We start from the raw sequence: 72,089 nt of genomic DNA on the forward strand, positions 1-72,089 counted from the left end.
AAAATGATATTGAGATATTTGAAATGTGTTTATGATGAGAAGGAACTTAGAAAGGTATGAATAGAAGTTCATGATATGTATATGATAATGTACGAAATGAGATAATCAAAAGTTGAGAAATGTTGAAACGTGAATGAAATGAAAGTTTATATTGTGATAAGCTTATCTATGTTTGTGTGGCATTCATATGATGTTATATGTCTGACTTGTTTGGTTAAGTAAATGCTATGAGTAAATTTACTCAAAATTCATGGAATGTATGTTTAAGTACACTAGTTTGAAATGGATAATTGAAAAGTTCGTGTGACATAACTATGTATATTAATTTGTTTGAAGTGAATTATGTAATTGTGATGATATGATGTTGATGATAAATGTTAAGTCATATGTGTCTATTTATAAGAGTTCAGTTAGAGGCTTTACGACCTCTTACTAATGTAGTATTTTATAACGAAAATTTACAAAAATTATGTTGAATAAGTTCACAAGTGTGAAACTAATGAGTACAATAATGGAATAATTAATAATGCAGACGGAGTTGAAAATAGTTTGACAAGTGAATACAGTTTTGAAAAAGATATCAAATTATTCTACAGATCATTCAAATTACGTAATGTCACGGTTAAAGAAAAAGTTAACCTTGGCTAGTCGACTTATTCAGATATGATGTCTGAAGTATGTGTTTGCTGAGGTTTTTCCTGAATTGGTTTTCGTTAGTTAATGGAATGATGCGGGGTTCGTGATGACAGAATTAGTCAGAAAAATGATAATTGAATAGTAAAGATGTCTATGTGTGATAGTTACAGTTGAAACGAATATGATCATCTTTTCTGGGTATTCTATATATTCTTTTATCTTCAAAGATATGTGTGTGGTTGTTCAGTCTCTGGTGGAGTTCTGATGTTGTGAGAATGCTAGTTAACTATGATGTTAGAAGAAAGCCTTATTGGCCTGGTCGGTTTATGATCTCCATTTCCTCATCTTTTTGGAATTCTATTTTAATATGTTAGAAATGAAGTCAATGGTAAAAATTTATGTGAGACTATTCTTATGTTTCTACTGATTATGATTTTGTTTTATACATGTCGGGAAATATATTATCTCTGTTATGATGGAAGTCCAGAGTCGGTAAGCAGTGTTTTTCTTCTGGCTTTCTTTGAGAAATTATCAAGATCTTTATTATCTTATTGTGAGTTAGATGTACTAGTGATTGAATGAGCGTTACATAATATTGTTGAGTTCGTGTTCAAATGTCTATTTGTTAGCAAGTACGCCGAACATTAAAAGTATTCAGGATTATTGCAGTCAGTGATAATACTAGTGTGTTATGAGATAATGACTATAAATTTCGAATTGGGATTGTCATTATAACGCCCCAATTTTCGGGAATCCTGTGAATGTTGGCATAGGTTTAATTATGTTAGTGGGCCTCTAGAAAGCCTAAGCTTAAGATAGAACCCGACAATTTTAGTTAATTTTTGTTCCATAAGAAAAAAGGGGTGAAATTATGAAATAGGACCTACGTGAAAATGTTTGAAAATGCTATAGGCTAAATTGAAATGGCCAAATAAATAGGAGTGCAAAATAGGAGGATTTGCATGACAAACCTCCCATTTTACATGAAGTGGCTAACCATCATGTTGTTGTAGACAAAATGTACACTTGATATCCATAATTTATGGTACAAATTGATACAAATTGATAATAGGTTAGGTAAATGTTTCATGATAATAGGTTAGGTAAATGTTCCATGATAATAGGTTAGGTAAATGTTCCATGATAATGGGTTAGGTAAATGTTTCATGATAATAGGTTAGGTAAATGTTTCATGATAAGAATATCATGTCTTTTGTATTAAAGAATTAAATGGATGAAATATGAAGTTTTATTAAAAGAAAAGGGTGAAAAGAACAAAGTTTTGTCCATCTTTGTTCATCATAGCTGAAAGTTAGAGAAGAGAAAGGAGGGAGAAAGCTCTTGAGTATTCGGTCATTAGGAGGAGGAAAATTGAAGGTAAGTTCTTGGTACCTTGCTTCTATTTTGAGGTTCATGAGTTCTTCTTGATTCTACCTTAACTCTTGAAGTATATTTTGATTTTTAGTTGTGTTGTGAGCATTTAGTCATGAATTAAAATGAAGGAAATGGTTGTTGTTTCATGTTCTTTTGATGAAAAATGGAAGATAGGTGAAGTTGAGCCAAACAAATGAACATGCATGTGCCTTAGATGCTAAAGGGAAAAATCGGCTAACATGTTGTGCTTTAAAATGATGAAATGGAGATTATGCTTAAGTAAAATCATAGATATGTGATGATTGATTGGTGATATACATGTTTAAATAACATGCATGCAAGATAGGTGTATGAAAGAGTGATTTGGTAATAAATCTGCTTGGGACAGCAGCAGTAACGTGACTTTGAAAAATCACCATAAATTGTGGGAGATGAATTACAAGCTTAATAAATTATGAAATTAAAGCTTGTTGAGTCTAGTTTTAAATGAAATAAACGAGAACATATTTTGAATTCTGTACAATGAGAAATTTGATTCATAATGAAGAGTGGTCAGATTAGTCAAATAGTGAAACATGCGAAACTTTGAGAAAAATCTGGTATTGATTGGCCAAACCAAAAATTCTGAAAATTTTATGGATAGAAGATATATGAGTCTATTTTCAAGGAAAATTAACGGAACTTGATTTGGAGTTTCGTAGCTCCAGTTATAAATGATTTAGTGACTGTTGCTCAAGAAGACAGCTTGCAGTGAAATTATGATTATGTGGTAAACATTGACAAAAATTTGTTAATGAGTTGCTTATTGATTTCTTATAAGCTTACTATGATATGTAAGTGTGGTTGACTGAATATTGTAAGGGGTTAATCGTAGTTCGTATTTGAATAGTTAGATTAACGTGTTAGTAATCCAATTGTAGGCAGTTCGTGTGGATCTCAAAGATATCGTCGCAAAGCAATTGTGTAACTAACACCCTCTTTCTTAGTCTGGATCGGCAAAAGTCGAAAAGTCGAAATGCCGAAAATCGGTATTTTGTAGATTTGCGAGTGTGCGAATGCTCGTGAGGTAAATCGATTAATGTTTTTGGTAAGCTGTAAAATTTGGACTGCAAAGTGCATGATTTCTGTGCCCTCGATATTTTTGGGCTTAATGGGCCAAAATTGGAATGATGGGCCAACGGGCCCAATTCGGTAAGAACCCTCGGTACGTGATTCTGTTAGTACGTGAAAAGTAGGAATATGCATGAAAAACCCTAAAATAGATAAATTACTAAAATACCTTTAAAAGTGGAAAATTTACAGTTTTGCCCCTAGTAGATAAATTACCGAAATACCCCTAGGGTTAAATTGACCTAAATGCATGTTTGACTGTTGTTATTTACTGCATGCCATGTTGTTATTATCTGATGCATGGGACTGGGATATTGACGGAGGAAGTACTGAAAGTGGCTTGTCCACGTACTGGAGGCTTTGCCTCAATTCTTTGATAATCGAGCGTGAAAGTTTAAATCGTGGAGTGTTAAATTTGGGTGGGTTGAGCTATTCCCACATGGAGTGTATGGCTGGTACGGGTGGAGTGTAGTGGTTGGTGGGTTGAGTAGTCTCCCAAATGGGCTTGCATATGTTTCTTGATGTTGCATGTATTTTGAAATGGGCCTATGGGCCATCTTATTATCTGAATAAGGGCTAAGGCCCGTTTAAGGCCCAGTTTATTATAATCGAAAAGGGCTCGGCCCAGACCACTATTACCCAAATGGGCTTGCATATGTTTCTTGATGTTGCATGTATTTTGAAATGGGCCTATGGGCCATCATTTATCTGAACAAGGGCTAAGGCCCGGTTTATTATAATCTGAAAAGGGCTCGGCCCAAGACCACTGATTACTTGAATGGGCTTAGGCCCAATAGGCTTGAGTGACTTGGGCTTTGAATGGGTTTTCCTTACACACTGAGTTTCCCCAAACTCACCCCTTTTATTTTCATCCACGTAGGAAATCCCCAACCATAGTGGGCTTGGAGCTGTGAGAGAATTCGGAGTGGCCACCCGTTCTGAAAGTTTGATTTTCTTTTGGTGAACTGGACATCCTTTTATTTACGTTTGAAGTTTTTGGGCTTTTAAATGTAATAAGGCCGCTTAATTATTTTTGATGGTTTTAATATGTATTACTAAGATAGGTAATACTTATATTTAACTGTTGAAACTGGATAGCTTTAGGACGCGTTTTCAAAAACAACAGTTGATTTCAAAATAACACGACAACGAGCAAAGCTTCCGCAATGAAAGTATTTTTCCAAAATTAATCACTTTTCCTAAAAATGACTTAATCAAATCGGTTTTCCTAGAAATATCCATGACGTTAAGGTGTGGCAATGGCGGTATGCATGTCTAGGATTGGATCCGAAGGAGCTTGGTATTAAGCGATCAGATGGACTCACCACCTCTTTTCCGGTTTCCTACGGTGCATGACTTCCATTCACTTTAACCCTTAATGAATTAATCTTTTGAACATCAAGTACGATTTTCTGGACTTAGAATGGAAATTTTTTTTTTTTTTTACTTTTTTGATGTGGCATGCCCGATCCGGCTATAACTTCTGGGCCGGGTTTGGGGTGCTACAGTCATTAACATCGAAAAGGAAAATGTTATTTAGTTTATGGTTGTTCATTTGACAAAGAAAGATCTATATGATCATTTCAATAGGGACAGAGTTTTTATTTGACAGATCAGCTGAGTATATGTGTTCTTGAGGGGGTAATTTAGAATTTTGACAGTATCTTCCAACATTGTGTTCTAGAGTTCAAAGGTGACTGGAAAAAGATATTCGAGGTTAAATCGAATTGTGATTCTCAGAAGTTAGTAAAAGTGTTTCATGAGTGTTGAAAGTAACTTCTTCTGGCAAGATTTTCGGGGACAAAATCCCTAAAGGGGGGGAAAGTTGTAACAGCCTAATTTTCAGTGGTGTCAGGAATAGAGATTTGAGATCACTAAATTCGATGAGTGAGTCTAAAATTTAATAAATTAATACCTATGAGTCAAATGTGAATATAGAAGTATTTTTGAATTAGTGAATTCGGTGATTTAAAAGAATTAATTAGGTAAATTGCGGCAAGAATGAGGTATCGAGACCTCCACTTCATAAATTGAGCCATAAATATTTTTAGAAATATTTGTGGAGTGTTAGTGAGGTAGTATTAAAATTTCGTTAGAAAATTTTGATGTTTGGATGGTTAATTAAATAAAAAGGTCTAAATTGAAAAAGATGTAAAAGTTACTAAAAGAATTAAATAGCTCAATTATCAAATGAGGAAGGACTTAAAGTGAAAATAAGCCCAAAGGAGATATTTTGGGCTGCAATAGCCGAGAAAAAATCAAGAAAAGGGTGAAATAAGGGCAAAATTGGAAACTTACCAAAATTAGCTAAATAAAAATGGGACCAATTTCGAATATCTAGAATTCTCTTCATTTTTTCTTCATTCTCATTAGCCAAAACGCCATAGGAGGGGTTATATAAGCTGGTATTCCATAATTTTTGCACCAAGTGAGTTAATCCTTGCCTTTTTCTTATAGTTTTTGTGCTTTTAAGACTTTTACAACTAGGTCCTACTATTAAATTCATTAGTTTTTGATTTCATGGATGAAATTGAAAGTCATCATGGTTGAGTGCTTTAAGTTTATGATGAAATAGCATGAAATTGAATCTTTAATTTGTTTATGAGATGATTTTATTAGGTAATTTCAATAGAAATTGATTTTTAGGACCTAATTGTGAAAATGTTTGGAATTAATTTCAAGTGCTGAAATTATGATTTCCAAAGGTTATAAAGTGACTTAACCTGATAGAATAAAGTTTTAATTGAGAAAAATCAGCTCAATTTAGAGCTAATTGAGTAGGGACGAAATTATTATTTATTAAAAGCTTAGGGGAAAAATGGTAATAAACATCTTGCACTAAAACAGTTTTGGACAGCAACAGTAAGTTAACTTTGAAAAATCATCATAAATTGTAGAAATCGAATTAGAAGATGAACAAAATATGGAATTAAAGTGTATTGAGTCTAGTTTCTCATAGAAGAAACGATGTATGCGATGGAATTGTAAATCATGAGATATAATAAATTTTGTAAGAAAAGGTCAGAATGAATTCGGGTTCCCTTGTTTTGAATTTAAAAAATCATAAAAAATTTAATAAAAAAATTAGGGGGTTAAATTTATATGTTTAGAATTGTGAATGAGTATATTTTCAAGAGAAACAAATAGGAACATCATTCAAATCCTGCACGAGGAGATAATTAATTTTTAGTGAAGAAGGGTCGGAACTGTCAGACAGCAGAATAGGGGTGATTTTAAAGAATAAATTGTACTTATTGGTTAAACCAAAAATTATGAAAATTTTATGATAAGAAGATACGTGAGTCTAGTTTCAGGAAAAATTAGTGGATCTTAATTTGGAGTCCTGTAGCTCAAGATGAAAATAATTTAGTAACTATGACACGGATGGATAGCTTGAATATTCACATAAGTAAATAGTGAAAATTATATATAATGTTACTTACAAGTGTGTTATTTATATTAAGAATATGGATGGAGAGGAGGAGGAGGAAAATATATATATATGAATGACTTGTGTATAAATTGATCACATGCCCGATTATAATCGATAAGTGTTGAATTAGAAATGATATAATGTTTTATTTGGAATATTTGTTATGAAATTATGATTATCGCTATAATACAAAAATCGAACTTGTGAATTTATATAACTAAATTTTGGTGACCATTTATTAATATTATTAAATTTCAATATTATTTTATGAATGGTGATTAATATTTATGTATGTTAATTGTTGAAAATAAGTAAATTATGTACAAAAGTTATGAAATTGAACTAAGTATTTCAGAGGAACGGAACGCAAGAAATGAGTACGATCTTTGAGTGAAAAAGATGAATTGAAGGTAAATTACCCAAGTAAATTGAGATTCAGCATTTGTTGCGAAGTCTCGTGTTTACTTTCCGTTTAGCTCTTACGAACTTTCGTTAACTCATATGAGTTTCAGTTAACCCTTTTAGGGTTTCAATTCAGCTCTAATGAGCTTCAGTTAGCCTTTGGGCTTCCGTTTAACACTTGTGTGCTTCAGTTAGCCTTTGGGCTTCCGTTTAGCACTTATGTGCTTCAGCTAGACTTCGGGCTTCAAATCACGATGTACTCAAATCCGTAAGTTGTTCATTGAATGGACAAGTTGGTAAGTCGTAAATGTAACGTGTGGAAAAAGAAATGTAAGTAATGTTATCATTATTATTATTGAACTCAATTATGTGATTTCGTCATTCAGAGATTGTATTTGACAGGATATGTTAGTAAATTATGAGTATGTGAATCAAAGTGACAGAATTTAAACACCTAATGGGGTTGAGCTCATTCATATGAATTTGTCATTTGAAATTGTGATTGACAGGAAGAAACAGTGAATTGCATGCTTATGAATGGTTACACATAATTATCTAAAAAAGAAAAGAAAAATGACGGTTATTGATATATGGAGACATGAGACATTGATATATGAATGTGGAATATGTTTGATAAATGTGTTCATTCATAATTATGGAATTATGTACCTCATGTGTTCTATTTGCATAAAGATGATATTTCAAATACTTTGGTGAATAAAGCTTAAATATGAAATAGTATGAAATCGAGACAAGTTGTTATGAAAATATATTTAAATTATCTGTAAGTATTTCGTACTCCTCGGTAATGCCTCGTACTCTATTCCGGCGACGGATACGGGTAAGGGGTGTTACATTTAGATCCATTTTCTTAACATCATTAAAATAAGATGACATGAAACTATTATATAAAACAAAATATAACATATTTAATTTGTAATTGAATATTATTTAGGATTGAAAATTAATTCTTGTACGTAATTATAAAATATTTAAGTATTGCTAAGAGGACTGATTTAGCAAAGGTCACTTTCCCCTCCATCGAAAGTAAGCTTGCATTCCAACCGCTCAATCAATTGTGAACCTTTTCAATAATAAACTGAAAAAAGCTTTTGGTAACTCTTTTGTGGAATAAATGAACCCCTAAATACAAGCCCATGTCATCAACTATATTGAAATTAAAAACACTACAAATAGGTCAACTTTTTCCTCCTTCACATTAGTTGAGAAATATATCTTTGTTTTAGAATAGCTCACTTCATGCCGTGAAGACTGGCAAAACTATTTCAGAATATTTTTCATCACTTGAGCTTGGTCTAAATCTGTTTTACAAAAAAGAACAAGATCGTCGGCGAAAAAGAGATGAGAAAGAGAGAGACTATTCCTTGCAAGTTTAATCGGATACCATTAATTACGTTCCACTGAATTATAAATGCTCTAGCCTAATCGTTCCATACCAAAAACAAAGAGATATGGTGAGATGGGGTCCTCTTGTCGAATGTCAGGCGACGAAGTAAATTCATCAGTTAAGCACCCATTCCACAAGATCTGCATATTGACAATAGAGACATAGTGCATAATAGTTCGCACCATATCAATTGGAATACCAACATCAAAGAGAGAATCCTCTAGAAAATCCCATCTAAGTATGTCACAGGCTTTCTCCAAGTCAAATTTAATAGCCATCTGATGCTCATTACCTTTACGAATTCTCATCGAGTGGATCATTTCCTGGACAATAATGATATTATCAATGATGATTCTCCCAAGAACAAAGCTAACTTGATTAGGATCAATCAATCTTGGCATAACAACCTTAAGCTTGTTCACCATGAGCTTAATGACAATTTTATAGAGAACGACAAACTTTTGTGGCATAATTTTAGTGAAACCGTGCCATGATGGTAGTGGCGGTGGGGGAAGCAGAAGAGGAAGGTGGTAAATTTTGAGAATCAAAATTGAGATCATTTGTAAATTTTGAGGGTTAAATTTTTTTTAAAATGATGACTAAATTGATATAATATGTAAAAGTTGAAGGCTAAATTTGTTATTATACCCTTTTTTAATTGCCATGTCACCCTCCCATTAGTGCAATTAACGAAAATGGATAAAAAAAATAATTTCGATTAGTTGAGTAATCAATAAAAAAAATTATAGTTGGATGACAAAAAAAAACAAACTCATAATTGGGTGTTCAAATTTAAAAAAAAAAATCATAATTTGGTGACCACAAAAGAAAATGGCCCATACTTCTATGACATGTGGTGTTTACCCTTTATTAATTTCACCAGTGTCGTATTTATAAATGAAAAATATTTATTCGATAATTATATAACAAAAAAAATGTTATAATGAGACTAAATTTAACCAAAATTTTTATCATTGTTAACAATTGTACTTATATTTTTAAATCCAAAATAAAACTAAATTCCTTTTAAGTAAAAAAAGAACTAAATTCAAATATATAAAGAATACAAATGTCATAATTTATCTTTGGGTAAAATACGAGTTTATCGGTGTTCTTATTTTGGTCACCTATTTTAAAAATTTGTCATTTTAGATAGTCACTCTGGTTAGATAAATTGTCAATCTTAGTCATTCTGTCATTAAACACTTATGGTCGCTAGACGAAATGCTTACGTGGCAGTCTTTTGAATGGTATAATAACAAATTTAACCTTTAACAATTTGCATATTCTGTTGATTTGGTCCTAGTTCTAAAAAATTCAACAAATTTTACCCACAACAGTTGCACATTCTATCAATTCAATCCTGATTCTAAAATAATATATATAATTTTAAAGCTTCAAAACTTAAAATTTATTATAAAAAAATATAAAAATACATAGTTTTTTTATTAAAATACCTTGTTAAATAAATTAATTTGATAGTAAATATAAAAACTATCTAATTTATAAATGAAAATTTTATTAAAGTTCTTGGTTAAATAAATAATTTGATAACAAATATCAAATATAATTTGAGTTAGTATTTGGTACATTAGTATACTTTTTAACAAACGTAAAATATTGTTATGGTTCTCTTTTTTTTAAATTTTTTAATATTTTACTATACCTTTACAAGAAATTTGTCAAACCGTCTAGCCCTATTTGTGGAGTCTAAAACTCCACTAATAGTGTATCAAATAATTTTCTATATAATTTTCTATTGTAATAAATATAAAATGGAAACCTAGGAAAAAAATCTGAAATTTCAAAAGGTTAGTTTAGCGTTGCTTTTAAAAATGATTTTAAAAATTAGGTTTAAAATTTAAGTATTTAGTATTGCTATCAAAATACTTTTCAAAAATAAAATGTTTATTTTAAACATGATATAATAAACTACAAAACAAGCATTTAAACACTATTTGAATTTATTATATTTCAATATTTCAATAAAATGTAAAAAATAATTTATTGCAACTCATTGTTAATATTTTGATATATGAAATACAAATTTTGAATATTTTAAAGTAATTAATATTAATTATTTGTAAATTCAATTTGAATTATAACCATTACAAATTTAAATATATAATTTATATATTTGAAATAAATTGAATAAAAATAATTTTATCCAATATAAATATTTAATAAAATACATTGAATTATAAATAATGATTAAAATATTATTTGACCTAAAGGCCCGTCCGAAAAGTAAGAGGGTTTGAGTAAAAATATAGGCCCAAAAAATGTGCTTGGATAAAAAAAGGCTTTTTTGAAAAACGGACCAAGCCTCAAGTAAGACTTTTTTCGCCTGGGCTCAGCTCAACCTGAATTAGCAAAAAGACCAAAAAAATATTTTTTTTGTTGTTTTGTTGTTATTTTCTTGTTGTTTTTTAACTGTTTTGTTACCATTTCACTATTATGTTACTATTATTTTATTGTTATTTTTAGATATTGTATAACTCTTGTTTTATTGTTAATTTTGTTACTATTTTAGAGTCATTTGCTTGTTAAGTTACACCTAATGTTATTTAAATATAAATATTTTTTAATTTGTTGGGAAACATTTATTTTAATGTTTTAGTATTTTTGATGTATTATATTTTTAAAATTTTTATATAAAAAATTAATTCGGCCAGGTCGAGTCCAGGTTTTAACATTTTTATATGGGTCAGGCTTGAACAAAATTTATAACTCATTTTTCAGGTTAAGATGGACCCAAGCCTAGCAAACGGGCATAATTTTTTGATAAGGCTTAACTCGGCCCATATACAGGTCTATTAAAAGCACTTCCCAAATGCAAAAGTTAGAAAAAAGTTTTTTTTTTAGGTTTAAAAGTATTTTTGACTTCAAAAACAGTTTATTTAGTATTGTTTATGGTTCCAAAAATATTTTCGAAAAACAATACTAAATACATCTTAGGTGAACTCTTTAGCTCTACCATTGATGACATGGCACTCGATGAAGCTTTAAGGTCGGCCCCTACTTCCTCAATCATGGCATCCTCTGTTAGTCCAATTCTTTATGCCGTGCCTTACTTGTCGATTTCTAAAGTTAATTTTTTTTTCTTTTCTTTTTCAGTGAAAAGATAAATTAAATTGATTGGGTGGTATTAACGACATGATCGTCCAAACGAAGTTCCACGCCTTTAAGACTTGTACCACTTGTACAATCTGTCATCACTCAACTTTGAGTGGCCTCAACTCTTCAATCTTATCTAGCTGCTTCATCGTCTCTGTTGCCTGTCCTGTGCTGTACCAGATGGTCATGAAAGCCGAGCTTGTCTTCATCCCAATGCCTCGAATGGGCCATTTCGTATCTATGGTCCAACTGGCTAAGCTTTTGCTTGATCTCCATCCCAATCTCTCCATTACTGTTTTCATGATGAAACTAAAACCCGATGCAAAAGTCGCTGCCTACGTCCACTCTCTCACTGCCACTCGCATGAAATTCATCGACCTCCCTCCACCTGAAACCCACGAAGATGAATCTCTCTCCAATTTTGCCACTACTTTATTGCAAACCCATGGACCGTTAGTGAAACAGGCTGCCACCAATATAGTTCAGTACTCCACCTCTGTGCTCGACTCGCCTCGCCTCGCCGGGTTTGTTCTCGACATGTTTTTAACTCCTTTCATTGAATTGGGTAACGAGTTGGGTGTTCCGAGTTATGTTTTCTACACATCGGGTGCAGCTTTTCTCGGCTTTCAGTTATATGTACTAGACCTTCACGATGAGCAAAATATTAACATCTTTGAGTTTAAGGACTCGGACACTGATTTCACCATACCCTCCTACCTCAATCCTGTGTCATCTAAACTCTTTCCCACTGTTATGCTCGAACCTGAATCTTTTCCTATGGTGATTACCTTGACAAGAGGGCTAAGAAAGGCCAAGGGTATAATGATAAACACGTTTTGGGAGCTCGAATCACATGCAATTAGTTCCCTATCTGATGCTAGTGCTCTACCCGTTTATCCAGTGGGACCTATATTGAATCTCGAGAGTGAAACTGAGGTCCATCAGAGTTCTGATATCATGAAATGGCTGGATGAACAACCGCCGTCATCGGTAGTGTTTCTCTGCTTCGGGAGCGGGGGGAGCTTCAATGGGGATCAAGTGAAAGAGATTGCTTTCGCGCTAGAGCAGAGTGGGCACCGGTTCTTGTGGTCATTGCGCCAACCCCCACACCCATCCAAGGGTCCGAGGGCAAGCCCAACCGACTACGATGATGCATCGGAGGTTCTGCCAGAAGGGTTTTTAGATCGAACGCATGGCATAGGTAAGATCATTGGTTGGGCACCGCAAGTGGCGATTTTGGGCCACCCAGCGACTGGAGGGTTCGTATCGCACTGTGGGTGGAACTCGACGCTGGAGAGTATATGGTTCGGAGTTCCCATAGCGGCGTGGCCAGTTTACGCAGAACAACAACTGAATGCGTTTGAATTGGTGAGGGAGTTGGGATTAGCAGTGGAAATTAAAATGGATTATAGGAAAGATGGTATGGATAGCGGTGAAATTGAAATCGTGAGTGCCAAAACGATAGAGAAAGGAATAAGGAGCGTGATGGAAGAGGGCAGTGATGTTAGGAAAAGGGTAAAAGAGATGAGTGAAAAGAGTAGGAAAGCCTTGATGAATGATGGATCTTCACACTCTACGTTACGTGGTTTGGTCGATGATGTGATGAACAATATGTTTACGAAAAATTACCAGGTTTGACATCCATCCATGAAATATGATTAAGAAAAAGATGTGCTATGTCCCTTAGTTTCAAGACTCGTACTCTTGTTCTCCTATCTTATATTTATAGAAATTGGTGGTGTTATTATATATTACTTAGTACTTATGAAACTGTTTTTTTGTCGATGTAAGAGTTCTATTGCATATCGAAATATTGGCTGAGAGCAAATGGAACTCAGAGGCATAATATAATCATTAACAATGTCACCATTCTTAATACACATTTAGACTTCTCTCTTGACACCCCCACCACAAAAACTTAATTTTAAGTGCATTATGCCTGGGGTACGAGTACAAGTAGAAGCATGCATGCATGAGATATTATAAACCCAACTTTCATCAAAAAAGTGAGAAAATATGTTACATACTCTGATTTCACATCACCTCTACCTTGTGTTATTTCCACAACTACAACTACTTGTGCTGATGATAAATGAAATCTATGAACTAGCCATGCGACTCAGGCCGATGGTATTCCCGCCAACAATTCTTTGGATCCTACCAAGTGTCCTGGAATGCATTGCTCTTGATCTCTTCAAAAGCAGACAGTGTTTCTGAATCAAGATCTCCAGCAAACTGCACACACAGCAGGAGCTATATAAGGAATGTTTTCATAAGCACAAGCAGGAACTAGAATAATTAATGAGTTCTCATACCTTAAAAACCCTCTTAACACATACTTAAAAATCATGACACAAAAACGAAATACAGAATCATGTATCCCAGAAACCAATTTCACTTTCCAAATTAGGTTTCTATTGATTTAACATCCTTAACACATTGAGGAGTAGGGAGGAATTTGTGTTTATAGGGAAGGGAACCAATTCAAGGATTATCTGGTGAGCCTTATTTGCAAAATGCATGCCTTGAAGAAGCAGTGCCTCTCCACACCCCAAGGCCTTCCGAGCTCATTTCTTGCAAGTTCTCTTCACCACCTGTAGTTTCTCTCTCCATCCAAACCTCCAGCCTAGATGTTTAAATCCCTTCTCCTTGAGGAGTCCGTAAAGCATGCCCCACTCACCTCTACTACACTTTCAAGGTCTGTCTCCCTCAAATACAATGGAAATCATCAATCTTCCCACCAAGGAGTCAAAGGAGTTCAAAGAGCCTGAAGATATTGCGGACCCCCTCGAGGCCCTCTTTCAGCAACACTAGCGCTTAGACATCACCTACACTAATCTGTGTCGTTTTATCTTCAATTTACTTTAGAGTTTCTTCCCTTCAATGAGTCAAAGGAGTTTGAAGAATCCACAAAGCTACCTCTAGGGCCTCCTCATCATCCTCTTTGAGTTCCTAGGTTGCGTCTCACACCTAGGAAACTCTGATCCCTTTCCTTTCTTTGTTACTAACTCTATTTGCCACCTTCCTTCCCCATGATTCAAGCATTACCTCGTGTTGAGTACAAACGCTCTCCCTATTGCAATCCTTGAACTTTTCCATTCGCAAAATTTGGTTATTTCATTAATAACCAAACTCAAGATACCATGCCTAAAAAAAGCAACAAAGAGTGCCCCTTGATGTGATACTCTACCCCAATGTGGGAGAAAGCTAAGCTCTATTCAAGAAGGTTTGCACTAACAAAGGCCAAGTCTCCAAAACTCCCCAACTTAAAAAGAAACGGCGAACCGTTAGACCACCAATACTCCCTTTCCCGCCAAATCTCCTCCATCATCCAAGCCGCCACCGACTGTGCTCGTGAGCTCGGCCGGGAATTTTATTTTACTCATTTGGAATCTGTATACTAACTTTTTGTTTGAGGATTTTGTGGATGTGGTTGCAGTGCAGGTAACAGATGAATGGTTTCGTAGGAACTCCACTGAAGAAATTTTGCTGTAAGATTAGGCCGAATATCAATTTTACTTGTAAGTAATTTGATAAAAAGAACCGTGTGATTAGCTATGATATAAAAGATTAATTCAAATATTATTCTTTAATTTGAAAGTAAAATCATGCATTTTAATTTCCATTTCAAAGTTACATCTTTAAACGTTTTATATATTTTTGTGTTTTTATTTTTCAATTTTTTTAAACTATAAATTTTAGAATTTAGATTAAATTTATCCCAAGGTTGTGGGTAAAATTGTTATTTTTTTAAATTAAGATCAAATTTATAAAATACGTAAAATATTAAAAATTAAATTTATTATTATAACAAACCAAATATTGGGCCAAAAGTATTTAAGAGTAAATTGGGTTTTATTACCAATAAAAATAACATCCCTGAATACTACCATTTTATAAGAGTTTCGTGAAAATAAAGTCAAAACTCCTCATCAAATTTGAACCGACGACTTACGCCTTACCATAACGTTTTGAATTAAAAAAAGTAGTTCAAATCACTTACTAAATGAATCAGTAGATGGATAAGATCCATTTATATATATAACTATATGCAGTAGACTCATAGTGGCTAGTAACTAAAATTAACAACTCGTCTGACAGAAACAACTAAAATAATAAACTTTTTAAATAAACGATAAAAATAAAATCATGAACAAATTTAGATGACCAACTAGATAAATATGAGGTACAAGAGCGAGACAATAATCTCTTTACCTAACATCTTCTACAAATTTTTATAAACAATATGATTTTTTTTTACAATAAACAATTTAACTTTACAAATTCTTTATCCTACTAATTAATCACCAAAATATGAAGACATATAAACGATGCAAACACTAAGAAGACATATGTAGCATATCTATAATACCGAAGAATATGAATCTAGTTGAAAGCCCATTTATTGTGCACGTTTTCTATATTTTATTTTACTCCATTTATTATATAATTAATTATTTAGAAATATGTTTATTTATGATTTCTTTACTATTTGTGAACACGTACAATCACAAATAAATCATTAATTTAAAGTTAAATTCTACTGTTAATCCTCCTTTTATTTTACAAACATAATACATTTAGATTTTATACTCTAATTCAATTAAATATTAATGTCCATCTACTCTATAAATCAAATTTTAAAATTAATCCCGACCAAAATATTAATACTGTTTAGTTAAATTTAATCACATATATTATACACAGATTGTAGATTTAATTCATTTTAAATCTCAATGCTTTTCAAATTTTAGATTTTTATTTATTACACAAACTAATCCATTAACAAGAATTTAATGAATAATACATTACATATAATAATTTTAGTACATAAAATTTTGAACATAACAACTTAATAAATAAATTTATTATTTGATAAGAACAAAATTTTTAAAATTGATAAATACAACTAAAAATACTGAACTAATGTACAAAATTAAATCCACAACCTTCACATTTAAATTTTAATTTAAACAAGGATAAACCACATAATCAGCCGAATTATTCAATTAGTGCATTTGAAGTACCCGTGTATCCGCAGCAATCCCATTGATAAATTTGGAACATTGTGCCTCAACAAAATAAACAGTGGTGCTAAATGCATAAAGATTTAAGACATTATTCTAGACAGAACACTTGAGAATATCCTTGACGACCACCCTCGGTACTAAAACTATCAAACAACATGCAGCATCACAAGTTGCTGCCATATCCCAAAGCTCAAAGCTTCAACAAAACCAGATCATGAAGGTATGGCACAACCCTCCAGCCATTGTTCTGAATTTCAAATACTTCACCAATACCACAGCTGCCACCACCAGTCGTATATTCAATCATCCAATGCCATTTCAACCACTCATCATTCCCAACTTCTTATTTAGCAAATCAACTATGTACAAGCCATTAACTAGTTTTTAACTAGGGCAAAAGATGCACTCTAGGTGCTAGAACCCTTGAATTGCCTTTGGCACAAAGCATAACCCTCATGTAAGTGTATTGAGTTTTTGGAAGTCATGTGTGTCTGCATAATAAAGCTTAGGAGCTACAGTCTCTAAAATGCGGTCTAGTTTATCTATGAAACATGCAATTTCTTTATTAGTCAATATGCATTATTTCTTTATGGTCCATGATGTTGAATGCTCAAATATTGAGTTTGAGATGGATCCATTTCTTACTATTAGAGGTAAAAAAATGAAAAATCAGAAAATTATGCCTATGGCCCTACAAGAAGGCATGGCTAGGCGCATCAGGCGTGCACCTGATCAAATGGACCTAGCCTGGAAGTGTCTTGAGGCATTTTTTGTTGGATAATGCTAAGGCACATGGCGCACACCTTGACAACACTGGCAACATGACAAAAATTTCAAGCCCAAACCAAGATAATTTGACAACATTAAGGCATAAAGACTTAATATAGGAGATACCCATGCATGCATATAAATAACAAGCTTGTTCCACCATGATGAGCAGACAGGAAACAAAATCAAGTCCACCATCAAGGGTTAACTACCAAACAAAAAAGGTAAATGTAAGAGCCGCACTCACCTGAAATTATCAACCTACCTTAGCAGCAAGCAATTTGGAGTTAATCCAGTTGCCTCTATAAAAGATTGACACAAATTCAATCAATGCGACAACTAGAAAGAAAGAACCCCCAGCTAACAGTAGACAAAGGAAGAAAAGGAGAAAAAAGGGGTATTGCCCAGACAAGTGAACAACCTACCTCTTAGTCTCCTGTTCAAGAACAATTCCGTCAATGCAACACAACTAGAACCCTTAGACCACATTCTTAGTGCATAAAATACTTGAAGCTGAGAGACTCTCAGTATGGGCGCGAACGATTTCCGCCATAGTGATGCCTATCTGGCCCAGAACCACCATCTCTGTAACTATCCCTGCGCCTGTCGCCACCACCTCCGTAGCCACCTTTACCACCTCTGTCAAATTTAAAAAAAAAAAAAAAAAACAGAATTTATTTAGGAAAAGAACAAGTTTACTTGGTATAAACACAAGTGAGAAATTTTAGGCAATCTTCTTTGCTGTTTACTTCCACAGTGACAAACAAAAGGGGTGACCAAGTATTACCATAAGCAAACCATACACAAGATGAGCAGTAAAACATAGGCTGTTAATGATAACCAAAGGTGCTCATTTGAATATTTGGTTTCAAAAGGAAATAAAAGCAAGTAAAACCTTAAAGCAGGAATCCGACATGACAGTATAAAATATAGACAGAAAAAAATGCTCTATAGGCATCATATGTTCATAAATAACATTGAAAAACAAAGCATCTAATTATTATATAGATTAACTCAATCCAAAGAAAACCCCAATGGGACATCTCAATCACTTCGAGACAGGAAAAGGCATCTAAATGAAAAGGTTATAGTTAGGTAGTCAAAGGTAAAAATGATACCCATGATCATGTACTTTGAGCGCAGTCTTCTCTGCCATAGCCACGCCAATCGTATAGCCTCTCATGACATGATCTGAGAGAAGATTCCACAAGGATGAGGTAAAATATTTAAGGCAACAAACTAAACTAAGAAGTTTGTGAGTACTTACTGTTAAAGAAACTGCCAGCAGAGTGAGCAGCCTGAGGATCTTCGTAAGACAAAACTGCATCGCCTTTCTGGTTTCCTTTATCATCTGTGTATATTTTAATATTCCATGGCCATTGATCTTTATAGCCACGCTTCTGCTTAATTCTTCCAACCTAAACAAGAAGTGAATTGTTAGAAACACTAGTGAGGATAAAAAAATATTCATGCAAAATAGAAAAAGAAATTGTCAATAGAACCACGTACATAAAACACCCCTAAGTCCATGAAACATGGAACTAGAGAACAAAATAAGTTTCAAAGAATAATTATCATAAACTAAAAATACCATATCTGAAAATAAAACAGAAACACCGGTACGAAGTAGACGACATAATTCCCATTAGACAGCACATGGATTTAAAGTATAAGATTCAGCCATTACTTGTCCAATGCCGCCAAAAAGGTCTCTTAATTCTTCAATAGTGACATCAGGTGGCAAATTTGTTATGTATATTCTTGAGTTGTCGCAAGAATCCCCACAGTTGCCGTCACACTGCTTGATCTTAGCCGGTGCTTCAACAGGAGGCCCACCATAACCACCTCCCTGATTTCGAGGACCACCAGAACCAAACCCACCAGGAGGTCCACCACGACCACCAGTCCTCACATCACTCAAACCCTCACCAGCATAACCACCCACAGGGCCACCATAAGATGAAGGGTATGATGTAGGTCCACCAGTATAGCTCGTAGGTGGAGGGACTGAGTCCATTCCATAATTTGCATTCCCACCATATGCATTAGGAGCAGGTGGATAATTCCCACCATAAGAATTGGGCGCTGGAGGAGGAACTTGACTGTACCCACTATCTTCTCCCCCTTGACTACTTCCATAAGAACCACCTCTACTACCACTGCTTCTATTATCATTATTTCCCCCTCTGCCTCCATCATAGTTGTTATTCCTCGCACCATCATAACCACCTCTACCCCCATCTCTACCTCCGCGATTACCACCATATCCCCCACCACCACCTCCTCTGCTATAACCACCACTAGTACTACCACTACCACGATCACCACCAGCACCCGCAGGAGATGGTGCACCGCATTTGTTACATTCAACTCTTCGTGCAAAGTTCAAGTTCCCACAGCTACATAGACATATGCCAGTTTAAACAAACATAAATCTAACAACTAACAGTAGTATCAAAATATCAGCAAACCGAAACCTTAATATTTGACTAATGAACAATGCAAAATCCGCAACGGAGAGGAAAACCTCCCCCCATAAGTAAATCAAAAGCAGTGGAAGATCGTTTACCTGGGGTTAGGGCAAAGCCAATCACCATCACGTCCGCTTCCACCACGACCACCACCTCTTCCCCCGCCACCTCTTCCAGCACGCTCTCCACCTTGATAGCCTCCACCGCCTCCTGAAACATCAAGATCCCATTAATTAAACTAAGAACATAACAAGACCTTAAAGCGGATTGATCTCCAAAAAACCAATATCAAACTGCGAGAAAACGAACAGTCAACAACGCTACCCCGCAAATATAACAAAAAATATTAAGAACAAACAAAATTACCTCGATTTTGATAACCACCGCCATACCCTCCACCTCCAGCTCCTCCTCTGCCGCCTCCACCACGATCCCCATGACCTCCACTTCCACCTCGTCCGCCACCACCACCGTAACCCCCGCCGCCGCCGCCATAGCCTCCAGATCCGCCATAACCACCAGCATATGAAGGCGGAGCAGCTTCGCCTCCGTCTTGACCGTACATCCTTTGATGATGTATCTAGGGCTTTTTTGTTTTGTTTGTGTCTTTCGTTTTAGGGGACAGAGGAAAAAGAAAAATAAGAAATATTTAGGGTTCAATAAATTTATAAGATGTGTGATGTTGGAATATATAAAGGCCGTCCGTCTAAGAGACGATAGATTTTCTTCAAACCCATTGACAGATTATTTGCCTTGCCCGCTTCTTTCATCGCATACAATTCTCCAACACGTGTCACTCATAAGGCCTACTTCCTCCAATTTTTGGTGACATTAAAAAATTATTTTAGGGTAAACTGTAAAAATAGTCACTTTTATTTGTCTCAGTTTATATTTTAGTCACTTATTTTTGAAATGTTAAGTTTTAATCACTTATATTATCATTTTACTATGAAGTGATCACTCTACCGTTAAAATTTGTTACCTCCCTAAAGACAGTCCTACGTAGCAGTCTAAATGGGTTTTAAATGCCAACTTAGATGTCCAGTTGCTATGATGAAAATAGGTTTTTAATTAAATAAATTTAATTTGGACTGCCACATAAGACCGTCGTTAGAGAGATAACGGAGCTTAACGGTAGAGTAATCACTTTACAACAAAATAATAACGTAAGTGACTAAAATGTAAAATTTCAAATATAAGCAACTAAAATTTAATCTGGGACAAACAAAAGTAATTATTTTTATAATTTACCCTTTATTTTATTATAAACAATCCATCGAGCAACACGAACAAAAAAAAAGATTAAAATTAATCCAAAACCTTCAGAGTAAAGAAACTATGTATAAAATCAAAATAGGGCTCTCTTAACCATCACCAACAACCTCCTCAAGATAGAAAGATTATAAAAGTTTTCATAATTAGACAAGTAACTATCAAAGCTAAAAGTTATGTCATTTTGTACGCTTAGTCATCTATTGCCAGTGCTTAGATACCCTTATTGGTTAAAAAAAATAAATATAATCGTGTCCCTTTCAATCACAATCAAATAGGAACATATTAAAATCCAAACTTGCCATAGAGGTGGTATTGTCTCCTACCTCTACACACAGCCTGGGTAGGTATAGTCTCTTGCCCTAAACACAATGACTAACATCATAAACTTCAAATCTAACTGACTACCATCAACTTCCACGAGAACATGCCAATCCTCCAAATTCTTCGACCAAGGTCCTATTCTAATCAATGATTGAAGCTACCACCACTTCAGTTCTTAGTAACATTTGAGGAGTCACCCACCTTCCCAATAACTTCCTTCTTTGCATTGATGCAGCTCATCTATAGTTTCATCAATCTCAATCCATCATCATTACATAGAAATTCAGGTTATGTTTCAATAGTTTTATCTCTTTCTGAGTTTTTGATCCGATTTATTATTTGTGAACTTAGATTTAGACATTTTCTAACTATCTTTCTCTTTTTTTTTTCTTGAATAGTTATATTTAAGATGACCTTTCGTCTTTAACTTCAAAAGCTTTTAAAATAATGGACTTATAAAACATTCTAATTGAGGACTTAAAGTGTGAATATCATACAAATTAAGTTCTTCCCTGATCCAATTTAGGCGTTAAATGTTAACTCGCATATAATGTGGAATATATTTAAAACACATATGTAAATATTGTATGAACAGATTGAATATTATGTATTTAAAAATAAAAATAAAAACTTAATCAGATTTTTATCTTTTAACTTATGCATTCTTCTATTTTTTTACAACATCATTTCCAAACTATTATAGGTAAGCACAACTTTAAATTTTTATATTGCATTTTAAATATGCCCCGCATTATATTCAAAAGACTTAATTCATAAATTGGTACTTAAAATATGCTCATATTCTCATATTGGTATTTAACGGTTTTTTTATCAGAAGTAGTACCTGGACTATTTTTTTTCCCAAGTTGGTACCTTCATTAGTTAAACAGATAGTCAAACCTTAAGTCTATTTAAAATAAAGGCTTAACCCATAAATTGGTACTTAAACAATGTCATTTCCTCTCATTTTAGTACCTAAACATTTTGTTCACAAGTTACTACATCTATTGTTAGTCAGACTGTTAAGTCTATTTTTTTTAAATAATTAATTAAAATTTTCTATCTAGCAAAAAAGTCAAAATATTATTTTCTTTGTATATATATTTATTTAAAAATTATTAAAAATCATAAAATAAATAAAAAGGAAATTTTAAAAATCAAGACAATTAGTTCAACCAGTTTTTTAGCTCGGTCCAACCTATTAATTTGGTCTAATTCTGAAAACATTGATTTTAATCAATGAAAGAACTTTGTTGATCCCATCAGGTCGAGCAAGTAGGTGATAAATTTTTAAAACAAAATTAATCACTTTCGATCTTTAGTAAACCAATTTCGAACATTCTTGACATAGCTAGACATTCAAATGAATAAGAAAGAAAAATAGAAAAAAAAATAAAGAGATAAATAATGTAAAATAAAATAAAATAATTAACTTTTTAAAGGTTATATGACATGATAATCTATTATTAGCTGTAATTTTTTAACATATATAATGTTTTAATGTAAAGTGAGCAACGAAAGAATAGTTTAGGTATCACTTATGATAAAAAAAAGTTTAAGTACCAACTTAAAAAAAATTGCTTAAGTACTAATTTGTGGATTAAACCTTTTCATTAATTGATTAACAAAATTACCAATTTAGTTAACAAAGTAATTGATTAAATAATGATATACTTAATTAAAATGTTTTAATTGGGGATTAATTTAAAATCAGTCCATAGCTTATGGCCATTAAGTACAATTAATTCAAATTACTATGAAAATTTTAACTTGTAATTTGATAATAAATTTAAATTTTGTGTAATTATTTTGATTTTAATTATACATATTTTAATAAATAAATGTACCTATTTATTTTCATGTTGAATAAATATAATTATTTGTAATTTGTTTACAAATAATTGAATAAAATCAAATTTTAATGCATAAAATTCATAAAATCTCATATGCAATTTTTAAATTCTATCACTTCTATGTACTAGAATGTACTTTTTTAGAAAATTCTTACATATGTAATAATATTTCGGAAACTGTCAAAATAAGTCATTAATCTAATGATGAATATAATAGTGTTATTTCTTGATTAAAATAGGGATAATATAATTTTGACACCGAATTTAGTAATTATGTTCACTTTGGTATTTGTAGGTTTTTTTATCACTTTGGTACTTGAACTTGGCAACTAAATTTATTTTGATCTCTAAACTTGGATTCTGTCAATATCTAATAATGTGATTAGTGTTACTAGAACAAGTCCGGATCGATCGGGAAAACCGATTGGATCATGAACTGATTGATATAACAGAGTTAACAAATGAGTTAAATCGATTGAATAAAAAATTGCTTGGAAATGGTAAAAAAATGAAAGCTGGAACAAACATATGTAGTTGAACAGGTTGAATCAGTTTAATAAAATTTTTAAAGATTGTTTCATTTAATTATTTAATTATTATTGACCTGGCGATTGAATCAATCAAATGGGTTAAATTAGGAACCTATGGTCTAACCGGTTTAACCACCAATTTGATTATTAAAATACTAGGCGCGATATTATAAGATTGTATCAAGTCATCACTGGGAAATTTATATAAACTTTTAAAAGTTCAAGTGATGTGTGGTATAATATCATAGTGTCTCATCAAACTTTTGTATTTTCAAGTTTAGGGTCCAAAATAGGCCTATTTGCAAAGTTTAAATGCCAAAATGGACTTAATTACTAAGTTTAGGGACTAACAATTATATTATGGCTTTAAAATAGTCTTAACAAATCATTTTAATTTTTTTGAATAAAATACCATTATTAATAGTAACCATGAAAAACAATAATACAAAGACAAATAGTACATCACTATAAATTAATGCACAAATGTCATGCCTACAAAGTAATATAATAAAAAAGGGGACAATGTAACACCCCTAACCCGTATCCGCTGCCAGAACAGGGTTTCGGAGCATTACTACCATTTACAGGTCACTAAAAAAAATTTAAATACTTACCGATTCAATGCATCATATAAATAAATATATTACCATTCAATCAACAGTTTGACAGTTGTATAAGCATCAAACAGCAACATTGTTAGTATACTTGCACATATCTCATATAAATTCAACAACGATATATCTATTTTCTCGACATATCGCACTTGAGTTTAATAATAGTCTCAATTACATAATTTTCCTTGTATCAACATATCAAAGATAATCATATATGTACATGTCATGAAACATATCATGCTCTTACCATTTCTTCATAAGCATATATCATTCATTTCATTATATCAATATTTTATGCTCCATCATTTCCATATATTTTATGTATATTTATTCCGGTAATAGCTTATATCAAACTTAACATAAATTATATTTCATGTACTTATACTTATTTCGTTTATCTATCTTCATAATTATTTCATATAACCATTCGTCATCTGATACATATTACTTGAATATCAATTGTTCAACAGATGTTAGAGCGTCTCCCATCCACGGTCTTATTTTTCTTTGACATGATGCCATAGTGTCTTTCAACTATGGTCTTACTCATTTTCTGTCATGTTGCCATGGTATCTTTCAACCATGGTCTTGTTCATTTCATATCACGTTGCCATGGTATCTTTCAACCATGGTCTTACACATTTCATATCGAGTTGCCATGGTATCTTTCAACCATGGTCTTACACATTTATATCGAGTTGCCATGGTATCTTTCAACCATGGTCTTACACATTTCATATCGAGAGCACACTCCCATGAACCTCATCCTTACAATGGGATTACCGGTCAAAGCTAAATCCACATAATATAAACTCATAGAGTATTGTCGGGATTACCACCAGGCTAAATCCCAACGACAATTACTCTAATGAGCTTGGATCTGAATTACCATCAAAGCTAAATTGAGACCCTAATTCGGATTACCCGTCCGGGCTAAATCCATTTTACACATATTCTTCGGGAGGGCTATATCAGGATAGGATCACCCGTCCGGGCTAGATCCTTTTTACCGTCAATTCCTTTTCAGAGATCGATCGAATTTTCCTTTCATTCAACCGAGATTTCTTCTCCTTTTATCAAATTTATCAATGTTTCATAAATTTTCATAAATGAACATTCAAATCATATTCACATCAATAACATACAATCTCAAGCATTTAAGAATATAATTCAAGTTACACGAACTTACCTCATTGATTGCTCGAGTTTATTATTTCATTATTCTGATATATTTTCTTTTCCATGATTAAGTCTCGTATTTGTGTCGTCCGGATCTTTATAAATAAGTTTGATCATCATTTTCATTCATTTCATATTCTAATACATTTAATTAATGCTCTAGGCAAAATTACCATTTTGCCCCTAAACTTTAATTAATGACGATTCCATCCTTAGGGACGGAAAGTAAAATTCTTGCAATTTAATCCTTATTTCCAACTATTATTCTCATATATATTGATAATAGTCCATGAATTCTATAAAATATCAAAATTTTCCATAATTTCAACACTTTTCAATTTAATCCCTAAAACATGTTTTCCCGATCTTGAACTAAATTGATAATTTCGTTAAATTTTTGTAATTTAAATAATAAAATAATCTATTTCATGCAATTTAGTCATTTCTGACATTTTACAAAATTGCCCATAAAATTTTACTTTTATTCAATTTAGTCCCGAGCCTAAAACATGCAAATTAGCCATGCTAGATGAATATTCATACATATTTTCCTCCTCCTCCTCTCCATTCCACATCCTTAATTTATATAACATACAACAAGTAACATTATCAATAATTTCACTATTTACTTATATGTACATTAAAACTGTCCATTTGCGTCATAGTCACTAAATTATTTATATATTAAGCTACAGAACTCGAAATTAAGATCCGTTAATTTTTCCTGAAACTAGACTCACATGTATTCTTATCATAAAATTTTCAGAATTTTGGTTTAGCCAATTAGTACAGTTTATTCATTAAAGTCACCCCTGTTCTGCTGTCTGACAGTTCTGACCCTTCTTCACTAAAAATTAGTTATCTCCTTTTTACAGAATTCAAATGATGTTCTAGTTTGTTTCTAATAAAACTAGACTCATTCAGGATTCTATAAATATAAATTTAAGCCTCTAATTATTTTTCTTCATTTTTTTATTATTTTTCAAAGTTTGAACAGGGGAACCCGAATTCATTCTGACCTTGTCTCACAAAATTCATTATATATAAAAATTTACAAATTCATTGCTTACACTGTTTCTTCTATGAGAAACTAGACTCATTAAGATTTAATTCCATATTTTTTTCATCTTCTAATTCAATTTATACAATTTATGGTGATTTTTCAAAGTTAGACTACTGCTGCTGTCCATAACTGTTTTAGTGCAAGATATTAATTACCATGTTATAACACCCTTATTTTCTTTTTCTACACCATTTCTCATCACTTTCTCTTATTTTCTCTTCACTAACATATCAAGAACATAGGACCTTATGTAATAAAACTCTACTATAACATTATTTCCATGATTTATCAACAATAACAAACTTAAAACATATTGAAATCTTGATGTAATTACCTTATTCTCTTGATACCAATCTTTAACTTGATTTTCTCTCTCCTCCAGCTTCTATTTCTTGAATCCAACTTGATATTCTAACTCCCCATGTTCTCCTTAACATTTTTATCTCTTGGTAGCTATGGAAATTCATTTGATTTTTGGGTGAAAATGGTAAATTTTTGGTAAAGGACCAAATTGTAAAGAAAGTAAAACTTTCTTTCTTCCTCTCTTTCTCTCACGTTAGTTTGCATGGAAAGGAAAGATGATGAAAATTCTTCATCTTTCTTTCCTTATATACTAAATAAATAATAATAAAATAATATTAAATATCTCATAAAATATTAATAAAATAATATTTATCTAATTAATTAATTTAAAATATCATTAACATAATCATTACATTCTAGAATTCTCTCTCTTACTAATTGACCATTTTGCCCTTCATGATCTTTTAGAATTCCATCCTTGAGTCATCATTTAATTTGGTAAAATTGCAATTTAGTCCCTCATAGTTTTTCACTTTTTCAATTTGGTCCTAATTCATCCATTTTCCTTAGTTTCTAGATCATTCTACCCTTAAAATATTTACACTATTGGTCCTTCAACTTTTTCATATTTACACTTTAACCCTTTAAGTCTTGAGTATTTACTCTTAGGCAACAAAACTTTTCTAACTTTTACAATTTAGTCCTTTCCTAGATCAAGATATCATAATTTACTTCCCAATGTTGCCATAACTCAAAACTTCCTTTTTATCACTTTATTTCCTTATTTTATTATATCAAGGATAATGTATTCTTGTAAAGATTTTCGAGGTATTACATTTCTCTCCCTTAAAATAAATTTCATCCTCGAAATTTTCTTGTTTTCTTTGATCATGAATTTCATTATTTCTATAGTTCTATAGTTTCTTTCTGTACATATTTACCCAGTTTATCATTTATATCCATTCTCTATCTTTTCATTTCATAATTTATTTTCAATACAATATTTCACATTTACCTTTCGAGCTTCTACCAATAGAAATAAAAATAATATCATATGAATCTTATTATCAAGTGTTCTATCACATATATTGGCTTGAAAACCAAAGAAAGATAGAGTAGTACCACTTGTGAATCAATCGGACTTGCGATAATTTCGTCTATTAGCATATTTATCCAACCTTTTCATATATTGATTATAGCATCCAAACATGAACAGCTCCATATGCCTCGAAAATATCAATATATATAAGATACCCATATAAAATCCCAAAATTTACTATAATATACCTAGTTATAACGGCTATATTCAAATATTTTTGCAATCTATTCACCAATCTATTGACTAGTATAGTCATCAATAATTTCACATCATTTACTCCACTCAAAAAACTAATTCGGAAGAAATTTTCAGTTAACTATTCAGTAAATACCATATTTAAATAAATCAATTTTCCCATAAATAACTTCTTTCTTTAACGGTGATATCAGATATCTCAACTAGTTTAAGAAAAATCGATATCTTTATTCGTAACCCATCTTTACTTATTAACTCATTCTCGGCCCGATTGCATTATCAATTGTTCAACCATTGAGTTTTTCACTTTCCGCTTCGAACTTAATTAATATAAATCTCATGAATTTCATTGCATATAATTCTACTAGTAAAGGGGTATAGATCATAAAGTCTCATAATTTATTTGTCATATATTTACTCATATAACATTTATCTTTCTCAAGTACTATAAAACATTTATTCGTACTTTTACGAGTTCTACTTCATCATAACTAACATTTTTACTCGAGATAATCCTTTACTTAGAATTAAAATTGTTTACTTTTTACTTAGCGAGGCCCAAGAGACTAGATAGAACACTTGGATATATGAGACTTATATAGAGGTGCATTATTATGCACTATTAAACAGAGAACATCAAGTGCTATACGAGAAAGTACAAATGTCTTTGAATGTGCTAATAATCGAAAAGCATCTTGAGGTCCCTTAATATACTAGTAGTTCTAATCTTGTCTACTTGGGCAAATTATTTCATGCACGCATATCACTTTTACACCTTTCGCATGATACTTTTACATGCTTTACAATTTAATCCTTGTACCAATAATTCATATACTTATATCTTCTCAGTATCTTCAATACATGTAATATATTTCAAAATTCACTATTTATTCATAATTCTCTAATAATCCTTATCATGTACTTCATATATTACTTTTATATATTTTGTAATTTAGTCATCAAGACAATATTTCATGTAGTAATATAATTTGCTTTTAATAATACATATAGCATCATATTCATCATCGACATGTATTATAAAACATTTATTCATACCATTTTTTTATACCGATTCATCATAATCAACTTTCTACTCATATACTTGAGTATCGCTTTTAACATTATCTAATTAGCTTGGTTGAAAACATCTCTTTCTATAAATAAAACAAATCTCATCGAGTCGAAAGATATCACACTATCACATATTATAATGACATGTGTTTTTAGACTTCACATGTACTACGTTTGGTCCCAGAATCGACTAAACCATAGCTCTGATACCACTAAATGGAAAATGTAATACCCTAAAAATCTTTACAGTAATACATTATCCTTGATATAATAAAATAAGGAAATAAAGTGATAAAAAGGGAAGTTTTGAGTTATGGCAACATTGGGAAGTAAATTATGATATCTTGATCTAGGAAAGGACTAAATTGTAAAAGTTAAAAAAGTTTTGTTGCCTAAGAGTAAATACTCAAGACTTAAAGGGTTAAAGTGTAAATATGAAAAAGTTGAAGGACCAATAGTGTAAATATTTTAAAGGTAGAATGATCTAGAAACTAAGGAAAATGGATGAATTAGGACCAAATTGAAAAAGTGAAGAACTATGAGGGACTAAATTGCAATTTTACCAAATTAAATGATGACTCAAGGATGGAATTCTAAAAGATCATGAAGGGAAAAATGGTCAATTAGTAAGAGAGATAATTCTAGAATGTAATGATTATGTTAATGATATTTTAAATTAATTAATTAGATAAATATTATTTTATTAATATTTTATGAGATATTTAATATTATTTTATTATTATTTATTTAGTATATAAGGAAAGAAAGATGAAGAATTTTCATCATCTTTCCTTTCCATGCAAACTAACGTGAGAGAAAGAGAGGAAGAAAGAAAGTTTTACTTTCTTTATAATTTGGTCCTTTTACCAAAAATTCACCATTTTCACCCAAAAATCAAATGAATTTCCATAGCTACCAAGAGAGAAAATGTTAAGGAGAACATGGGGAGTTAGAATATCAAGTTGGATTCAAGAAATAGAAGCTGGAGGAGAGAAAATCAAGTTAAAGATTGGTATCAAGAGAATAAGGTAAGTACATCAAGATTTCAATATGTTTTAAGTTTGTTATTGTTGATAAATCATGGAAATAATGTTATAGTAGAGTTTTATTACATAAGGTCCTATGTTCTTGATATGTTAGTGAAGAGAAAATAAGAGAAAGTGATGAGAAATGGTGTAGAAAAAGAAAATAAGGGTGTTATAACATGGTAATTAATATCTTGCACTAAAACAGTTATGGACAGCAGCAGTAGTCTAAATTTGAAAATCACCATAAATTGTATAAATTGAATTAGAAGATGAAAAAATATGGAATTAAATCTTAATGAGTCTAGTTTCTCATAGAAGAAACAGTGTAAGCAATGAATTTGTAAATTTTTATATATAATGAATTTTGTGAGACAAGATCAGAATGAATTCGGGTTCCCCTATTCAGACTTTGAAAAATAATAAAAAAATGAAGAAAAATAATTAGAGGCTTGAATTTATATTTATATATCCTGAATGAGTCTAGTTTTATTAGAAACAAACTAGAACATCATTTGAATTCTGTAAAAGGAGATAACTAATTTTTAGTGAAGAAGGGTCAGAACTGTCAGACAGCAGAACAGGGGTGACTTTAATGAATAAACTGTACTAATTGGCTAAACCAAAAATTCTGAAAATTTTATGATAAGAATACATGTGAGTCTAGTTTCAGGAAAAATTAACGGATCTTAATTTCGAGTTCTTTAACTTAATATATAAATAATTTAGTGACTATGACGCAAATGGACAGTTTTGAATGTACATATAAGTAAATAGTGAAATTATTGATAATGTTACTTGTTGTATGTTATATAAATTAAGGATGTGGAATGGAGAGGAGGAGGAGGAAAATATGTATGAATATTCATCTAGCATGGCTAATTTGCATGTTTTAGGCTCAGGGACTAAATTGAATAAAAGTAAAATTTTATGGGCAATTTTGTAAAATGTCAGAAATGACTAAATTGCATGAAATAGATTATTTTATTATTTAAATTACAAAAATTTAACGAAATTATCAATTTAGTTCAAGATCGGGGAAAACATGTTTTAGGATTAAATTGAAAAGTGTTGAAATTATGGAAAATTTTGATATTTTATAGAATTCATGGACTGTTATCAATATATATGAGAATAATAGTTGGAAATAAGGATTAAATTGCAAGAATTTTACTTTCCTGTCCCTAAGGATGGAATCGTCATTAATTAAAAGTTTAGGGCAAACGGTAATTTTGCCTAGAGCATTAATTAAATGTATTAGAATATGAAATGAATGAAAATGATGATCAAACTTATTTATAAAGATCCGAAGACACAAATACGAGACTTGATCATGGAAAAGAAAATATATCGAATAATGAAATAATAAACACGAGCAATCAATGAGGTAAGTTCGTAACTTGAATTATATTCTTAAATGCTTGAGATTGTATGTTATTGATGTGAATATTATTTGAATGTTCATTGTATGAAAATTTATGAAACATTGATAAATTTGATAAAAGGAGAAGAAATCCTGTTGAATGAAAGGAAAATTCGATCGATCTCGAAAAGGAATTGACGGTAAAAGGATCTAGCCCGACGGGTGATCCTATCTGATATAGCCCTCCAAGAATATGTGTAAAATGGATTTAGCCCGGACGGGTAATCCGAATTAGGGTCTCAATTTAGCTCGACTGTAATTCAGATCCAAGCTCATTAGAGTAATTGTCGCTGTGGATTTAGCCTTGACCGTAATCCCGACAATACTCTATGTGTTTATATTACGTGGATTTAGCCGGACCGGTAATCCCATGTAAGGATGAGGTTCATGGAGTGTGCTCTCGATATGAAATGTGTAAGACCATGGTTGAAAGATACCATGGCAACTCGATATAAATGTGTAAGACCATGGTTGAAAGATACCATGGCAACTCGATATGAATGTAAGACCATGGTTGAAAGATACCATGGCAACGTGATATGAAATGAACAAGACCATGGTTGAAAGATACCATGGCAACATGACAGAAAATGAGTAAGACCATAGTTGAAAGACACTATGGCATCATGTCAAAGATAAATAAGACCGTGGATGGGAGACGCCTAACATCTCGTTGAACAATTGATATTCGTGTAATATGTATCGATGACTAATGGTTATATGAAATAATTATGAAGATAGATAAACGAAATAAGTATAAGTACATGAAATATAATTTATGTTAAGTTTGATATAAGCTATTACCGAATAAATATACATAAAATATATGGAAATGATGGAGCATAAAATATTGATATAATGAAATGAATGATATATGCTTATGAAGAAATGGTAAGAGCATGATATGTTTCATGACATGTACATATATGATTATCTTTGATATGTTGATACAAGGAAAATTATGTAATTGAGACTATTATTAAACTCAAGTGCGATATGTCGAGAAAATAGATATATCAGTGTTGAATTTATATGAGATATGTGCAAGTCTACTAACAATGTTGCTGTTTGATGCTTATACAACTGTCAAACTGTTGATTGAATGGTAATATATTTATTTATATGATGCATTGAATCGGTAAGTATTTAAATTTTTTTTAGTGATCTGTAAATGGTAGTAATGCTCCGAAACCTTGTTCTGGCAGCGGATACGGGTTAGGGGTGTTACAGACAAATTGATAATAATTGCAACATTGGAATAATTTAGAAACAAACCAAAGATGAAACTTAATCAAATCATTGAAATTTACATTCTAGTCTCTCGCTATCATCAAATCAACCTGATGATGAATACCGGTCAACCAATAAAAAAACTTTAAAAAACCTCAAGAGACTCTGACTCATTGCATAAGTGATGCACAAGAGGTTAAGTATCAGATTGTCTATCGTTCTCCTCATCATTTTAAATTTATCACCATTAGTGTGATCTATTGAACGGTTTCTAATAGATTTGAAGACACTCTTATATTGACAAATCTCAAAAATATGCCTCAAAATTAAAAATAAAAATAAAGCCACATTTACTTTTAAAGAAAATAAAGTGGGCAAAACAAAAAACCACGAATAATATGAACAAAATAAAACTATGAAACAGTGGACAGAATAAAACTATAAAACCATGGACATGTGGATTGAAATTAAAAACAAAATAAACTTATAAAAAAAATGTTGAAGAAATCACGACCAACAATCAATCCGAAAACTAATGCCACCGTCCACGAAGCAAAAATGTAATTTGAAAAAATTGAATGGATAAAATATTTCTACGAAAAAAATAGATTCGACCAATAGAAATTAATTGAATTAATTCGTCTAATAATTAAATAAAAAGAAGTAAAGAATAGATTAAACTAGCAAAAAACCCAAAAAAATAATAATTATTGTTTAAAAGACGTTTTTTTATATTTTAAACAGAAAATCGAATATTTTCTTTATGTTTTATATTATCTTTGATTCTTTTCAATATATTCTTATTTAATGTTTTACTTAGTATTATTATTTTATATTTTATATTTAATAAAACAATTAAATTGTTTAATTTATCGGATTAAATTGAAAAATTAAAGTTTAATAGATTTACTTATGAGAAATTTATGGGAGTGCTCCTAGAACCCCAAATGATTTTTCGGGAATTCTAGTGAGCAGAGAACTTTTGTGTCAATGTTAAAAGAAGAATATAAAAGGAAATTTTATTTTTAGTATTTGAATTTTTTTAATTTTTAAATTGATACTTAAGTTTTTTTTATGCAAGTTGGTAATTAAATTTGATTTCTATCACATATTTAGATACATTTCTTAACAACATTAAATAAGATGACATGGAAACTAATATATAAAACAAAATATAATATATTTAATTCGTAATTAAATATTATTTAAGATTGAAAATTAATTTTTGTATATATTTAAAATTGGGTGCATGTCAAAATTTCTAAGGCAATACCAAAATTTTTAAAGATTTATAGAAAATTTTAAATAGTTATCAAAATTTCTCAGGTTATATAAAAACTTCAAGGCTTTACCAAAATTTCTAAGAATTTATCAATATTTTTAAAGATTTCCTTAGTTTCCCATACCCAAACAACTCAACATTTTGACATATCAAAGTTTCTAATGATTTATCAAAATTTCTAAGGCTTTGCCATAATTTCAAAGGGTTTATCAATATTTCTACAGATTTTCTTAGATTCTTAGACTCGACCAACACAACATTTTTTGCATACCAAAATTTCTTAGGATTTCTCAAATTTTTTAGGATTTTACCAAATATCTAAAGATTTTCCAAAAATTTTAAGGTTCTACCAAAATTTTCAATATTTTATCAAAATTTCTAATGTTTTACCAATATGATCATCTCAACATTTTTGTGTACTAATATTTCTAAAATTTAATAAATTTTATAAGAATTTACTAAAATTTTAAAGATTTCATTAGTGTCTCGAACTTGATTAACTCAACATTTTTAGAGTTGGTGGGAAGCTCTATGTGGGAGCACTCCCTACAACCTCGATTTTTTTGAGGTAAATTATAAAAATAGTCACTTTTTATTTATCTTAGATTATATTTTAGTCATTTATGTTTAAAATGTTACGTTTTAGTAACTTACATTATCATTTTGTTACGAAGTAGTCACTCTACCGTTGAACTCCTTTACCTCCCTAACAATAGTCCTACATGGTAATACAAATGTGTTTTAAATACCAACTTGGATGTCTAACGTGGAAGTCCAAATTAAATTTATTTAATTAAAAACTTTTTTTCATCCCAACAACTGGACATACAAGTTGGCATTTAAAACCCATTTGGACTACCACGTAAAACCGCCGTTAGAGAGGTAACAGAGCTTAATGGTAGAGTGACCGCTTTATAACAAAACGATAACATGAGTGACTAAAACATAATATTTCAAACATAAGTGACTAAAATGTAATCTGAGGCAAACAAAAGTGACTATTTTTATAGTTTACCCTTTTTTTAACATGTTTAAAAGGTCAGATTGTTAAAGGCTTATATTGTCAAGGGACTTTTAATGTGATTTACCAAGAAAAAAAAACAACATGATGCAAATAGAGATAAGAGATGACGTGTCCTTTCTTGTGGCGTAAGCATATGACACTTGTGTATTTTAGCCACCTTTTAATAGTCTAGTAGTTGGGGTGTCTGCAAGTATTTTCATTATATTTTTGTAGGAAAAAGAAGTCCAAATCTTTGTAAGTTCTCCCCCTTCTTGAATGGCAGCTTATCGACGATGGGTTTCAGTTCTCTGTTGCCTCTCCTTGCTGGGCTCATTTGCTTCAGCTTCCACAATTAGCCTTCCTTCTGATTCTCGTAAAGTCTCCTTGACTTTGTATTACGAGTCCCTTTGCCCATACAGTGCCAATTTCATTGTCAATTACCTGCCCAAGCTCTTCAATGAGGATCTCATTTCCATCGTCGATCTCCGCCTCGTTCCTTGGGGAAACGCTAAGCTCAAAGGCAACGACACCTTTGATTGCCAGGTCTTTCTTATTGTGTTCCACTCTGTTTCAATTTAAACAAGCTTTTTTTTTATTTTTTTATTTTCAATTGGGATTTTATTCAATTATTGAAAAGGCAATGATATATTTGTTTATTTTTTGTTGCAGCATGGCCCTACTGAATGCTTGTTGAACACTGTGGAAGCTTGTGCAATTGATGCCTGGCCTAAACTGGTAGATTTTTCATATTTTCTCAATGTTTTAGTAGTTGATTTCGTCTCTTAAGTTTAATACTCTTTTTGGGTTGATTACAGATACATACCAAACTATCATGTAAAATTTAAATTATCCCGAATTTTGAACTCCAAAATGGTGTAATTGAATCTTTATGTGAGTATGTATCGATAAGGTGTCAGCCTAGCCACATAGGTTAAATGTTAGCTCGGATGAACAAAAGAAATAGATATGTTTAAAATTTGATCCCTGTGTTTTAGAAATTCCCATATTAGAATCGAGGTGATATTTAATGTCGAAGGATCTGTATTTAAACTATTTTGAAGTTTAGGACCAATTTATAACTTGAGCCATAGTTTAAGGACGTCTAGTGCAATATTTTTTTATGACAAAACATATCATGACTGGTATCTATGTTCCAACCTTATAAATATACAACATGGGTTATGTTAACTTCAAGCTTTTACGATGCAGAATGACCATTTCCCGTTTATCTATTGCGTTGAGAATTTGGAATTGGAGCGCAAGCCCCTTGAATGGGAATCGTGCTTTAAGAAATTGGGATTGGAATCAAAGCCCGTTAATGATTGTTATAAGAGTGGACTGGGGCAAAAGGTTAGTACTCTCTGCGCTACAATTTGACTATTTTCATTCATGTGATGTAATATGGATTATATTTGTTAGTCTTCTCCATAGAGTGTTCTATCTAGAATATGTTTATTTTCATTTTTGTTTTTACTAAACAATTGAATATCCTGGTGCATAAATTAGTACAGATTCGTAGAACCTGAGATGTTTGCACTGAGTATCCCTTAAAGAAGTTTAATATGTAACCTCAACTTTGACTTGTAATCTTATGATACACTTGATTTGAGATTTATGGTGCACGAGAAAAGTGCTTCATCATGATCTCTGTACCCTTAATAATAGACATATTCTTTTGTTCTCCAAATGATTTTAGCGAAGGTTATATGACATGTTATCATGTTTAGTAGCCCTTAAAAAAGTTTAACTTGTAACCACAACTTTGACTTGTAATTTTATGATACTCTTGATTTGAGATTTGTGGTGCACGAGGAAAGTGTTTCATCTTGATATCATTAGTTCAGTACCAATAATAATATACATCTTCAGTTCTTTTGTTCTCCAAAATTTCAATTGGTTCTAGCGTAGGGGATATAACATGCTGTTGTGGTATTTCCTACTTTGATTTGGAGCACCTGAAAAGAAACTTTTTTGTAAAGAAAAGTGCTTCTACTTTAGCGATTCCTATGTCAACTCTGCTAAAGTGCTGATTGTTATGTGATTTTGTGAAATCACTATTGGAACTGAAAAATCAGAAAGCCATAAATGGAGCTTCACCTGCTCGACCGAGTGAGAGTAGAATGAGAAGAAAAAAAAAAAAAAAGCAGCAGCAGCGCTGCTCGGCTTTATAATTATTTTCATTACTTATAAATTGTTTTAATGTACTAACTCTTGGATTATGGCTTTTATCACTGTGAATAGGGTAACTGTATAACTTCACAAGCACCTGTTATTTGTTGTGTACAAAACAATCACTGATAGAACTGGACATTTAGTGTTGTGTTCTTAGCAGATCATTCTAAGTTTTGGAGATTTACATGTCTGTCAGCTTCTGTGATTTTTGTTATTTAGTTGTCCTTTATTGGTATTTGAAATACTGTCCTTGCATAGGTTGTTTATATTCCTTAGAGACAATAGATAATGATTTTAGGTCATTATGTCATTTTGATCCTTTCCTGCATGCTTAATTGGGTGGCTTAATAAGGAATTGCTATCTTTATGCAGCTTGATCTACAATATGCAGCTGAAACAAGTGCCCTTGAACCACCTCATACATATGTACCTTGGGTTGTTGTGGATGGGCAACCACTTTACGAGGTTTGTTTCCTTGACTATCAAATTGATTGATTATCCTAATTACTTGTTCATTACTCAGATGTGTGATTTTGATCAACATCGTTATTGATGGTTTTCATGATAAAAAGGATGTTATATCTGTGATCACATTACAGGACTATGAAAACTATATAAGCTATGTGTGCAAGGCTTATAAAGGTGCTAATATGCCCAAGGCTTGTAGTGGACTGACCTTCAATCAAATCTACAATAGGAAAACTATCCATCCAGTTTGCTATAAGGAGATACCACCATTAACATTGTCATCAAGAACCATACCAACTGTTATGTCATGGATACGGAAGATAGTAACTTCTATGTAATTGTTTCAGTTTTAAGGATGCATTTCAAACCTTGTTAATATAATTATATATCTATGTATTGACGGTTAACTGTTAAGCACTATGCTGAAGTTTATGTAAGTTGTGCTCAACTGCTTTTGCTAGTGTTTGAATCAGAATGTGGTCTTCGTTAAATTGCATATATAATGAAAAATCTTTATGAAAATTATGTTTGTTCTGCTGATGGAAGATAAATTTCAAAGATCAAGCTGCTTCTCATCACTGGTAGGCATTTTATGTATTTTATTTTCAGTTTTTTATGGAGAGAAGTCCACGGTAAAATAATTTGCTTAGGTGAATTTCTGGGATCAGTTATTTAGATGTTGGAGTTATTCGCCGAATATTTGCATGGATGGCAATAGACCAAGGGATGGTTACATTAAAATACACGGTAAAATAAATAACTTCTTTGTCTGATACACACACATATAGAGAGAGAGAGATCAAATTACAAAGCATATGAGGAGCATAACATGGAGAAAGTCACTTGGTCCAAGCATCTACGAACTCCACTTGACCTGCCATTAACTTATTCATCATATCTGATTGAGGTCTCCAAGTCATTGCTGACATAAAGCTGAGGGACGTGAGCAATTTTAGGCCACTCTTCACCAGTTTGTTTCATGCATCTTTTGCCTAATTTTGGACACCCTGTGATGCCCACTTGTTTGAGTGCAGCAAGCTGTTGCATCCCTTGGGGTAGAGACAACAGCTTTGGGCAATCTACAATCCCGAGCGTTTGAAGCGACACGAGATATCGGAACCACCTTGGTAATGTTGAGAGATTCTCTAACCCGATGATGTACAACTGCTGCAGAGTCTTGGCGGATCCTAGAAGGATCCATTGCGGAAGTGACACCACTTTCGGCAATCCTCGAATAAACAATTTCCGAAGGCTTCCGGCTTGTTCCCCTTCAAGTTCCTGCCCCATACAGAGATCAAGCTTCTCACAATCACTGATGACCAAAATCTGTAAAGCAGTCAGGTATTTCAAACCTGGTGGCAATGAAACCAAGTTTTTGCATTCATCAATGACCAATATCCGAAGGGCTGTTAGTCTTTGCATGTCTTCAAACAAATATTTTAGGTTCCCACATGCATAAAATCTCAAAAACCTAAGAGAACTTAGGCACTCTATTCCACTCTCTTGTAAATTCGCCTGTTTTGTAGTTATACATAGTGTTCTAAGGCTAATCAGGTACCTTATATCTTTGGGCAATGCTTCAATTCCCCTGCATCCGCCAAGAAGAAGTGTTTGCAAGCTCTGCAAATTGCAAATGGAAATTGGAAGCCTTTCTATGTTGCCATTGCCATATATGCTCAAATATCTCAAGTGCTTTAAATAACCTATGCTGTTCGGCAATTGCTCGAAACTACTGTTGACCAAATGCAGCACCCTCAGATGTTTGGACCTTGAGATGTAATCTGCAATAAGTGATTCGCTACTGGCCTTCTGTTCTTCATTTGACGAGATAATAAGTGACTGCAGACGGTCCAAGTTATTTGGCAACGTGGAAGCACCTTGCCCTGACGCATCTAACCACAAATGTCGAACATTTCCGGTCGAACAATGGTTGAATGAATTCACCTCATTTTGTACCACCGATAATGCAAGATCATGTACTAGATCATGCATCTTGAAGGTGGAATAAAAGACCCCTTCTTCAACTTGTTGGAAGAACGATCTTGACCATAACTCATGTATGTACCGGTTCCCAATATCTTCCGGCTCTTCATTTTCGTTGGAAGATTGCAGAAACCCATTCGCCATCCACAACAAGGTCAACTGCAAGCTATTGAATTCGAAGTCTGTCGGAAAAACTGAACAGAAAGCAAAACATTGCTTTAAATGCCAAGGCAAATGATCATAACTTAGTTTCAGAGCAGGCAAAATATCATTTTCCTTCTGTTCTAGCTTCCATATCTCACTATCCCTTACAAGCTCCCAATCATATTCCACCCTAGTTGAACAAAGCAAACTACCTAATGTCTTCACAGCCAAAGCAACCCCTTTGCATTTTCTGACAATTCCTTCCCCAATTCTTACAAGATTCTTGTGTTGCACCTCTTCACCCTCTTTGAAAGCAAGCCTAAGAAACAAAGACAATGAATTTTCATAAGAGAGATGCTCTAAATCATACTGTGGAACTGTGCTTGTGATTGCAGCCACTTTGTGGCTACGAGTGGTGCAGATTATTTTGCACCCTTGGCCTCCGATAGTTAACAAATCCTTTAGCTCGATCCATTTTCTCTTGTCCTCGTTCCATACATCATCCAACACGATCAAAAACCTTTTAGCCTTCAAACCGTCTCGTAAAACCTTATGCAATTCCTCCTTGTTCATGTCCTTGCACATCGTAGTACCAGTTGCGGATTTAATGATCTTTATCATCAGTTGCTTGACATCAAAATCCTCTGTAACACACACCCAAATTCTCAACCAGAAATGAGTTTTCACTCTTTCATCATTAAACACTAGTTGAGCTAGAGCGGTTTTTCCGATACCGCCGATTCCAACTATTGCGAGGACGGGGATATCGTCCCCTTCGCCATCCCCATCAGTTGGATTCATTAAGAACGCCACCATGTTTTCTTTATCTTCATCGCGACCGATCACATCGGACGTCTTCACGAACGAGTAGGTTTCCCTCTGGCCATGGATGATGTTCCTAACACGATGATGTCTCTCGAGGAGATGAAACCTGGATTTATTGCTTTCGATCTCGTCCAACATGTCCTTCACCTTTTTGATCTTTCGTCCCATACGAAGACGAAAGGTCAACGAGTTCGAGCCGGACAAGAAACGGCTTACCTTTCTCCTACTGCTCCCACGTTCCATGACTTGCCGCCTTAGTGCTTCGATCTCAAACTCGTCCAACAAGTCTTCTACTCGGTAACACCCGTCTTTGAACTTCTGTAGCCAAAGGGTTATCTCCCTGTTATGGTTCTGTTGCTCTTCCGCATCCACCAGCACAGCTTTGATAGCCATTAACACGTCCCTGAGCTTTTCGAATTCATCTTGGACGTCCCAAAAACAACCAATTTGTTGGAAAGCAGCACTGCTCAGTTTCGCCAATACATTCGCTGCTACTTCAGCTGCAAAAGCCTCGGCCATGGTTGAGTTGATGGAAAAACAAAAAAGGGTTATAGCAAATAGCTCTCGCTGAAATCTAAAGCTTGATTGGTTGGACTACAACGTTTGCTAATGCGTTTACTACAAAAATCCTCTGCCTTAAGTAGACCTATGCATGTTGTAGTTTTTCCTGTGCCCCACAAAGAAAATCACATGGCATCCATCATTGTAATACTAAAAGTAGGTTAATATATCTTTTGGTATTTGACTTTCTTCAATATTAAATTTGGCAGCCATGCCAAAGGGGCCCAATGAGAATGTGTTAACGTGTGAATGTTCTAGTAAAAAAAAGGTTTAATTCACTATTTAGCCCTTGAAGTGTATTTATTTTCTCATTTTGGCATCTAAATATTTTTTTACTTAAAAACATTTATTAAAATTAAAATTATATTATAAAAATAAAAATTATATATATTTTATTTCTCTCTCCCCCCCTCTCTCCTCTTCGTCTTCAAAAATCAAATGCTCTGTTTTCTCTTATCTGCAATTTTGCATATTAAATGCTATGCCATAATCATTGAAGATATATAATACGTTGATTAAACAGAAACCATGCTTATTTTAGTTGGGTTCTGAATATCATTATCCACAAATTCTTCCCACATCTCAGAGCTGCAACTATATGATTCACACCAGTAAGGACTTCAACTATCTCATCATAACTGTAGCTTCTTTGGTTCCCTAAGAATAATTTGGGTTTATATTTATTGTAAGCAACTGCAAAGGCAACATTTTGAATTGAAACTGCAGCACTAACAGGATTTAGTTGAGCATAGGGATGAAACAGAGACAAGATCCAATAACAGAGGCAAGATCCAATCTGTTCATCCCTTATTCTCACCATAAAGCATCTCCCATAAATTCTATCAAAACTGAAATTTTTGCTTGGGGTTTGTCAAGTATCAAAACCATAGAATCTTTTAAAAGTAAATATTTTCATTCATGTCTATTTACACAAGAATATTTGAAATCCATAAACATTGGTAAGTTTTTCTTTAGGGGACTTTGTTATCAAGGGCTGATGCATTCAAGCTCCATTTGCAAGAGAAAGGTGCTGGTTGTTGGATCGAAATTGAAGAACATTAAAGAAGATGAAGAAGAAAATTTTTTTATAATATATAACCCTTTTTTAAAAAAAAAAGCAAAATATAACCACGTGTGACTTTTTAATTGGTGAAAATTATTTTCTAACGTCCCTTAAAATATAGATTAAAAACTATAACAAATAAAATATTTAGGTACCAAACTGATCAAAACAAAGTTTAGGTATTAAAATGAGAAAATATGTATATTTTAAGGGTCAAATTATGAATTAAGCCTAAAAAGATATAGGTACTTAAGTGAGCAAAAATACTCAGTTGACGGACGAAATTAAATATTGAAGTCGAACTCAGGTGCTCAATTGGAAAAAAAAAATCAAGTGCTAATTTGAATATCAACACCAAATTCAAGTACCTAACATTATATTAACCCTATTAAATATAATAAGTGCAAAGGAAATAAAAAATGATTTAATCATGATCTAGCCCTTGAACTATATCAATTTTTCATTCTGGTATTTAAACTTTTTTTATCATGTTTTAGTATTATAGGAAATTTATAGAAATAAAATAATAATTTATTACCCAAATAATATAAATCCACTTTTGTTTACACATGATATTTTTGAACGATAAAAAATTTTGGCTTCCCAACTCCCAAAATTTTCATATTAAAAAAGGTCAAATTTTAAAAATTTTAAACTTTAAAATAAAATAAAAAATGAAACATAAACACTCTTCAAATTTCAGAAATAAAAATAAAAGATTTTAAAAAATAAAAAATTTAATATTCAATGTTATTTTAATTGGACTAGACCAATTAGACTAAAAATTAGTTAGGATATTGATACGGTAAGAGATAAAAACTGATTGACTTGTTGATTTCGGTCTAATTAGTCTAGTTCGATTTTTATAACACTAAATTTAGGATCTTTTATATATTTAAAATATTTTTTCATATTTTTATTTTTTACAAAATATAATTTTAAACTTTTATGTTTTTAAAAATAAAAAATAAGTTTTTTAAAAAATCAAGTATTTTTAAAAGGTATGAACTAAATTAACAAAAAAAATATTGTAAATGTTTAGGGTTAAAAAGTATAAATATTTTAAAAACTAGTTAACCTTTGAACTGGTACAGGTTGATTGACTCGAGCTAAAAAATCATTTGAACTTACAGTTGAATCGATTTTTATAATTCTTTTTGTAATTTATTTATTTTGAACTAGTCATGCCAATAGTTTTGGGGACTAGTTTGAAATTAGTTCAATTATCAGTTCAATCAAATTTTTAACTCAGCTTGATACCCGGATTGATTTCTTGTCCAATTAGTATGGTTTAATTTAAATAACATTAAACTTTAATTTTAAAAAGTTTTTATTATTTAAAAAAAAAAATCTTGTTTTAGTATGGAAACATTTTTGGGTTTCCCAATGTCCAAATCGACACAGTTTGGGAAACCCAAATATTTTTAAAATAAAAAAAAAGTTGTACATTATTTGAGTAATAAATTATTATTTCACTAAATTTCCTTAGAGCTATCATTTTCCTTCATCCAAAGGCAGATGAAGAGTGGGAGACAGATACAGAAGCAGTCAACGATGAGGCATGATGCAAATACCACCCGCCGTTCCTTTTTTTGAATTTGTCGCCAATTTGTATGGAAGCATCATTTAAAAAAAGAAAATTAAATTTTTTTATTGTTTTAATATTGTATGATATTTAACGAATGTTCGTATTTTTTATGTTGTTTGACGATGTGATGGCTTTACTTATATCTAAAATGAATTTCTCATAATTGAATGACTTTTAAATTAACACATTGACATTACCTAATTTTATTATAAAAATATATAATTCTTATATATTATCTAACACATATCCCATTTTAGTAATTAATTATTTTATTTATTATCTAAGTATAAAACCCATGTTTTTGGTTCTTACTTTTAGGGCGGCTTTGGGGGCTCTAGATTACTCAATAGATCTTATAGCAAATATTTTAAAAGTATTACTATAATTTATGTTTTGCCTTCCTTATATCCTTCAAGCAATTTGTATTTTAAAAAAAATTATATTGATTAAGTTTTAACTTAATTATTATGGATATTATTGTCAATATAGAAAGATGTGAGTTTAAGTGTCTTTGAAGCGTATTATTCTTTTATTTATAAGCTATGAATAGTTTTAGGCATTATATAAAAAAAGAATAAATATTATCAAAACTTATAATGAGATTATTCAAAAAAATCTATTACAATTGACTTTTCAAAAAATAACTTTTCATAGGTACAAATAGATTTTATATTATATGTGGTGTTAATGTATTTTAAGCTCCTTGTCTAAATTAGGACCGATTCATTTAAAGTTTTAAGCTCCTCGTTTTCATCATTTTGGCTTTATAAAACATTTTATTAGTTTCTAATTTTCGAATATTTTCATTTTTATTTTTAAAATTTATTTTAATATTTTCAATCAAACATGTTTTTTTTCCTAATGTTTTCCATTTTCTAAAAAAAAACGAAAATAAACTCTTTTAACCAAACAAAGCCTTAGTTTTTCTTTTCGGTTTTATAAGATTTTATTTTTCTATATTCTTTTAGTTTGTAGAAATTCTAAATTCCATTATTTCACTTTACAAAATAAAAATAAAAGTTAATCTTTCTACTTTAATTTAGTTCTCGTACTTTATGAAAACTAAAAGGTTAGTCAAATTTAATACCATTGCCAAACGTTGCTATTAAATTACTGACCTAGAAATCAATAGTTCAATAATTTATATACATAAAATTAACAAAAATCAATAGTGTAACAATATATATATATATATATGCAAATTAGTAAAAATCAACGGTTTAAGTTCATATATCTACCAACAATTGGATCAACTTTCCAATTCTCATATACCAAGTAGTTTATGTTCCGTTTCGGTTAAAATTTCGGTGCATTTTAGCATGTTTCAATCAATATCGGTGCGTCCCGACCTATACAAAATTTTGATATTTTGAACTAGTTTTTAAATTTTTATCTTAACCATTTTAATTTTCTATAATTATATTTAAAATTAAAAGCTATTAAATTAGATTAGTTAACCTCAATAATAATTTTAAAACTTATATTTACCTATAAATATATTTATATTTAGGTAATTGAGATATATTTGTATGCATACATAATAGAATTTATTTTCTTGTCAAAATAATATATGAAATATATCAATAATTTTGAAACGGTACACCAAAACATGTCGGTATTAATATGTATCAATACCAAAGTAAAAACGATATGCGTACCAATACGACATTACCTACCTTAATATAAAAACATAATTTTAAAAAATTAAAATAAAAAAATTAATGTCTTAATTTTCGTAATGAAATTCAAAATTAAATAATAATATTTTCAAAAATCAAATGCCCTACTTGGTTGCATATTACCCCTATTCATGAAACAAAAATATTCTGTCCTTAGGTTGGTGCCCTTGAGCCACGTGCCATTCTCCATGTGTAAAAGGAGAAAGGGATAATTTAACATTTAGTCTTTGAATTTGATAAATTTTTCACATTGGTTGTTACATTTTCTGTCCATATTAGTCTCAGAATTTATCAAATTTTTTCCTATTTGATCTCTAAACTTGGATTCCATTAAAGTATGATGGCATGACATTTTAAAATTATACCACATTATCAGTTGAAAATTTTAAAAATATATAATTTCTTTATTTTAATAATATTTTAAATATTATATATTTTAAATTTTCAAGTATGACGTCTTGATTAAGGATTTAAGAGAGAGGGATGGCGGTGGCCCCGACTCCCCTAAAATGAACATTTTTTCATTTAGATATCTTTAAAATTTATAAAATTTTAAACTAATAATGATGAAATTACACTTTGACCCTCATAAAATGATAAAAATTAATTTAATTTTTCAAAATTATAAAATATAGGTTATTAAAATAATAAAATTATATATTTACTATCGTAAAATATACAATTTAATTCTACCCAAAAAAATTTCTATCTTCGCTCTTGATGACGTGACACTCTAAAAGAATTTCACATCATCAAACATTAATGCAATCCAAGTTTATGAACCAAATTAGAATATATTGTAAAGTTTCTAACGAATGTGGACTAAAAAATTCGGAAACAAAATTGAGAAAATATGAAGAAGTAAATGTTGCATTATTCCAAATAAAAAGAATATAAAATATGTAGATTGAGTCTTAATTCGATTGGCATGATCATTATTGTCAATGTAAAAAGACGTGAATTCGAGTGCGTTGAAGGATTATAAGTAATTTTAGACATTATGTTAAAATAAACATATATAATTAGAACTTTAATAAAATTATTAAAAAAATTACAAAACATAATAGTGGATAAGTGCAAAGGGAAAAAAAAATACGAGACAAAAAAAGGCTTACAAAACGGAAAAGAAAAATTAAAATATTGTCAATTAAATTGTTTGGTAATATTTTTTTATAAAAAGAACTTTTTTGTTCTTATTTTATATTTGGACACATTTGCTCTTTTTTTTTTTCTTTTCTTTTCTCCAGTTTTTTCGGGGGCGGCGTTAGGACCCCTAAATTCCTCAATAGTTCTTTACAGTATAATAATTCATGTTTTGACTCCTTAAAATCTTTGAAATTTCATAAATATGATATAGAATTTATAATTTCGTCCCTAATTTGGTCATATTATTAATTTAAATCTCATTTATTTATTAGTTTAATATTTCTATTATATTTTTAATTATTTTTATTAAATGAATTAGTATCATATTAATTAAGTGATACCAACTCAATTAACCACATTTTACATATCTAGATTTTGTCGCATACGAAAGAAAAATATAATGTTAAAATTATATTTATAAAAAAAGCTAATAATTGAGTTATTGGAGAGATGATAAAGTGCTTATGTGTCAACGATTGTCATTTTAATTGTTTTATTTAAACATTTCATATAAATAATTATAGAAGATTAAAACATTATTGTATCAATATTCAATTCTTTATTAAAAGAGGAATTTTAAGTAATTTTTAATTGAATTTGTGTCGTGACTCATGAAACTAACTAAGTAAATCACTTTATAGAAGTAAGTATAGATGCACAGACGGTATGGGTGAAACAATTTGTGTAGTAATATTGAAATATATAATTAAATCAAAACAAATAATTTTTCGAAGCGGTAAGATTGAGAAGTTATTGATATTGGTGGTACAAGTTCAAATTTTTTATACGTAAAATTTTTATTAGTTCTCTTGAAAATATAAAATGACAAAAATATCATTGTAATGGTATAACTTATTTTGAGATAAATCTCAAATGTATATATGAACTCGATTCAATGTGTAATATTATACGCATTTATTTTGGTGTAATTTTATATATAAAATTTTAATTTTGATTCATTTTTCACATAACACTAACATTGTTCTTTATGTGACACTGTAACACCCCTTATCCGTATCCGTCATCGGAATAGGGTTAGGAGACATTACCGGACTTATACACTATCATTTGTGTAACATCCCCTAACCCTATACCGTCACCAAAATAGGGTTACGAGACATTACCAGTCAGTACAGTCCAATTTCAGTCATTAATTAAAATAAATATTCACACACATCCTAGTTTTAAGATGTCGTCCCTTTAATGGGCCCTCGCGGTCCAATATGAACAGTAAATTTAATTCGGGACTAATTTAGAATCACTACGAATTTTTAGTAAATTTCAAAATTCATACTACATACCGTTGCCAACCATAATTTACTCATTTCATCAATACTTTTATAACCTAAATGACTCTCATTAAACATCCTGGGTACATGCCATTATCAATACTCAACATACTTTACCTTAATGAATTCGGGATCGTCTTGGGATGCTGATTCAACGTACTATCTTTACTTAACCTGCACACGGAAACAAACCGTACGCTGAGTATGGTATATTCAGTGGTATTTCTATAATCCGAACAATTACTAATATAACAAATACTTAAGATCATAATAACAATTACAATTATTCAATTATTTATTCATAGATAAATTTCAACTACTTACCATATAAATTTTATACAAATCATATAATAAACACAATAACATAATTGTTCAATTCTTAACTAAATCCATTATTATTTACTCCATTCTTTCAGTTACTACTCGACATAGCTTTCCTTAATTTACTCACAATTCAATATCATTAAACTATATTCAACTATACACTTATCAATCATATTCCATTTTAATTCATTTCAATAACAGTCAATTTCATTTATATCATATCTGTAACACCCCTAACCCGTATCCGTCGCCGGACTAGGGTCACGAGGCGTTACTAAACAAAAACAAAATTCCAAACATTCACTTATTCATATAAGTCATACTCATAATTATATTAAGCATATAACTAATTAAATAATAAACATACTTTATTTATCATATTGCATTTACAAATCATACCTCAAAATTCAACCGAATCTATACCTTTCGAATAATCACATTTTCATTAACAAATATATATTCACATATGAAAACATGTATAAACATCTTATAAATTACATTTTCTAAACTCATTATTCAAATATATTTTACTCAAACTAAAAACCTAAACCGAACAAATAATTATATCATGAAATTTATATATATAGTGATCATTACATCAATCCACTTTCAAATTTACTAACATCAATTAACCATTTTAAAACATACCACATATATCACATACTTCATTCACATATAATTTATAACACATCAACTAAAAGTAAGCTCAAACCATATCCAATTATGAACGAATCTATCATGAAAATTAAGCCATTTTCGCATGGCTAAAGTTATACATATTCAAGGTCGAACAAAATACATATTAGCCTATACATGCCATAAGTTTGAAAATAGACTTTTAAAAGTACCGAAGGTTGCCGATAGCGTGGATGACTTTTCTGACGATCCCCGAGCTCGTAACTTACAACAAAATCTATAAAACAGAGTAACAAAGACACACACAGAGTAAGCTAACTTAGCTTAATAAGTCATAAGCAATTTTAACATTTAAAATAATAATCAAACATTAAAAATAAACCAAATTAAAACATTGATGTTGTACATTCATCTCTTTTATTTATTTCTAACTTATACTTTTACACAAAAGGGTTACCTTGGCCGAATGCCAACAATTAACATTTAGCATAATGTTATTCAACTTTTCATTCTCAAAATAACATTATCTCAAATATGTTTACATTCAAATATATATATATATATATATATATATATATACTTGTGAATCAAACTCAACTTTATAAGCTAACATCACTCATTTAGTCGATTATAGAGAATCAAAGATAATATCACATATGTGCATACCTATATGGCCAAATATGCAAGATCAAATTTAACATCACCTAAGTACTTACTCATATGGCTGAATATACAAATTCAAATATAATATCACTTTTGTGCATACCTTCATGGTCAAATATTCAAGATTCAATATAACATCACATATGTACATACCTATGTGGCCGAATAAATACAAGATCATTTACCTCAATTTACTTGATCAATTTCCACATCAACTCGTAATCTTATAAGCATAGGCTTGAAAATAAATCACCGTTATAAAACCTGCTAGGCATAAGCCTGAATCACACACCGGCACAAAGCCTGCTAGACTCAAAGTCTGATATTATTCATCGGCAATAACCTGCTAGGCATAAAGCTCGATTACATTCACCAGCATAAAGCTTGTGTAACGCCCCCTAACCCTATACCGTCATCGGAACAGGGTTACGAGACATTACCAGTCAGTACGGTCCAATTTCGGTCATTAATTAAAGTAAATATTTACACACATCCTAGTTTTAAGATGTCGTCCCTTTAATGGGCCCTCGCGGTCCAATATGAGCAGTAAATTCAATTCGGGACTAATTTAGAATCACTACGAATTTTTAGTAAATTTCAAAATTCATACTACATACCGTTGCTAACCATAATTTACTCATTTCATGAGTACATCTACAACCTAAATGACTCTCATAAAACATCCTAGGTACATGCCATTACCAATAATTAACACACTTTACCTTAATGAATTCGGGATCGAATCGGGATGCTGATTCAACGTTCTATCTTTACTAAACTGCATGCGAAACAAACCGTGCATTGAGTATGGTATACTCAATGGTATTTCCATAATCCGAACACTTAATAATATAACAATTAAACTTAAAATCACAATAACAATTATAAGTATTCATTTGTTTGTTTTATAGATAAATTTTCAATTACTTACCATATAAATTCTATACAAGTCATATAACAAACACAATAGCATATTTGTTCAATTCTTTTCATTTACTTACCGTATAAATTCTATACAATATATTCACAATTCACTTGTTTTCACACTTTATTTCTTAACAATATACCATCTTAATTCATTCTAACATCAATCATCATCCATTTGAACTTCACTCATTTCATGAACCTTTTGGTTCATGTTTTCAATCTCATATCTCAATTTCAATTCTCAATTCAATTTCTCATTTCATTCCAATAGCTCAATCAATCAAATTCACTCGACTTATCTTTTCACTTATTTACCCCTATTAACAAGACTCAGACCTTGGCGGATACGGATCCAACCAAACACACCAATATGGCACCCAGTGCCTCATCGGATAGTTCGAAGCAATATTTGACACCCAGTGTCTCATCGGCCTAGCCGAAGTAAAGTTGGTACCCAGTACCTCATCGAATCTATCCGAAGAAATATAGTGACACCTAGTGTCTCATCGACTCGAGGTCGAAGAATCCTGAACACTTCCAATCCTATGGCATGCCAACTATATCCGACTCAGCCCGATCATTGTTAATAGGGTATTCAATTCACTTTCAATTTTTTCAATCAATACACATTTTAATTAATCACATAAATTCGTAATCCAATACAATTCAATTCACTTTTCAATAACAAATATCCAAATATCACAAATCTCATATTTAAAATTTTCAAACAAATTATATTTCAATTCAATTCAAATAATCAATATATATTCAATATTCAATATATATATCTATATATATATCGCCAATTCAATCAATATAAATTCAATAATTTCATCACATACTATATCAATCCATTTCATTTGCAAAACACAATAATTCTTACTTCAAAACACTTAATATACATATTAAGAAATAAATTCAACAATTAAGTATTAGGTTCAGATTATAGAAATACAAACCGTAATTTTGAGCTAACTCCGTTGACTTTGTCTTGTCCTTTCTTAGCCGAGATTTACGGTACCACATTGACTACGAAATTAATACAATTCATAATCATTAATACATTACTAATTCATATCTTGAGTTATAGAATTCTAAATTAAGATCCGCTAATTTTTCCTGAAACTAGACTCACAAATATTCTTACAATAAAATTTTCAGAATTTTTGGTTTAGCCATTAAGTACAGTTTATTCTTTAAATTCACCCCTATTCTGCCGTCTGACAGTTTCGTCCCTTCTTCACTAAAATTAATTATCTCACAGTACAGAACTCGGATAACATTCTCATTGATTTCTAATGAAAATAGACTCATTAGGGATTCTAAACATATAACTTTAAGCCTCTAATTATTTTTATTCAATTTTGGTGATTTTCCAAAGTCAGAATAGGGAACCCGAATTCATTCTGACCTTGTCTCACAAAATTCATTATATCTCATAATTTACAATTCAATTGCTTATATCGTTTCTTCTATAAGAAACTAGACTCAATAATATTTAATTTCATATTTTATTCATCCTCTAATTCAATTTCTACAATTTTGGTGATTTTTCAAATTTAGACTACTGCTGCTGTCCAAAATAGTCTTAGTACAAAATGTTAATTTACTTTAATTTCAATTTAATTCTAACTAAATTCACTTACTTTTCTATCTTAATTCATACTTTATTTCTATTCAAATTTCATCCATACTCTCATTTAAATATTAAATTTCCAGCATACTTTCCTAATTTCAAAATTTCATCAATTTAGTCCTTACAACATAAAACTTATAACTTACTTTACAATTTGATCCTATTATCAATTCTAGCTTGAAATTTACTCAATTAAACCCTTAATTCACTATTTTATTCAACATGAACTATACTTGAAAATCTATAAACTCTCAAAATATCAACTTAATTTCATCAAAGTCTTGTTCCAAAGCTTCTAAAACATCAAAATTTAAGAAGAAATGACTTAATTGACTTACCAAATTAAACTTTGAGCCTTGAAACCCAAATTTTCCTTTTTCTTTTCTTTCTTTCTTTCTCCCTGTTTCTTCTCTGTTTCGTTTGCTTTCATTCTGTTTATTATGTTTCTTTACTTATTTATATAATATAATATAATATATAATATACTATAATATAATAATAATTTAATATATATATTTTAACACATAAAAAATCTCAGATTTTTATGTTTATGTCCGCCTCACTTAGGACAAATGGCATAATTGCCATTTTGGTCCTCTTCATTTTCTTTTAATCTACAATTCAACTTTCATCCTTTATTCAATTTAGTCATTTTTCCTAATTACTCTTAATTAAACTAAATTTACTTAATTAAACTCTAATTAACCACTCAATTGACTTCGTAAATATTTTTAATAAATATTTACGAATCCATTTTTCGAAACGGAGACCGAAAATACACTTTTTCAAGAATAAATAAAATTCGGTCGTTACTGACTTGCTAGGTTGAAAGCTTAGAATATCCCTATTATAATGCTGTTTCGGACACAATTCATATAACAAAAACTCCATATATTCCATATAGATCATACAAACTTTTAAATGATATAACTCTGTCGAATTAAACTCAAATATAATATTTCTATGCTCAAACACATTCGACTAGCTCTTTTATGAATCAATAGATTCCAAACAGCATATTAAACTAAGTTATAAAAAAATTAATATTTAATTACTTAAAGACTTACCTCGGACTATGAAAAACCGGTACGGATCGGCTAGTCAACAACTTTACTTTTTCCCCGATCTAAATCCGATTTTCTCTTTTCTTGATCTAAATTAATATAAATTAAATTTATCAAATCAAATATTCAACCAAATTCATCCAAAACACACAAATGGGAAAATTTCAATTTTACCCTTGATATTTCACATTTTCACAATTTAGTCCCTATTGCATAAAACACAAAATATGCAAAATCTCACAACAACATTGTTAGGCGAATATTCCTTATTCTCATACTAGTCCATTTATTTCATTTATTTCATTTATTTCACATTTTAGTCCCTCAATTTATTATTTTCACAATTTAGTCCTAATTACTCAAAATCATTAAAAACTCCAATACAAAACATGATAATCTAAAACATATTTTAATATCTCATCATCAAACATCTCAAAACACAAATATTCATCAATGGCATAACTTAAAACATTCATCAAAATCGAAATTCTAGCATGGGTCTTGTAGATAACTTAACAACGATCTCAAAACGTAAAAATTATCAAAAACCGAGCTAATTACATACCTTGATTGAGCTTAATAAGTTGCCGAACCCTTAAAGCTTTCTTTTCTTTCTTATTTTCTTTAGTTTCGGCAATAATAAAGAACATGCATGGTTGTTTTTAATTTATGTTATAATTAATATATACATATTATTACTTATATTATAACTTTAATATTATTATAATATTATTTCCACCCACTACCTAGTGACCGAATGTTTCCATGCCAATTTCAATGGTATAATTGCATTATAAGTACTCCACATTAAAAGAACAAAGCAATTAGGCACTTTAACAATTAGCATGCAAATTTTACATTTTATGCAATTAAGCCCTTTTATTAAATCGGCCACTCAAACAACAAAATTAAAACACAAAAGTTTCACATATATAAATTCACACATGGTAAACATAGAAAATAATTTTAAAATATTTTTCTAACTCGGATTCATGGTTCCGAAACCACCGTTCCGATTAGGGTCTAAATTAGGCTGTTACAATATCAACTTACTATCCCTGATAGCTTTCAGTATATACATACGATTCATATATCTCAAATCACATTTCAATTCATCAAGTGGCATCATATATCATCAATTCCAACTCCAATCATTTCATGAACCTTTGGTTCATATTTTCAATTTCATATCTAAATTTTCAATTCTCAATTCAATTTCTCGTTTCATTTCAATAGCTTGATCAATCAAATTTATTCGATTTATCTTTCACTTATTTACCCTATTAACAAACCCGGACTTTGACGGATACACAATTCCAACCCAAACACACCAAGATGCGGCACATTGTGCCTAAAACGATACATAGTACCGATCGATATCGACACATAAAGTGCCTAAAACGACACACGAGGTGCCTGAAATACGACACATAAAGTGCCTGATCGATAAAGCCGGCAAATCCCGTACACTTCCAGATCCTATGGCATGCCAATTATATCCGACTCAGCCCGACTAGTTAATAGGGTATTTCATTCACTTTCTCAATTTAATAATTCTTTCATCAATATACCATTCGATAATCACATATATTCACCCATTTTCACAATTCATACAATTTCATTCAATTCAACAATATATTTCAATTATTCACATTAATTCATAATTCAATACAATTCAATTCACTTTTCAATATCAAATATTCAAATATCATAATCTCATATATTCATATCAATTTCCTCATATTTCCAATCAATATATTTTTCAATAAAATATTCATTCAATATTCAAATTTCTACATAAATCATATATATTATATAATTCAATCAATATAAATTCAATCAAAATAATTTCAATCAATATAAATTCAATAAATTCATCGCATACCAAAATCAATCCATTCCAATTGTAAAACATCATAATTCTAACACTAACAATTGCCATATGTATATAAATATAACAAATAATAATTAAGTTCGGATTATAGAAATACAAACCGTAATTTTCGAGCTAACTCCCGTTGACTTTGTCTTGTCCTTTCTTAGCCGAGATTTTCGGTACCACATTGACGACGAAATTAATACAATTCATAATCATTAATACATTACTAATTCATATCTTGAGTTACAGAATTCTAAATTAAGATCTGCTAATTTTTCCTGAAACTAGACTCACAAATATTCTTACTATAAAATTTTCAGAATTTTTGGTTTAGCCATTAAGTACAGTTTATTCTTTAAATTCACCCCTATTCTGCTGTCTGACAGTTTCGTCCATTCTTCACTAAAAATTAATTATCTCACAGTACAGAACTCGGATAATATTTCCGTTGATTTCTCCTAAAAATAGACTCATTAGGGATTCTAAACATATAACTTTAAGCCTCTAATTATTTTTTTCAATTTTTGGTGATTTTCCAAAGTCAGAACAGGGGAACCCAAATTCATTCTGACCTTGTCTCACAAAATTCATTATATCTCATAATTTACAATTCAATTGCTTATATCGTTTCTTTTATAAGAAACTAGACTCAATAATCTTTAATTCCATATTTTATTCATCCTCTAATTAAATTTTTACAATTTTTGGTGATTTTTCAAAATTAGACTACTGCTGCTGTCCAAAATAGTCTTAGTACAAAATGTTGATTTATTTTAATTTCAATTTAATTCTAACTAAATTCACTTACTTTTCTATCTTAATTCATACTTTATTTCTACTCAATTTTAACCAAACTTAGACATAATTATCTATTTTTCATCATAAAACCATAATTTCAAAATTCTTTCAATTTAGTCCTTAAAGCATAAAACTTATGAATCACTTCACAATTCAATCCTTGTATCATTTTTAACTTGAATTTCTATCAATTTAGCCCTTAATTCATCATTTTATTTAACATGGACAATATCTAGAAATCTAATAACTATCAAAATATCAACTTAATTTCATCAAAACTTTGTTCTAAAACTTCTAAAACATCAAAATTAAGTAAAAAGGGCTTGATTGACTTACCTATTAAAGCTTAAAGCTTCAAACCTTCAATTTTCCCTTTTCTCTCCTTCTTTCTTTCTTTTTCTCCCCTGCTCTCTGTTTCGTTTCATTCTGTTTCTATTTCCTTTCATTTGCTTCTTTAGTTTATATATATAATATAATATAATATAATATGATATAATATAATTAAAACATAAAGTATCTTTATTATATAATAATATAATAATATAATAATATACTAAACATAAAAAAAATCTTAGATTTTCTTCACGATAAACCGCCTCAATTTATACTTTTTGTATAATGGCCCTTTTAGTCCTTTTTATTTTCTTTTAATCTATAATTCAACTTTCACATTTTATTCAATTTGGTCCTTTTACTTAATTACTCTTAATTAAATTAAATTCACTTAATTAAACTCTAATTAACCACTCATTTTACTTCAGTAAATATTTTTAATAAATATTTATGAATCCATTTTTCAGAAACGGAGACCCAAAAATATACTTTTTTGGTAATGGTAAAATTCGGGTCATTACAATTTGTACAAAATCGAGTCATAAATTTACATTTCAAATCAAAACTTTTCAAATTTCACCATAAAGTCCCTAATATGGGCCTACGGGTTCCAATACATGCTTTAGAAGTGATTTGGAACTAAACTGGTAACTATGAAAAACTTTGAAAAAATTTTCTTGAAGTTAGAGGCACATGCCCGTGTGGCCAGCCCGTGTGGTTCCCATGGCTGTGTGGCCAGCCCGTGGGCAGTTCTGACTTGCAATTTCTTAAGCACCAAAGGGGTACACGGCCTGGGCACATGCCCATGTGGCTAAGCCGTGTGGTAAACTAATTTTTTTACTATTTTTAAGCCATTTTCACACGATTTTGATACACGACCATGCTTGAAACCCGTGTCCTTCACACGACCAAAACACACGGTCGTGTCTTTTGCCCGTGTACTATCCTGACTTCATATTTAAAGATGCAGAGGACACACGGTCATTTCACATGCCCGTAGGCTTACCGTGTGTCACACACGGCTTAGACACACGCCTGTGTGTCTAACCACGTGGACGAAAATTGATCGTTTTAGACCATTTTTCTCACCCCAAACTTAACCATTTTCCCGTACCAAAATTTATAAGTATCTACTAACCAATTCAACAAATTTCTAACATTCAAAACAACATGTTTCTATATTAATCCACAACATACCAATCTTAAACATGCTCCACTAATCACTCTAATGACTTGATTACAAAACAAAATATTATGTTGTTATTTGGTCACAAAAGCTTATACATGCCATTATAACAAAATAGATTTATCATTTTTACCAAAATAAAGGGATTGATAGTGTGATGATAGCTTCGACCCAATTCCAACCTTCACGAGCTTTGAGCACTATAAAACAGGAAAAATATAAACCTAGTAAGCATTAATGCTTAGTAAGTTCATATAACCAAAAGTACATATAACCAAACTACACTTACCATTCATGTTCATCAAGTAATTCATATATTAAGTAATATGTCCATTAACTTAGTCAATTAGCAAATAAGGCCTATACGCAATAATTCAACCAATTGATTAGTTTTCAAAAATACTAAAATGCATAGATGAGCTCATCATGCCATTTCTTTTTATATCACTATGTATGTCATTACCGCTGAATTGTTGAATTTCCGATGGACTTTTGCTTTTCCAGTTGTACACTTGAGGTGTACATTCCTTTCTAAGTGGTACACATAAAGTATACCTTTCCTTTTCATATGTTATACACAAAGTATACCTAACCTTTCCAAGTGTACACACAAAGTGTACATAACCTTTTCAAGTTGTGCCATTTGCGTACACAAATCCTTTTCAAGTATTATCCTTTTAGTTTACAATCCTTTTCGTAATGAGATCAAAAGATTATCCTTTCGGAATAACCTTTACTGCAACATATGCAGGATCTCATATACACGGTAATCACCTGTCCATTCGGAAATTAATATTCAAACGGATTCATGTAATATTTCATCATTTACATGTAAATCACAAATCAACATTGGTTTATTACATGTACATACCAATTACAAATCATGATGCACAATATTCAACACATTTACATGCTTAATTTAGTTATACGAACTTACCTTGACAATTGATTATATCTTCTAATCCAAAACTTTTTCTTTCCCTCGATCTTTTTTTTTTGTTCGACACTTTCGGATCTATATAAATAAATTTAATTAATTTCAATTTCGTCCCTAGGCTCGGAAATTGAAATTCATGCAATTTACTCCTTATTCCAAGCTTATTAAAAATTCCAATATAACTTTTACAGCACACGTATTTCATAAATTTCAGATTTTTTTCAAGAATTTCACTACTTTGTAATTTAGTCCCTACACATATTTTCACTAAAAATCACTTTGTAAAAGTGGTTTATCTATCAATAATCTTTCATTTTCTATCAAAAACTTTCAATTTACAGCATATTCATCCATGGGTAATTTTCTAAACTTTAATTTTTTTTAAAAATTTAATCCCCTAAATAAAGAGATTAATATTTCCCGATCTAAAAATATAAAAATAACTAAAAAAGGGACATAGAACTTACCAATTCAAGCTTGAGAAATTTCCTTTCTCTCTCCTAGGGTTTCCATGTATTTTATGGAGAATATGACGATATAAAATAAGTTTTATTCTATTTAATCTTTTATCATATATTAATTTATTCACTTTCCAATTTTGTCCTTGCATTTTTTCAATTTTCCATGGATGAGTCACTAAAAATATCTACATGTTTTTTTTTTATCAATAGCCTAATTGCCATATAAGGACCTCACATTTTGAATTCCCTAGCTATATAATCCCTATAGCTATTAGTGTACAACTTTAACATTTTATTCAATTCCCTCCTTTTTGCAATTAGTCACATAATTGATAAAATTTTTCTATAAAAATTTTCATGCAATATTCCTATCATAATACCTATCATTTTATGAAATTTAAATAATTTCATTTTTTGGACTCAGATTTGTGGTCCCGAAACCACTATTCCGATTTCACTGAAATTAGATTGTTACAGACACTATTGATGATTTGACTTTATTAAACTAAAAAAATGAACTTGTAAATGATTTTATTTATTTTCACATAAATTTAAATTATTTTTTCCATTGTTGTAATGCCAAAAAAATGTTTTTTTTACGCTTAATATATCATTTGATACCAGAATTTGATTTTTTTTTCTAATGTGGTACCTATGTTATTTTTTGGACCAATTCAGTACCTGCATTTGACAAAAGTTATATATCTTGGTACCCAAAGGTAACAATGCTAACTTTTTAGTGTTCAATTTAGGTTTTAGGGTTGATTTCATAAAAGTTAATTGCTAATATTATTAGATTTGGATTTTCATAATTTTGTTAATAGAATAAATAAGTGTTAATAGTGAATTGGTTTAATATGGTGTTTAATTTGTCAAATACAATTTGATGAATATGATTTAATTTCAGTTTTAGGGTTTATTTGATGAAATTAATTATTAATATTATTAGCTAATTATAAATTTTCATCAAATCAACTCTAAAACCTGAATTAAACACTAAAAAGTTAACATTGTTATCTTCAAGTACCAAATTATTTGACTTTTATCAAATACAAGTACCACATTTAAAAAACGTGTCAAACTTAAGTACCAAATTATGCATTAACCCTTTTTTAATCTTCGTGAGAATAGTTTAAATTTATTCATTTATTTTTTAGTTTAACGAGATGTCACATTAACAATTTCCACGTAATATTTTAGAAAATTTTGAACTAATTAGAAAGCGTCACGTGTCAAGTGGAAGTTACCATGGATGAAATGATGACATCATACCTATGTCATAATTATTTTATCTTATTAATTAAGAGATAAATATTAAAAATTTTATATTATCACTAATTTAAGGGTAAACTACACCCGTGGTCAATTTTGTTTATCTCAAGTTACATTTTAGTCACTTATGATTGAAATGTTACGTTTTAATCACTTACATCGTGTTGTAACATTTTAGTCATTGAGCCATTAACGGTGTAACAGTAAGCTAATGTGGCACGTTAAATCATCGTTTCAAACAAAAATTTTAGGTTAAATTATATAATCAGTCCCCATATTTTTTCATTTTGAGCAATTTAATTTTTTTCTTTTATGTTCTTTAAACTTTCCTTTTTCTTTTCTTTTTTATTTTTCATTCTCTTCTATTTCTCCATCTGTTTTCCTTTTTTGAGCAATCGAAATGGAGAAGGTAAGCAAACAAAGGGAGAAATTAAAGGAAAAAAAAAAAGAAAGTTAAAAGAACATAAAAGAAAAAAATTAAATTGCTCAAAATGAAAAAATATAGGGACCAATTGTATAATTTAACTTAAAATTTTTGTTCGAAATGATGATTTAACGTGCCATGTCAGCTTACCGTTACACCGTTACTGATAATTAACGGCTTAGCGAGTAAAATGTCACAACATAATAATGTAAGTGATTAAAACATAACATTTCAAACATAAGTGACTAAAATGTAACTTGAGGTAAACAAAAGTGACCATGAGTGTAGTTTACCCCTAATTAAAATAGTATAATTAAGTGATAATATTAAATGATTATTTTATCTTTAATAAATTAAATTAATAAGAGACCAATAATAAATAAAAGAGTTTAAGTTATTGTAGAACTATTAAATAAAACAGTTAAATTTTGTAAGAACTCTCTTTTATTTATGTGATTGGACCAAATGGAGCAATTAAATTCTACAATAAATCTATTTTTTTCAAATACTTGACACTAAAAAAAGGGGTGACCCAAGTCATACAACACATTCACAAGTTCAAAAGGCCCCAAAAAATCTCTATAGGATTCTTTGAAGTCGAAGAACTTGAAGAAATTTTGACGAACACTATACTGTTCTAAAGGAGAATCGCCTTTTGATCCAATTCAATTGAGGAGAGGAAGACAAAAGTTGTTTTTGAAGAAAACCAACTTTTGATCCGAATCAATTGAAGAAAAGAGGTCCAAACATGTTTCAATAGCAAATCAACACGACACTTGGAACAATCCACAACCATCCAAGCCTTGGATCAACGTCAAACTGGAGAGTTAAATCAAATGAGTTTTCTTTGTAGCAATTTTCAGAGATTGCAAACATTTCTTTCAAATTATTAAAATTTGACTCCAAATTTTCAAACTGACTTTTCAACTCGAAATTTGTGTGTACAAACATAATGAAAAATAGTGCCACATAAATAGCGGTGTTAGTAAAATGTGAAAATTGAATCAAAATTAAAATTACATGTATATAATTGCACCAAATTAGAGTTAATTTACAACATTACAAATTAAATCAAAATTCATATATAAATTTAAATTTTCTCTAAATATGAAGGGATTAACTAATTAATTAACCAACTATAAGTTAGTCTCTTTTAACTCAACTCAGTAAAGTAGAGATATAAATATATTTGATTAGTTATGATATTAATATTTTCATTAAAAATAAAGTGTTAATTCCATAATAATTTCATCGAAAAATATTTTTTAAATAGTGTCGCCGAACAACATGGAGATATTAAAATTTAAAGCAAATACGTGTATTTTAGGAAATACCGAGTTTTATGGTAATATTGATACGGTTATATTGAGTAACAATTAGAACAAATAATATACGTAGGATTCTTACCATAATTATTTTCATATATTGTAATAAACTATATATATGATTTTTTATATTGAAAAATATATACTTTTTTTTGCTACAATGTTTAGAATTACTTATAGCCTATTTCTAATTCATAAATAAGAGGATCATACGCTTGAAAGACACTTGAACGTACACCCTCACATACAATTAAAACTATTTAGAAAAGTGTAATAAATAAAGTTTAAAAATGGATCTTTAAAATTAAACATATAAAATGGATTTTAAAAATAAGTATATATGTCGCATATGATTTTATATATTTATTTTTATAATTAAAAACATATTTACTAATTAAATTAAAGTTGGTCTAATTCATAATAAAAGTTTCTTAATTTTGAAAAATAATTGAGAGAGTACAATAACAATTTTAAAATAATGAAAATTAAAAGTGGAGAACAACTGATAATAAAATATCAAGTAATTATATAAAATAAATTGTCTTTCAAATTTAGTAAAATCAAATAACAGTAAAATTATAGAATATCAAATAATAATGAAAATCGTACCTTTTTTTTATGGAAATAGAACCCTAAGATATGATTTTTCCGTAATTCTTTATATGTTATTTGAATGAAAATGTGTCGCGTATATTTATAGTGCTAAATTTTAGTTTTAATTTTTACATGACTGTAACACTAATTAAGTGATAACCAGTCTAAAATAATAAGTGTAATTTAATATGGACCCAAAATATAATTAAATCATAATAATAACTATTACACTAAAAATAAAAATATTATCAATAAAATAATTATAATTATTAATAATTTGTTATGAACTTAAAACTTATCTAGTAGTTTTATATTCAAGATTTAATAGAAATATTGTTACTAAAAATAATTTTTATAATATTTAGAATAAATTCATATTTATAGATTTAATTTTTATTAATTTTAACAAATTTGGTTTTAACTTGATAATTTATTATCATATTTATATATATATAAATTATATTTATTTAATTAATTATTTTAATTTATTTAATTATATTCAATGATTTTATAAATTTGCCATTTTATTAATTAATAATATATTATGTTATTTTTATGTAAAACTTTAAAAGATATGACTAAATTAATTAATTTGACATTAATATACTATTATTTTATTAAATATTAAATTTATTATTAAATAATATTAATAAATTATTTTGAATGTCAATTTAATAATATAATTAACAATAAAATTATTCTTTAAAAAAAAAGTTTTTGCGTATCAGCTAATAACGGCTTAAATCTGTTTGAAGATTGTTGCTTACACCTTTTGGGCTTTATGTGTTTTTTTTTTTCCTTTTTTGGGCTTTAAAACCAAAAACAATACTTTTAATATTTTTCTTTTTTGCGTATTTTAATTTCTTACAAAATGTAACTCGTTATTAAGTGAATATCCCCCTTTTTTTTCCCAATGTTCTATTTTTGTATATTAGCATTAAAATGTTTATATCAAATATACAATTATATATGGACATTATTAATTTTAACATTTAAGTTGATGTATTTTTTATCAATATAATATAATATTATCGAATCACGTTATTTACAGCTTTGCTAAGGATGGTATTAATGTAATTGTTTTATTTTTATTTTTAAATTTTGCAAGTATTGAAATACAATAAAGAAATATCATTTGGTAATATTTCTAAAGGAGTTGTAAATTTTATCTACACTCTTATTTAGGATTGTAAAATCTGAACTATTCGATGGATTTTAAATTAATCCATTTTAAATGAAATGATTTTTCTTTTTGAGAGGATTTTTTTATTGATAGTTGGTATTAAACAGTAGATTTTATCTACACTCTTATTTAAGATAGTAAAATCCGAATTATTCGATGGATTTTAAATTAATTTATTTTCAATGAAGTAATTTTCTTTTGAAAAGTGAATGATTTTTATTTATTTATGAATGATTGGTATTAAATAGATAAGTGTTTGTCATGCCCCACTTTTTATATAAAATTATCATTTTACCTTTATATATAATTATTAAAAATATAAATTTGTAAAGTTTGTTACATACAATTATTAAAAGGATAAACTTGCGAAAATGCATTATATATAACTATTAGCTAAAACACATTTTCAATACTCTTCATTTTAATATTGAGCAAATTGGTCATTCTAAAAAAATAGAGCAATTTTATCATTATCAATTTCAAAATAAACAACTAATGAGAATTAATCACGGTAATTAATATTTTTTCTATCAATTGTACATAAATTTGATTAATACAATAACAAATTAAGTCATTAATGTTTGCATATTCTTTCATGTTTTTCCAATTCTAAAATTGTCTGAAAATCTAAAAATTCAAAAAGAATATATAAAAAAATTCTAACTTTAAAAGATATATAAATAGACTAAATGTGTAAATTTTAAAGGCTAAATTTGTTATTATACGAATAAAATTATGTAAAATTTGCGATTAAAAATTCTTAGATGTTGATTTTGAAAAGAAATTAAATACTTTAATTTTTTCAAAAACTAATTTATTCAAGATTAAATTTGAATAAAACCAGAAGTGTTTTCACCTAACTATTGAAAGGGTGGAATCCGAATCTCAAGCTCAAACCACAACACTTAAATCCTGAAAAGCAAACCATAATCCTCAAAAATTAAAAACCTAAACTCCAAGGTGTTATTTGGTAAGCTAAAAGTTTCATTCATATATTTTGTAAGAGTTGAATTTATATTAGAAAACTGATTAGCATATTAGTAAAATATAATTACTGAATATGATTATGTTGTTTTATAAAAGTAAATATCGATTTTTAAATTGTATTTATTTATAACAATCTTATTAATATAATATTTTATATTATTGTTAATAATTTTGTATAAAAGTTAAACATGATAATTTGAATCTCATTTTCTAAAGATAATTTATTTTAATAACATAAAATCAATTTAATATTTTGTATATTAAGCTGGCTACTTATCTTATTCAAAACTTCTTTTTGTTGAAAAAATTATATTTTATAAAAATTAAAATAATTATCAAACATATTTAAAATATTAAATGTTTAAAATTTAATGAAATAAAAATTTATAAAGATTTATCAAATATACCCTAAAACCCTAAACCTCAAAACCTAATTACTAAAACCTAATGAAAAATATATATTTGGATTTTTTCTTAAAAAAATTAAGACTCTAACTTATCATATTCACATGAATTTTTTATGTTAAAAATACTTTTAAAAACCGATATCATATTTGAACTAAAATGATAACAATATTAATTATTTTGACTAACTAATTATATTATAAAAATTAAAATAAAATAAAGTATTTGAATCAAACCCTAGATTCGAGTGTAGTATAAATTAAAAATTAATTTTACTGACACAAAATATTATACTATTGTGAGAAATATTTATATTTATTACATATATATTTATTAGTGCATAAATTAAGATGTAATAGTAAGTTAATGAATATTAGAAAACCCTTAAATTAAAAAAAAAAACTTGGAAATTCAAAATCTTAAATCAAGTGAAGAGTTGGTGAGGCTGAAACTGAAAGTGCACATTGGAAAGTATGTACAAAGGGAGAGAGAGGCGCACGTGTGTATGAATGTCAAAGCAAATGCACGTGTGAAAGGTTGTAGTAGTAAAAGATTTGGCTAACAAATGTGTTGTACGTTCTACTCTATTCCCCAACATTAACCGTCTTAGTGTCTCCACTCTCCACACACTTTGAAGAAGTTTTGTCTTGGCATAGGGTGTTATGATAATATAAACAAAAGTTAACCCAACAAACACTCACGGTAAAGAAAAACCATAGAAAATGCAGACATGGTTGGAGCTAATTACCAGGTCAATAAAGAAACATAAACCCATTTGCACCCATTTATACGTGCTGGTTCTTTTGGCACCGATGGCCGTCCAGTGGTTGCAAAGTAATTCAATATCCTAGAGGTGTTAGGGTTGCAACCACCGTGAGCATTTCAGTGCAACAACATGCACTCTCACTTTACAGCAGCCACTTCAAGCGTTGCTCATTAGAAAGATTAAAATTGTATTTCTGTCTAAATTTGGTTCATGGGGATATGGATCCAATTTTAAGAAAGAACCGCCACATATCACATTTATATCAAATATTGAAAGCAATATATATATATATATATATATATAATAATCATTGAAGAATTTATAAGCTAGTAGTGGTAGTAGCAGTACCAAGATTACCCGCAGTTCCTCCGCTACCCCCACCATAATCAACCACTTGAGTGGCAGCCACCGCCGACACATTGACCCCTACAGCGCTAGTTGTGACAGAAGGCCTTTTTCGCTTCTTTTTCTCATAAGGTATCCCTCTAGCTCTAGCCTGTCCTTCCCTCACTTCCCTCAAATAAATCCTCACAGCCCTTGCCGCAAACGGGTTCGATTCCGGTCGTCCCCCGCTCTCTTCGTAAGCAGCTCTCAGCCGTCCGATCAGCGCGTCGAGGCTACCCCACGCTTGCTTGAGTGGACAAGAGCAAGGACCAGGCGGGTTCGGGTGTCCGAAATAAGGACAACCCGTCATGTGAACCTTGGTTTTCCCGAACTGGTCGAGGTACTTCAAGAACTCGATCACGTGTGCGCCGCTGCAACGAGCCAGAGTCAATGGCGGCTTATGGTTCTTCAAGTACTGCAAGAACGTGTTCCAGTCTCGACGCTTTTGTGACTCGTACCGACTCGGTGCTGCTGGGGAAGTAGAAGACGACGGCGACTCACCAACTCCTTGCTGGATACCCGTGGACGATGGTGCTGAAACTGTAACTGGTACTGGATCCTTCTTGATGATATTCGGGTTCGTTGCAGAATCCATTGACTTAAAAAAAAACTATTAGGGCTTCGCACTTTTGATGATAATTGGCTGTCACTAATTTTCCATCAAATCGTCGTTTTCTTTTCTATATAAACTCTAACATATACTATCAATCAATCAATCACTAACAATCCATAAACTCTTTGCTCTAGCTGCTTCTCTTTTTGACTAGGGTTCACTGAAAAAACTGCTGGGATCCGAAGATTGGCTTTTAAAAAAAAATTCAGAGATGGTTTTGAATGAAAATCAAAACGAAGAAGAAATTTGAAGTGAGAAAGTGTGAAAGAGAGGAAAAAAAAATAACTAAATGATGAGACGTCCAAAAACTAATTCTTACCACTACTAGTATTTTCTATAACCAAGAATTTTTAATTCAACTTTTGAAAAAAAAAATGAATACAGCCAAATTAAAAATTTGTACTCGTATTAATAATAATATATTTTAAATTATAAAAAGGAATAATTTCACCCCAAACCCTCAATCTATGACCCAATTATAAATTTATCCATAACCTCCAAAATGTGTTGCTCAAATCCTTAAAGCATTTTAACATGGTATCAATCAAACTCCTCCATTAAATTAACATCGACTAGTACGTTAAACTTAGATATGATGTGTTAAAAAAAATAGTTAAATGTTAGAAGGGTTATTTTATTTTATTAACACGGTATTTTAAATATATTCGACTTCATATTTTAACTGATGTTTAAAGCTCTGAGTTGAAAGGAATATTTGATTAATACAATGTTAATATTTTAGGTATTAAATTAAAACATTTAAAAATTTAGCATTTAATTTAAAATATGAACGTTTTGTAGTGTGTGTATATAGTTCTTATAGATCACGTGGTGGCCCCAGTGAAGGTGACAATGTGACATGTTCACCTCCCCCGCGGCCCCTCCACGCTCGCCTTCCTTTGTATATTCACCATCAATCCTAACTCGCCAATCACTCGCGTAGGTTTCACCACCTCTTGTCCCTATTCCAGCAGAGGCTAAAAGTGAAAGGCTTACGGGCAAGTCAAAAAGGACTATCGGAATTTTGAGCTTGGAGTTATCTTTTATTATCTTTTATGTCTTTAAAATTGTATATTTAAATTTCATATATAATATATGGATATTATGTAATTACTGATAAATATTTAAATAGTTAAGTTTTGGATGATGTAATTAAAATTTTAAAAATTTTGGAAGGTATATTTAAAAAATTTAATTTTGAAAAACTTAATGAAAATTCCAAAATCTTTAGGGTTTAATTAAAACTTTCAAAAACTTAAGAGAATTAATAAGAATTTTAAAAATTTTGAAAACTTTTAAATATCTTATTTTTGGGTTTAATTTTCTTTTATATTTATAATTACATTGAGCTCATAATATAGTTAAAATCGAGTCATATTGACAAAGGTGAATACAAAATTACTTTTAATTTTTTAAAAATTATAAAATTATAAAATTATATGATGATAAAATTATTTTTTAATTTTTCCTTATTGTTTTTTTACTTTGCCACGTAACTACGTGTTGGACTCTTAAATAGAAAAAGAAATTCTCTCGAAGTTTTTATTTCATCTACAAAATTAAATTCAAAAAAATAGGATCTACTTGCAATATAGTTAATTTGAGTATACATTATGCGTATGTAGGGAGAGTAATGCGGAATCATCAAGGGGACTAGATTATGGGTTTTAATTACTCTTTAAGGATGTGTTCGGTTTTTGGCTCTGAGTTGTGGGGTATATTGGATGGTTTGATCATTCTATAAGAATGGTGTTTGAATAGGATCTTGATTTAAACTGATAGTCTTGAGGTAGTCCATAATCTGCAAATTAAGGAGTATTTCAACTAATTCAGACTCAGTACTGACTAGGAAAATTCAACAACGGCTATGAAATATCGAACATTAGGTGATTAAATATGTTTCAAGGGAGGCTAATTTAATCTTAGATCGGATTGTCAATATAGTATTTATTGATTTGGTGGGAGTTAATGTTTTGTATCTATTAGAAGCCCTTGAGAATGATAAAACTAGTGGTATTTTTAATTTTGTCAGTGTAGTTTAATATTTTAAGTTTTGTTTTTTATAAAAAAGAAAATAGACAAATTTTGTAGGAGGAGCAAAGGTAGAATGCAGGTTAAATGCATTAGCCAAAAAGCAAGCAGTGGCAGTGTGAAGATTAAAAAGGAGTGAGCTGAGCCCGAGGCAAAGGCAATAATGCTATACCATATCAGGGAAGCCTTGCTTTGCTACGACATTCCAATATAAGTCCTCTCACACTCGCTTTGATCAGATTTCACTCCATCATGGAATTTCATGGTGCCTGTAGTCTCTGTCTCTCTATCTCTCTCTCACACACAAAAATATGAATAATCATTTACTTAGCGGTAAGACATAATTCTCCTTCCTAGCTTCGAAAATTGAGATGAACAACAAAATATTTTATATTTTCAGAAAAATAAATATTATTTTATATTTAAATTTGATTTTTAATGTGATGGTTGTTTTTTTTCAATGGGTGTAATTATATTTAGTAAAAATGTATATTTTGGTATCTAAATATAATTATGTAAACCTTTTAGTATTTAATTTAAATTTTAAGATTAATTTGATAAAAATTAATTAATAAAATAAATTTAGGTAAAAGTATTCGGGAAGCTACCATACTTAGGGACAGATTATGTTTCAGCCCTTTTATTGAAAAAATAGGTAAATTAGCCTATCCGTTAAATTTTATTTGTTAAATAATAATGTGGAACGTTAAATTCATGTTGAAAATTATTTTTTATTGGTAAACTATAAAAATGGTCACCCAACAATGCCTTTTATTTTATTTTGGTCACCTAACTATTAATTTTTTATTTATTCACTAGATTTTTCAAAATTAAATAATTTAGTCACTTCGAGCTGATGTGGCTTTTTTTTTGATCTAGTTACAAAATTAGCCTCTAATATTTATAAATTCTATCAATTTGATCCTAAATATAAAAAAAATCAACAAATTTAGTCCTCAATGTTTACAAAACTTACCATTTTAGTTCTAATTTTAAAATTTTTAATAAATCTGGCCCTCAAAATTTACAAAATCTATCAATTTAGTCCTAACTCTAAAAATAAAAAAATATTTTTAAAATAAATTTATTTTTAGCTCTTTATAACCCATCGACTAACCCGTGTAAGATATTAAATTAAGAAAAAAATTACCCTCTTTTAAGTCACTTGCAACAATTTTTTTTACTACAATTTAGGCTTCACGCTAGATCAAACCAATTGATTTAAAACCTATTTGGAATAATTGGTTGCATTACTACTCGAACAGATACTACTCGAACAGATAATATTTATAATGTCTTTATTTCTTTTGGATCTTAATTCCTTTTGTGTTTTATCCTAACTTTTTAGAGTTCTTTTGCAAGTGACTTGAAAGACAATACTCTTTTTTTTTTAATATCTCACATGGATTAGCTGATGGGTTATAAAGGACTAAAAAGTACTTTTAAAAAAAATATCGAGGGCCAATTTTTTTTAATTTTTTTAGAAATAGAACTAAAATGACAAATTTTGAACATTGAGGGATAAATTTGTTGAATTTTTTATATTTAGGATCAAATTAATAGAACATGTAAACATTAGAGGGCTAATTTTGTTAATAGACCAATAAAAAAGCCCACATCAGCTTAGAGTGACTAAAATATTTAATTTTAAAAAGTTTAGTAACTAAATCGAAAAAATTAATAATTGAGTGACCAAAATAGAACAAAAATGTATAGTTAGATGACCATTTTTATAATTTACCCATAAACAAATAATTTTCAGAACTTAATGTTTCTCATTATTATTTAACAAAGAAAATTTAACAGAGAAACTAATTTACACGTTTTTTTTCAATAAAGGGGTTGAAATGCAATATAATGTAGAAATGGGGAGACCTCTCTTCAGTCTTCCATTGGATGTATGCAATACTTGATTATATTTTCGGAATATATGATGGTATCGGAGAAAGGGTGGGTCCAATATAATAATTTTTGCATATACTTTATTTAATATTGCTGTGATTATTATTATTTATTGGTTTTGATGGGCCCCAGTGGATAAATACCTGAGACATGTGTGCAGTGGGATTCTAAATGTCAGTGTAAACCCCAAAAGTTAATAAAGAAAAAGTTAATGTGTGTGTGGAGAATAGACCGAAGGGAAAACCGGCTGGTCATGTACTACAAATTTTGAGATGTAATTTTTATTTTTAAAAAACTAAAAAATTAATTTTTTTATTCTAAAATTATAAAAATTTGATTTAATCCTTTACAAATTATAAAGATATAAACTATAGAAAATTAAAATTTCATCCGGCCCCCCTAAAAAATTTTTCTGGCTTCGTCCTTGATATAATACGATATTTAATTGATAAAAATAAATATATTAAATTGATATATTTTAATAATTACAGGTTAAATTATAATTTTTAAGGCATTGGGTGGTAAATAAACAAATTTGTTTATTTTTATGTTTTTGCATACTTGTTAAGAATATTAAAATAATATTCGTATTTTTTTATTTAAGATTATGTTTATTGTTGTTCATTGGTTTAAATTAAGTGAATATGCTCTTAAACATGTGTATGTATGTATAATTAAACATCTTCGTTGAACAATATTAATAACTAATAAACAAAAATAAAAAAATAAAACATAAATATTAATAATTATTGGCTAATATGTCCAAAAATCCCTTAAGAAAATGTGAAAAAAAATTAATTAAGCCCATATATTAAATTTGCATTCAATTAAGTCTCGCCATTAACAAATAAAAATCAATTGAGCCACTCCGTTAATAGTTTCTATCATTGATTAAGTTGATTGTTAAAATTAATTAACAAACCAATCAAATAGTAACATGTACCAGTTTCTGATTTAAACTAATATTTTTCCAAAAATGATTAAAAATTATAAAATATATAAATATTATTGTAGCACCCCAAAATATATAAGGTTAAAAGTAATAATTAACCAAGAAATGAATCTTAATTTTAATGGTTAAGAGCTTAGTATACTCCTTAGAAATCTTAGGTTTAATCTACTCCATTCCCATTTTTTTATCTTTTAGTTTTTCAACAAACTAGAATGGAAATCTCCCTAAAATATATATAAAATGAAGTAAAAATATGTTAAGAGTGGGCAGCAAC

The 72,089-nt window shown here is 30.1% G+C and overlaps 5 protein-coding genes and 3 long non-coding RNA genes across 9 annotated transcripts; 3 read left to right on the top strand and 5 right to left on the bottom strand.

The window, feature by feature from the left end:
- Positions 1 to 3,000: 3,000 nt before the first annotated feature.
- Positions 3,001 to 4,201, top strand: LOC128290314 (uncharacterized). The gene is made up of 2 exons (XR_008280058.1): positions 3,001 to 3,201; positions 4,001 to 4,201. It is a non-coding gene; the product is annotated as an uncharacterized LOC128290314 (long non-coding RNA).
- A 7,261-nt stretch (positions 4,202 to 11,462) lies between these two features.
- LOC108480918 (anthocyanidin 3-O-glucosyltransferase 2-like) lies at positions 11,463 to 13,229 on the top strand. The gene has a single exon (XM_017784054.2). It carries the CDS (start codon positions 11,520 to 11,522, stop codon positions 13,116 to 13,118), a length of 1,599 nt encoding a protein of 532 aa, XP_017639543.2. The 5' UTR covers positions 11,463 to 11,519; the 3' UTR covers positions 13,119 to 13,229.
- A 3,187-nt stretch (positions 13,230 to 16,416) lies between these two features.
- Positions 16,417 to 20,550, bottom strand: LOC108483519 (transcription initiation factor TFIID subunit 15b). 2 transcript variants are annotated; one of them, XR_001871096.2, is made up of 7 exons: positions 20,116 to 20,550; positions 19,848 to 19,959; positions 18,966 to 19,677; positions 18,546 to 18,696; positions 18,397 to 18,469; positions 17,704 to 17,917; positions 16,417 to 17,580 (listed from the first exon to the last, which is right to left on the bottom strand). XR_001871096.2 is itself a non-coding variant. In XM_017786968.2 (6 exons), exons 1-6 carry the CDS (start codon positions 20,312 to 20,314, stop codon positions 17,803 to 17,805), a joined length of 1,362 nt encoding a protein of 453 aa, XP_017642457.1. In that variant the 5' UTR covers positions 20,315 to 20,550; the 3' UTR covers positions 16,417 to 17,802. The 2 variants fall into 2 exon arrangements, 1 of the variants encoding a protein (XP_017642457.1); XM_017786968.2 differs by having other exon boundaries at positions 16,417 to 17,917.
- A 14,857-nt stretch (positions 20,551 to 35,407) lies between these two features.
- On the top strand, positions 35,408 to 38,377 carry LOC108480239 (gamma-interferon-responsive lysosomal thiol protein). The gene is made up of 5 exons (XM_017783153.2): positions 35,408 to 35,758; positions 35,885 to 35,950; positions 36,425 to 36,565; positions 37,760 to 37,852; positions 37,987 to 38,377. The coding sequence occupies exons 1-5, from the start codon at positions 35,492 to 35,494 to the stop codon at positions 38,191 to 38,193; spliced, it is 774 nt and encodes a 257-aa protein (XP_017638642.1). The 5' UTR covers positions 35,408 to 35,491; the 3' UTR covers positions 38,194 to 38,377.
- Positions 38,378 to 38,570: 193 nt separating this feature from the next.
- On the bottom strand, positions 38,571 to 41,500 carry LOC108481576 (putative disease resistance protein RGA4). The gene has a single exon (XM_017784688.2). The coding sequence runs from the start codon at positions 41,324 to 41,326 to the stop codon at positions 38,741 to 38,743; it is 2,586 nt and encodes an 861-aa protein (XP_017640177.1). The 5' UTR covers positions 41,327 to 41,500; the 3' UTR covers positions 38,571 to 38,740.
- Positions 41,501 to 47,985: 6,485 nt separating this feature from the next.
- On the bottom strand, positions 47,986 to 56,525 carry LOC128290338 (uncharacterized). The gene is made up of 2 exons (XR_008280090.1): positions 56,397 to 56,525; positions 47,986 to 48,307 (listed from the first exon to the last, which is right to left on the bottom strand). It is a non-coding gene; the product is annotated as an uncharacterized LOC128290338 (long non-coding RNA).
- On the bottom strand, positions 49,179 to 54,057 carry LOC128290324 (uncharacterized). The gene is made up of 3 exons (XR_008280072.1): positions 53,949 to 54,057; positions 53,387 to 53,472; positions 49,179 to 49,370 (listed from the first exon to the last, which is right to left on the bottom strand). It is a non-coding gene; the product is annotated as an uncharacterized LOC128290324 (long non-coding RNA).
- A 9,636-nt stretch (positions 56,526 to 66,161) lies between the features above and the next one.
- On the bottom strand, positions 66,162 to 67,309 carry LOC108481988 (protein LIGHT-DEPENDENT SHORT HYPOCOTYLS 5-like). The gene has a single exon (XM_017785093.2). The coding sequence runs from the start codon at positions 66,910 to 66,912 to the stop codon at positions 66,253 to 66,255; it is 660 nt and encodes a 219-aa protein (XP_017640582.1). The 5' UTR covers positions 66,913 to 67,309; the 3' UTR covers positions 66,162 to 66,252.
- Between the last annotated feature and the right edge of the window lie 4,780 nt (positions 67,310 to 72,089).

The sequence above is a fragment of the Gossypium arboreum genome, chromosome 1, assembly GCF_025698485.1.
Source record: "Gossypium arboreum isolate Shixiya-1 chromosome 1, ASM2569848v2, whole genome shotgun sequence".
In the NCBI taxonomy this organism is placed as follows: Eukaryota; Viridiplantae; Streptophyta; class Magnoliopsida; order Malvales; family Malvaceae; genus Gossypium; species Gossypium arboreum.

Coding starts and splice junctions, on each gene's coding strand:
- LOC108483519 (XM_017786968.2), bottom strand. CDS start 20,314: ATGTACGGTCAAGACGGAGGCGAAGCTGCTCCGCCTTCATATGCTGGT. Junction 19,678..19,847: donor TGGCTTTGCCCTAACCCCAG/GTAAACGATCTT, acceptor ATGTCTATGTAG/CTGTGGGAACTTGAACTTTG. Junction 17,918..18,396: donor CTCAAAGTACATGATCATGG/GTATCATTTTTA, acceptor TAAATTTGACAG/AGGTGGTAAAGGTGGCTACG.
- LOC108480239 (XM_017783153.2), top strand. CDS start 35,492: ATGGCAGCTTATCGACGATGGGTTTCAGTTCTCTGTTGCCTCTCCTTG. Junction 35,951..36,424: donor TTGATGCCTGGCCTAAACTG/GTAGATTTTTCA, acceptor TTTACGATGCAG/AATGACCATTTCCCGTTTAT. Junction 36,566..37,759: donor AGAGTGGACTGGGGCAAAAG/GTTAGTACTCTC, acceptor ATCTTTATGCAG/CTTGATCTACAATATGCAGC.
- LOC108480918 (XM_017784054.2), top strand. CDS start 11,520: ATGATCGTCCAAACGAAGTTCCACGCCTTTAAGACTTGTACCACTTGT.
- LOC108481988 (XM_017785093.2), bottom strand. CDS start 66,912: ATGGATTCTGCAACGAACCCGAATATCATCAAGAAGGATCCAGTACCA.
- LOC108481576 (XM_017784688.2), bottom strand. CDS start 41,326: ATGGCCGAGGCTTTTGCAGCTGAAGTAGCAGCGAATGTATTGGCGAAA.